General features: G+C 42.0%; 3 protein-coding genes and 1 long non-coding RNA gene across 6 annotated transcripts in view; 3 read left to right on the top strand and 1 right to left on the bottom strand.

The window, feature by feature from the left end:
* The first annotated feature begins 25,562 nt into the window (after positions 1 to 25,562).
* On the top strand, positions 25,563 to 44,225 carry ELOA (elongin A). 2 transcript variants are annotated; one of them, XM_031962615.1, is made up of 11 exons: positions 25,563 to 25,801; positions 32,695 to 32,751; positions 33,649 to 33,767; positions 34,710 to 35,913; positions 36,383 to 36,497; positions 37,550 to 37,705; positions 38,136 to 38,233; positions 40,978 to 41,158; positions 41,642 to 41,753; positions 42,055 to 42,233; positions 43,313 to 44,225. In XM_031962615.1, exons 1-11 carry the CDS (start codon positions 25,727 to 25,729, stop codon positions 43,372 to 43,374), a joined length of 2,358 nt encoding a protein of 785 aa, XP_031818475.1. In that variant the 5' UTR covers positions 25,563 to 25,726; the 3' UTR covers positions 43,375 to 44,225. The 2 variants fall into 2 exon arrangements, with proteins under 2 accessions (XP_031818475.1, XP_031818474.1); XM_031962614.1 differs by having other exon boundaries at positions 25,603 to 25,801; positions 37,553 to 37,705.
* Positions 44,226 to 59,863: 15,638 nt separating this feature from the next.
* On the top strand, positions 59,864 to 67,696 carry PITHD1 (PITH domain containing 1). The gene is made up of 6 exons (XM_031962613.1): positions 59,864 to 60,745; positions 61,959 to 62,002; positions 62,566 to 62,643; positions 64,955 to 65,059; positions 66,110 to 66,218; positions 66,784 to 67,696. The coding sequence occupies exons 1-6, from the start codon at positions 60,545 to 60,547 to the stop codon at positions 66,883 to 66,885; spliced, it is 639 nt and encodes a 212-aa protein (XP_031818473.1). The 5' UTR covers positions 59,864 to 60,544; the 3' UTR covers positions 66,886 to 67,696.
* The window catches only part of LOC116422820, a 5,425-nt gene continuing 1,729 nt past the window's right edge, over positions 67,288 to 70,983 (bottom strand). Inside the window, exon 2 of the long non-coding RNA XR_004233355.1 lies at positions 67,288 to 67,789. This is a non-coding gene — a long non-coding RNA (uncharacterized LOC116422820). The remainder of the gene's footprint in view (positions 67,790 to 70,983) is intronic.
* The window catches only part of LYPLA2 (lysophospholipase 2), a 6,506-nt gene continuing 5,128 nt past the window's right edge, over positions 69,606 to 70,983 (top strand). Inside the window, exon 1 of one of the 2 annotated variants that reach the window (XM_031962611.1) lies at positions 69,606 to 69,650. The gene's annotated coding sequence lies outside the window, so the exon portion shown is untranslated. Of the gene's footprint in view, positions 69,701 to 70,983 lie in introns of both variants that reach the window. The other variant, XM_031962612.1, reaches the window with a different exon arrangement.

Raw genomic sequence — 70,983 nt, 5'->3', positions numbered from 1 at the left:
CAAATCTCTCTGATAAGACTTCATTTAGGAAACTGCGCCAAATGAATAAAAAAAAATAATAAAAGTCATGTCTCAATTGATAAATGATCAAAAGATGCAAAGGGCTGTAAATTTATGTATATCCTTTGACCTGATTCAGTTTCCTCTTCTGTAAAATGTCGGCAATAATAGCACCTCCTAGGGTTGTGAGGATCAAATGAGATATAAAGTGCTTTGCAAATCTTAAAGCACTCTCTAAGTGCCAATTTTACTCACATTGCCTTCCCAACTCTGCGTCATACCAGGAGACTTCACTGTACACCCTGATATTCCCTCCACTTTTACTCCTTTCTCATGACCTGCTGTCCTCTGCCTCAGAAGCCCATGGAGACAGCTCTCTCCCAGATCTTGCTTCCCACGACAACGTTCCTGCACGCTGTCTTCATTCCCACTGTGTCACAGCCTTTGTGGCCCTCTCCTGCTCACCCCATCTTGCCCTTAGCCTCCCAGGGCAGGGATGGCCCCCATGCCCCAGGCTGACATCCCTGCCCTGGCCAGACCCTCTTCCCTCCCTGATCTTGACCCCTGGGTGAACCACTCGGCTTCTCTTAAACTTATGCCCTTTATCCTTGCCAAGACCTCCACCAGCCTCAGCCTCTCATGACTCCCACCCACCCCAGCCTGCTGTGCTGCTACACAAAGCTGAAGGGAGCCCGGAAATGGGTTAAATCATGTCAGCTGGCCCTGACAAGGCGATCCTTGTCCATCTTCCTCAGTGACTTACTGTCCCACTTACCACAGCACTTTTACCAAATCTCAAACCTTCCCCTCCTTCTCTCAGCTGAAAAGCTTAACTCAGTTTAACTGGGAGGGGATGGGCCATTCACTAAGAACCCCCTCTTTCCCCTTCTCCCTTTCTCTTCATTTACTTTCTTATCACTGCCCTTTACTCCTGTCACACATAGACATAACCAAAACAAAACCCACTGTGTGATTCCTCCCATCTTCTCTAGCATTGTTCCTTTTGTCATTTCCATCACTAATCTTCACTTGATCCTTGTCTGCTGTTTTCCTACTGCCAGTCTCCCACACCCTCAGAACAATTGCATTGATCTGTTCATCTCTGTTAGCCACTCTCCGGTATCTCTGTGGCTTTTTTTGGCTAACCTTCTTGAAAAGACTGGTCATAATGGATGTTTTTCCTTGTAAATCTACTTCAGGCCTTCAGACCTGAGCAATCAAGTAGGACAGTTCTCTCCAAAGTTACCAATGATCTAATCTAATGGTCTTTTCTCCTCATCCTCCTCAACCTTTTTGCAGCTTCTGCCATTATTAATGAACTTTTTCTTGATATTCCCTATGTTTTTTGTGACCCTACTTTCTCCTGTTTTTCCTCTTATCTATCTACTCACTCTTGACTCTTCATTGAGTTCTTGCCAGATAATGGTGGATCTACCCCAAGGTTCTATCTCAGGCCCTCTTTTCTCTAAAAACTGTTTTGTTTTGTGATATCAGTTTCCATGCATTCAACTATCATCTCTATACTGATGGTTCTCTAATGGGCTTATCCAGCTCTAAACTCTTTCCTGTCCCTCAATCTCAGATCTCCAACTGCCTATTGGACACTCATAGTGGATGTCTATGAGCATCTGAAATTCAAGATATCCAGAGCTGAAGGCATTATCTTTCCCTCCAAGGCCTTTCCTGTTCCTAGCTTCCTTATTACTGTAAAGGACATCACCATCCTCCTAGTCACCCAGGTGGCCTCTTACTAAGTAATCTCAACTAGCAGGTGTGACTCTGGTCAAGTCATTTAACCTCAGTTTCCTCATCTGTAAAACCTGATGCTATGTGCTAGGGATACAAATAAGAAAAAGATAATTCCTGCCCTCAATGAACTTAACATTCTAATGGGGGAAGATGCCACACAAAAGGAAGCTGAAAAAAGATGGGGAGATGGGGAGCAGGAGGTACCTCTGGAGCTAAAACCTGACTGCTGATGGCAAACTGGTTACCTGGAAAGTTCAGACCCAAACTCTCTCTAGAGGAAGGTTTTTAATTCTTGGAGCAGCTAGATGGAGCAGCACATAGAGCATTGGTTCTGGAGTCAGGAGGACCCAAGTTCAAATGCAGCCTCAGATATTTAACAGTTCCTAGCAAGTCACATAACTCCAGTTGCCTTAATAAATATATATATATGTATATATTAATTCTCCACACTGGAGAAAAGGCTGGAGGCCTTTCAGTCAGGGAATTAAGCAACTCAGGGTTTCAGAAGATGTTGAGTATCAAAAAAAAAAAAAAGGCTGAGTTAATCAGTGGTGATGAGATTCCAGATGATCAGCTGAAATACAATTTCTAAGTGGGCCATTGGAGGATGGAGTATTTTACAATGACAACCCATGAAATGCCTATAAAAGCCATGTTTCCTTTTCTACAATGAAGATGAAGGCAATATGTTAACAGAAAGAGAGATCCATGATTGTGAGACTTTTTTTAGACCATCTACAAAAAAATAAATAAATAAGTAATCAGCTACAAGCATTAACTTAACCTGTTATTCCAAACTGAATGCCTCTTGTCAAATGATCATTGAATTCATACTACTGGAGAAATTGAACCATGTTCATAATGACAGTCTTTCAGTAAATAAAACTAAAAGACAAGGAAGTGGGTATAAATAAATAACCAGTTATTGATACTTAAGTGGAAAACTGTCACTCATCAATCTCATTTGTGTTCCTGTCTCTATTATGAGTCTTATTGAATTGGGAACCAACTATCAATTCATGTGATTTCTCTGTAGGCCTTTGTTTCTCCATTTGGAAAATTAGCATCTGAAGTAATTTTTAAAGTTCCTTCTTTGTAGAGGGCTGGAACTCTGCAGAAGTATACTTGAAACAAGGTGTTCATACATACTCAGAATGCTTTAATGATGTAATTACAATAAGGTATATAAGGGCTAAGAAGGACTGGAAGATAGACATTCTATCTTTGACCAGGTTCTCATGCCTCCTGCACTAAGATCAAGACTGGGCCAGAATAAAAAATCTAGACTCAATTCTTGACCATTCTCATGGTGTCTATCTTGTTGAGACCAAGGCCCGTCTGGAGGACTTCCAGAAAGCTGGCCCGGACATTACACTTCTTCTTTAATATTTGATGTCTTACAATCCTTCCAGTTCTGGCCTTTATGAGTTAAGTCTGCTGATAGTCTAAGGTTTTTGTTTGCTTAGGCATTGGGAGTCAATTGGCTTGTCCAGGTCATGCAGCTAGTAATTTTCTGAGGCTAGATTTGAACTCAAATTCTCCTTACTCCAGAGTTTGTGCTCTATCCATTGCACCCAACTAGCTGCACTTGGTTCTGTGTCCTAAGATTCCTTCCAGCTCTGACACTGTTCCAAGTACTTTCTAACTTGGACATTCTATGTTCTAACATTTCTAAAACTCTGAGATGTTTCTGAGACTCCCTCCTGATCTGACACTGTTATTTCTAGATTAACATTCTATGAGTTTAAATCATAATCAATATGAATCTCATTTCCCCCCAGTATGTCAACAAGAAGAAGAGATGAAATAAAGTTGTTGTTTTTTTTTATTCTGTTCTTGAGGCTGTACATTTTCAGAATGTAATTGTGCCCAGAAAGAAATCTTCCATCAACTTGTAGCTACACTTAAAAGTGGTAATCAACTATGGAAAATTCACAGCTAGGAGTCTAATAGGGGCTAGAAGTTTTGGTTTCTGGATGCCCAAAGACAGCAATTGCTTCATTGGTCCCAGGATATCTGCTTCACCTGGTAGGATTGATTGAAGGTACTGTATCAGTCAAATAAATAAGTATTGATATTGATTGATTGATACAAATATTAATAAATCCAAGACCTCAGACCCAATCCCTAGTGATTCAGTTAAATTCTCAGTGGAGCATTTGTCCATGTTTGGAATGCTTTTGTTCACCAATTACCAAGGCCACAGATAGATTTGCCCAGTCTTTGTCACTGGGCCCAGTATTTTAAGCTGGTAATTGGTGACTAGCTCCCTTAGCTCTCAGAGTGAACTGCCCCTTGGGGGGAGGTTGTGTACTATATAATGAGGTCCTCGGTGCTCCGGAGTCAGTTCCTTTTGGTCTATCTTTGTTATAAAGTTGCTCCCATGATTATCAATACTCTAAAGACTCACAAAAAAGAATCTTGTGTAAGAATAGGACACATACAGGGGATGGAACAGAGGCTTGGGACAGAATTAAGGACAGAGGCCAGAAGGGAAACTCAGATATCCAGTCGTGTTTTCTCTCAGAACTTGTTGCTCTGGAATCTATGTGATGATTAATAGAGACTGTGAAATGCTGTGGAAAGAGCAATGGGTGGGGAGTAGAAGCAGACCTAAGTCAGGGAATGATTCTGGCACTGATTTTTACTATTTGGCTAAGTCTCTTTACCTCTCTATTCTGAATCTCCTCATTTGAAAAAGGGGATAATAATCCTTCCATTATCCTTCCTTCTAGGCTTATTTGACAGTGAAATGAAACACTGGACTTGAAAATGCTTAGTAAACTCTGCAATCCTCAGTAAATGCAGGCTATTAATATTGTCACTGGCAGCATTTTAAGGATTTACTTCAGGCAAACTGTTTGTATACAGCCTCTATCTCTGAGCCTTGAGATTCCTAAGTCTCAAAAAATGCAAAGCCTCAGAAATCCCTTAAGATTTGGGGATCAATTAATCTTTGTTGTTAGTGAACTTCTTTGTAAACAATGACACACAGTTTTAATTAATAAATTCACTGAGGGTTACAGGTGTGTGATGGAATGACTTAGCTGCTAAAAACGTATTTATTCACCTCTCATGGGGAGAACTGATGGGATCTTGGAAATCATTTTAGTTTGATTTTACCAAATGCCTATTTTTTAGATAAAAAAACTGAGACCCAGAGAGGTTTAGCTTAAGGTCATCCAGGATGTAAGTAGCAGGACCAAGATTCAAAGCCAGATCTTAAACTCCAAAGTCTTCCTCCTTAGGTCATCTTGCAGAACAATCTGCATTCTGAGGCACCCTCGAATACCTTAAGTTCTCCATTTCCTATCCTTTTCCTTTCCAGTCTCTCTCTTTAATTTTATACAGTCACCAATCAAGAAGCATATATTAAAAAGCCTAGTTTTTGTCTGGCACACTATAACTGAGACTTTTGGAAGGAAAAATCCCAAACCCCAAACATCCCCTGCTCTACAAGGAGGCAGGTGAAGGTTGGGAGAGTAGCATGTACACATATATGTGGCTCTGAGCCCAAGAGCAGAGGGGAGACTCAGTTCTAATTTTTGGCCCCAGATATAAGTCTTCTGTGGAATAACCAGGGCAGGAAATCAAAACTAAAAGGGAGCTGACAGGTCAGTCACTCTGAACCTATGGAATCTCCCATCAGACTAACTTTAGTCTATGGGAACTCAACCACACAGAATCTAACAACCCAAACTACTCACAAGCTAACCGGCCAAAATTGGGCCAAGAATCTGCAGAGTAAAGACCAAGAGAACAGCGATCAGACCTCTCCCCAGATCACATCACTTTACAGGCCTCCAAACTAGGCTGGGAAAATAGCAAATCGAAAAAAGGCAGGTCAGGTTAGACATCCTCCCAGAGGTGACCAATACTAACACAGTCCAAAGTCAAGAAGTAGGTTAGAAGAATGAGCAATCAAAAATATAAAAGAACTTGAGTATGAAGAGCTACTATGATGACAGGGAAACTCAGAAGGGGACAGTAACTTGGAAAATCTACAAGCAAAGGGGAAAAAATACAGATTGGATACAAATTTATAGAAATTTATAGAATTTATAGAAAAGTTAGAGACTTTTTAAAAAGAGCAAAGAAATGAGTCTAAAAATCAGATAAGTGACAGGAAATATTGGGAAGAGAAATGAGAGCTGTGCAAGAAAGTTATGATAAGAAAAGTAATAACTTTGTAAAAGAGGCATCAAAAACTCCTGAAGAAAGCAACTTTCCAAAAAAAAAAATTGACAGCCCTTTCCTTCAAGGAATTTACTCTCTAATATGGGAAGATAGCATCAAAGGAAGCTGAGAAGCAAGAGGGAAGGAAGTCTGGGCTTCTAGGTAGAAAAATCAGAGAAGTGCCAGTGTAGTACATCCAGGTGAGAAATGAGATATTCTTTTTTTAAAGTTAATTTTAATATATTATTTTTCAAATTGCATGTAAAGATGGTTTTCAACATTTATTTCTATAAAAATTTGAGTTGCAAATTCTTTTCTTTCCCATTCTTCTACCTCCTGCCTCCCCAAGCTAGCAAGCAATCTAATATATGTTATACGTGTATATTCATTTTTAACATAAATCCACTATTCATGTTGGGAAAGAAAAATCAGAACCAAATGGAAAAATATAAGAAAAAAAAAAAGATGAAAATAGTATGCTTTGATCTGTATTCAGTCTCCCATAGATCTTTCTCTGGATACAAATGGCATTTTCCATCCAAAGTTTATTGAAATTGCCTTGGATCATTGTGTTGCCAAGAACTAAGATATCATCACACAGTATGAGGATATAGTCTGAGTTGGGCTCTCTCCTTACATGGAGGTTTTGGAGTTCAAGAATCTACTCTCCAATCAGGTAGGGAGAAGATCATGATGAGATGGGTGGGGGTCAGAGTTACTGGATTTACCAGATTTTTCCAATAATGAACTTCCTGAAACATGGTAGAGAAATCAGAAATATCCCAAAATAATGCAGTCAGGTGAGAAATGAAAGGTATGGGGATAGGAGATGTAATGGTTGGAATTTAGAGTGTGTGTGAAATGAGTAATGTGGATTAGACCTGGGAAAGTAGGCTGGATATAGATTGGGGAGGACTCTTAATCACAAGCAAAGAACTTTGTATTTTATACTGCATTGGAGCTTCTTGAGCAGGGAGTGCTCTGATCAGACCTGTCTTTTAGGAAGATCCTTTTTGTAGTTGTGGATTGAAAAGGAGGAGATACTTGAGTCAGAAATACCAGTTATGAGGCTAGACTGCAGAAGCCAGACAAGAGATGATAAGGATTCTTAACTGGGGTGGTGGCTGTAGGAAGCGAGATTAATTTTCCTAAAGTCTACTTCTGATCATGTCACTCCTGCTCAGATAATGTGAATGGCTCCCTATTCTTATTGATTAGTCTAAATTCTAAGTTAGTCTTCAAGACCCTGTGCCCCAACTCCACATTGTCTTTCCAAAGGGATCTCCTGTTATTTAGTTTCTTACATTCATTTCGATAAATATTTATTAAAGGCCTATTATGTATTCCGGGGAAGCTACAAAGCTATATAAGACATATTTGCTATCTATTTAGAAGTTAAGATGCAATGAGAAGAAATAATATGTGTACAAATACATATAATCCAAACTTAAGCACCATAAATAAAAAAGAGGTACAGAGAGCTGTGTGAGGTATGAAGTACCAGTCTTTCCAATTTGGAGAATTTCATGGAAGACATGAACTTTAATTGGGTCTTAAAGAAAAGAAAGAATTTTGGTAGTAGGATTGGGAGGATGGGGAGGTCAGGAAATGAGTGAGGTGAGGTTGCTTTTTCCAGAGATAAAAAATAGCCTAAGAGTCAGGAAAAGAACCATTGGGGAGGGGCAGCTAGATGGCTCAGTGGATAGAGTACTGGCTCTGATCAAATCAGGAGGATTTGAGATTAAGCTGGATTTGAACTCAATTGTCTCACCAAAAAAGAAAAATAAAAGAAGCATTGGGGAGGTAATGAGTGAACTATACCTCCCCAATGCTTCTTTTATTTTTCTTTTTTGGTGAATGAATACTATATAGAAAAGATTTCTATGAGATAAGTGGTGGGAAGAGGAGTTTGCTAGATTATGAAAAACCTTGAATAATAGATTGAGGAACTTGGATTTTATCACTTTACCAAGAAGTCACTGAAGGCTTTTAAACTGAGAAATGAGAGCAATAGATTGGTCTTCTATTTTCTTAGGTCAAGTATTGAAGCTATTACTAAGGATTCCCCAAGATTTTTTAAAATGGATGAATACTACCCATTTTAGTGAGTTACATGGGCACAAATGATAATGCCAGAGGAACCTAGAAATCAATGCCAGAAATGATGATGTCTCAAGAAATAAAATGAAGACTCTATGGATCCTTTGGTGTCCAGTAAAGGCAGTCAGAATGATGTCAGAAGGGGAAAGCACAATTAGGGAAATAGCAGCTGGTTTTGAATATGGTATTTAATAATGGATTTCTGGATTACAGTTTAAAACATAGGAACAGTAGACTTCTGGCAGTGGATGGAATATAACTATTCTTACAGAGGATAATACTATTATATTTATCCAGATTTTGGGAAATATAATCAAAAGAGATTAAAACTGTAAAAGGTAGAGAGAGGGGGAGAACTAGATATAGTAGGGGGTAATGAAAGTGTAAAAAGTATAGCAGTTGAGGCATTCAGAAGTTCAGAGGAGGAAGAATTCAGGAAAGGAGCCAGTGATAAACCCCGGGCTCAGATATTTATTCAGAAATCCAGATTATGGTTAACAAACCACTCAATTAGAGATCTCAAAGCCAAGAGGAGAATTTGTCTTTAGGTTTCATTGAGACTAGGCAGGATGAAACCCTAGTTTGGAGAAGAGCTAGGGGTAGAATTTTATATTTAGATATGAGGAAATCTAGGAATCAAGAATGGGGAAGCATGGTGAGTTTAGGAAACAGACCACAAATCTGGCCCAGAAGCTTGTAAGAATATAGTTCACTTCAGTTATCTGACCACCCGTTAGAGTTTTTTCTGCTAAAATCAGAGCATTTAAAAATTTTTAAAATTAATGATAATTTCATTTTTAGGCAGTTGTTTAATGCCTGAACCACTCTTCATGACCTCATTTAGGGTTTTCTTGGCAAAAATTCTGAAATGTTTTTGCCTTTCCTTTCTCTAGCAAATTTTTTTATACATAAGGAAACAGGCAAATAGGGTTAAGGATCCTGTTCAGGGTCACACTGTTATGTCTGAGGCCAGATTTGAACTCAGGAAGATGAATTTTTCTGTAGATTGTGCCTGGATCTTCCTAAAAGACAAGTCTGATCATAACATTCCCCTACTAAATAAAGAAGCTCCAATGTAGGATAAAATACAAAGTTCTTTGTGATCAAGAGCGTTCCCCAATCTATATTCAGCCTACTTTCCCAGACCTAATCTCACTTTTTCATATACTCTAATGCCCTCTATGCACTAAGATACCACCTAGCTGCCCCTTCAAAAGTCATTGGGATCCACAAAACAAATTTGTGTCCAATTCTCACTAATATGGTTGCCAGAGTAGAAATTATGGGAACACTGGAAGAAATTGGCCACTTTTATCTTAGAGTTTGTGAAAGAGAAGGTGAGGAAATTCTGGTGTGGTCTTTGGATTTGAGAGGGGGGTCAGCAGAAAGAAAGGCAGGATCCCCTAAACTCAAGTTCTCCTGGGCAAGTTAGCCAAGGAAGCCAAAGACATAAGGGAAGCAATTCTGATAAAGAAGAAAAAGGGCAATTATTTAAGGATGTTGATATGGATGCAGGGAAACTCACAAACCTGTCTGGATTTTAAAAAGAAGTTTAAGTACTATACAGTAAGTACAAAAATGGAAGCAAGGACAAGTAGCAGAAGCACAGAATGGTTCTGTGAGAAGAGCATTGGGAGCCAGGAAGAAGACAAAGGGGAAGGAACAAAAAGCCTCCTCTTGTTGAAGCTTTCTGTGGGCTAAAGAGGTTCGATGCAGACAGGATTATGGTAACTGATGTCACAAATTGAAGCTGCTCAATTCTCTTTTTGCTCATTTTCTTGGATAAGGGGAATGCTTCAGATGGGCTCTCAAGTGGCTTATAGGGAACTTGGATACCCAAGTAAAGAAGCACCTGCTGCCCTTCAGGGGTTCTTATTACCTGATATGTCATTGGGCAATGAAAAAAGTTTTAGTTATGATTACTAAACCATTGGCAGGGGCCTTTCAAAGATGTTGGTAAGTTGGAGAGTTATTGAAGGATCTTAGAAGGTCAGATGTCCTGGTTTTCAAAGAGAACAGATTGCATACTTAAGTCTCAGAAACTTGACCTTCATTACCAAGAAAATTCTAGAGCATGCTGTTTAAAGGATGATCAGTGAATATAGGGAAAAGGAAGCAGTGATAACAAAGAACCATCTTGATTTTGGGAAAAACGTCATTTCAGGCTTCTATCCAGTTTTGCTAGAATTGCACAAGTGGTATTTGAAGGAAATATTGGAGATACAGTTTAGCTAGATTTTAGCAATGCATTTGATAAAGTATTTCATGTTATGCTTATATATAAATAAGAACGAGAGATGTGGGCAAGACAGTAATACATAGATGGATTTATTTAAAAAAAAAATTGGTTAAATAGCTGACTCCGAAGGTTTGATGTTGACTTGGAATTAAGAATCTCTAGTCTAGTGCTCTAGGCAGCTATTCTTGGCTCTGTGCTTTTTAACATTTTTATCAGCGACTTGAATATCAAGATTCAGATGGCATGCTTAACAAATGTTCAGATGACAGAAATCAGGGAGGGATAGCTAACACTAGACTGAATAGTCAGGATTGAAAATGATTTTGGACAGACTGAATTGAATAAGATGGAGTATAACAGGGAAAAAACTATAAGATCTCCTATGTGAATTCAAAAACAACTTCCTAAATAGAATAAATAGGATCATCTGAAAAAAGATCTGGGGGTCTAGTGAGTGACAAACTATATGAGTCAGTTTTAGGATATGGTGGCCAGGACTACGTTAAAAAAAAAAAAAGTCTGCTATCTAGTAATAAGAAAATAATGAATAAGCAGTCTCTGTATGATGAAGAGCCTTAAGGTTCAGCTTTATGAAGTTAAAGGGTGTGCAGGCTGAAGAAGAGAAGGCTTGGGGGAAATGCTGGAACTGTCTTCAGATATCTAAAGATCTGACCTGGAGAAAAGGAATTTGGCTTGTTCTCTTTGTCCTAAAGGCAGAACCATGTGAAGGGCAGGATCCTAACAACTCAAGCTCTCTAGAAATGGGATGGACCACTTGCCACGGCAGTGGGGTCACATCCTCCTTCAGGTCAAAGCTGGACAACCTCTCTTCCGAGATGTGGCTGAGATCCCTTCTGCCAAGATTCCCCACCCTTGATGGTGGCTGTTATTCTGGTATAGAGTGGAGAATTGAGAATAATATTTTTTTCCCCATTGGGGAACTCTATCTTTACAAGGAGAAAGAAAAGAGAATGGGAGTAAAGGTACAAAAGAAGCAGGGCTTTGGAGGAAAAGTCTCTGTGGAGACCTGTCTATGGAGGAGTTGGACTCTCCCACTTAGGAGCTTCAGTGCTCTGCCATCTCACTTTGCAACATGGAAGAAGATGGCCTTGGCAAAGAATAAGAGATGCCTTATGGGAAGGGAGGAAAGTGCAGGGATTGAAGAAGTTATTTAAGGGACCACCAGTGGATCTTGGGGAAGTAGGAGAGATCCCCATGGATGTAGGGGAGAGAAGAGGAGGACAACAGGAAAAGGAATGAAACTGAGAATCAATAAATGTGGAGGGGGACTCAGCCCCAGGGAAGGCCCAATTCACTGGACCTTAATGCAGGACAAACCAGTAGTTGCTGAAATCTGGGTGATTTCCTCATTTTGCTGAGAGACCTCCTACATCCTAGTAGGGGGCCAGCACAGAGTATAGATATATAGGCTAAGATCAAGATTGATTGAAGCAGGAGCCAAGAACTTGCAGGGGAACTTCCAGGAATTCTCCTTGGGCTATGGGACCAAGACCAAGTAGGGAGGCCAGGAGCATGACAAGTGGGGAGATAGCCTAGGAGAAGAAGGAGGGCCCTAGTCCACGGAGAAGACTGTATGACTGCTTGTATTGTAGGTTAGAGAGGGGGTTCATTTGTTCAGCTTTGATTTGACCTGGAAGGCTGCTGAGACCCCTCAGGTTGTGCTGGGAGCCTCCAAACCCAGATCCCTAAATTTCATGTTTGTTTTTCTAGGATGAACTGAAAGCTTTTGGAAGGTAGGGATGTATTTGCATGTCCAGCGATAAATGGCACACAGTTGGTACTTAATACTTTTTCTTTCCTCCTTTTTTGCTTCCTAATAAAGATTTCTGGCCAAGAAAGGGTGGCAGTAGGAGGAATAGAATCTGTAATAACAGGAAAGAAAAAGAATGACAATGAAGATGCATTGAGGTTTAGTGAAGATGAAGGGTAGAGAGCCAGATTTGGAGGAAGGAAGATCCCAGGCAAGCCCCAAGGCTTCAAAGGTAAGATCTGGAATGAGAAAAACCTGAATTCAAATCCTGCCTTAAATGCTTCCTAACTATGTGACTGAGCAAGTCCCTTAATCTCTGCCTTTCTTTCCTAAACTTTAAAATGAGAATAATAATAGCTTTTACCTCCCAAAGTTGTCGTTAAGGATCAATGTTATCTCATTTGCAAAGCACTTGGCACACACTAGGCACTTAATAAATGTTTCCTTCCATTTCTTCATCTGTAAAATTGGGAGGTTGCACTTAGATTGTTTCTAAGGACTCGTCTGCCCCTAAAGCTATAATCCCATGAAGGTTCTCTCTCTGCTTCAATCATTGAGTTTTCTGATTTCACCTAATGTAATTTCAAGTGCCATGGACGTGCTATTCAGATGGTACAACCTCAGGGGACTGCCAGCATATTCTCTTCAAGTCTCCAGACTTAGCATCAGATGCGTGGGAAAGCCTCTGGTTTTCAATCCGTGGGATTGGCTTGGAATCCCAGCTCTGCTGCTTTCCATGTACCCTTGCAGTGTCCCTCAGACTCCTTGGGCCTAGTCCCATTGTCCATACAGGGCAGGGCATTTCAGAGGAGACCACTGAAGCTCTTCCAGCTGTTATTCCACTGGAAGATCCCCTCTACTTCTAAGGTCCCTCCTGGCCTGACAGTCTGTGTTCTATCTAACCCTCCGCTTCCTGAGACTGTTTCCCCCTCACAGTCTGTCTCTCCTGCTTCCAAAGCTCTTTCCGGCTTTGAAGGTCCATGTTCTAAGGTCTCTTCAAGCCGGATGTTCCATCCATACAGAGCCCTTTCTGGCATCCTCTCTTGTGAGGTCCCGAATCCTCCTGGCCTGGGACTCCAAGCTTTGCTCCCATGGGTGAATGCCACCTCTTCCATTCCCCTGGCTGCCACACTTTCCCCTCCTTTTCCCTTGCCGAGAAGGACTTGAAATGGGGCTCTCTGCAGATGGTGGGGCGTCGCTCTCTGCCTGAAATTGTTTTCCTGTGCGTCTGCCCACCTAGTCTTCTGACAGCAGGATTTGGCTCCTTGGTTACAGGAAGCAGCTCTCTAGAGTTGAAGTTCCTTGAGGACTGCTGGGAGCTAATTTGGGGCTGCTTGTTCTGCACCACCAGTTCTGCAGCTGAGCTGCTGCTAGTTCCCCTTTCGTATCTGGAAGGTGCAGGAACATTAGATGGAGCCTACAGCATCTTGATTTCAAAGTGGGCCATCAGAGAGAATAGAATCCTGGAAACTGAGTCAGGTGGATGTGACTCAGCCCTGCTAGCTATGTGACCACTAGTAAAGCAAGCCACTTTGCTTCTTGGAAGCTCAGTTTCCTAATCTGTAAAATGGGGATAATCATGCATCACTTCACAGGATTATTGAAAAGCCTAAGTTAGCTACTTGGTAAACCTTCAAGTGCTGATTTCTATTATTACTCTTCTAATTGTTATTTTTCATTGTTATTGGGGGGAGGCAGTTCAGAGTAGTAAAAAGAGCCTCAGACTAGGGTTCCAAAATCTTGGTTCCCAGCTTTGTCACTAACCACATGATCTTAGGCAGATCTCTCGAGGATAAATTTTCTTTTTTTCTTTTTTGACATGTAAAATTTTTTTATTACTTTTTTATTTCTTTTTTTTAATAAAGCTTTTTATTTTCAAAACATATGCTCAGATAATTTGACAACATTGACCCTTGCATAGCCTTGTGCTTCAGATTTTCCCCTCCTTCCCCCCACCCCTTCCCCTAGATGGCAAGCAATCCAATATATGTTAAACATGTTAAAATGCATGTTAAATCCAATATGTATAAACATATTTATACAAATCTCTTGATGCACAAGAGAAATCAGATAAAAAAAGAAAGTAAATGAACAAAAAACAAAATGGAAGCGAACAACAACAAAAAGAGTGAGGATGTTATGTTGGGGTCAGCACTCAGTTCCCACAGTCCTCTCTCTGGGTGTAGATGGCTCTCTTTTTACGAGATCATTGGAACTGGCCTTAGTTAACATCTCATTGTTGGAAAGCTTCATGTTTGTCAGAATTGATTGTTGTATAATCTTGCTCTTGCAGTGTACAATGAAATCCTGGTTCTGCTCATGTTAGTCTCTCCAGGCCTCTCTAAAATCATCCATAGATAGATAGATAGATAGATAGATAGATAGATATAGATATATGTATATAGAGAGAGTTTCTTATAGAAGAATAATATTCCATAACATTCATATACCATAATTTATTCAGCCATTCTCTAACTGATGGGCAGCCATTCAGTTTCCAGTTTTTTGCCACTATAAAAAGGTCTGCTACAAACATGTTTGCACATGTGGGTCCCTTTCCTTCCTTTAATATCTCTTTGGGATATAAGTCCGGTAGTAACACTGCTGGGTCAAAGGGTATGCACAGTTTCATAACATAACTTAGTTCCAAATTGCTCTCCAGTATGGCTGGACACGTTCATAACTCCACCAACAATGTATTTTCTTTCAAATAAAATGAAGGTTATAGTTCTCCGGCTTTTTCCATAGCACTCTTTGTAAAGGTTGTCTAAAATGTTGTACGTGAAGGGCTTTGTAACTATAAAATCCTTTATAATTAAACTGGAAATCCAGTTCACTGAATGTTCTTTACAGACCTACAAGAATAGAGCATCATCACTGTGGAGGCAGATGGGGTTAAGTGACTTGCCCAGGATCACACAGCTCAAAAGTGTATGAGTTCACATGTGAACTTTGATCCTTCTGACTTCAGAGCTAATGATCTATTCACTGTACCACTTAGCTATCCCCATGTGTGTGTATATGTGCATGTGTTTCTCCCTTGGGATCTTTGCCAGTTCTCCTTTTTAAGAGCACTTCTAAATTTAAAGTGGGATCATTATTTAACATAAGGCTTGGATTGCAGTTCAAAATGGTCACCCTGAGGCAAACTGTTCCTGAACCTAGGGGTTATATTTGTCATACTTAAAAAATGGGCTCACATGGATCAGGACCAGTCGTTGGACTGACCCCAAAGTAGAAGCTCTATTTTTGAAACTTTTAAAAAGCTATGCAAATGAGAGTTGAAATTCAAAGTCCAGCAGAGTGCAAGGTTCAGCATCTAACAGGAAACAATTCATGTCAGCTCTTGATGTGTTTCCCTTTATGTGTTTTGTTGACAAACAACTTAATTTTGTTTGTATTTTCCATGTTTCTTCTCAGGTCATGTATGTTTTCATCATGTGTGTTCTTTCTACCTGTTCTCATGATAACCTGGGAAAAAACAGACCTCCTCCCCCAAACTGTGCATTAGAATGTTTCATTACTTTGCTATGTCTGTTGTTAGATTTTGTTTTGGGGAGGGGAAATGCTGCTCAACTGTAAGTAGTAAGAAAGAAAGCTTCCTTATCTATATGTTCACAGTAGACGGTCTCTAAGGCTCTTTCTAGTTCTAAATTTCTGATCTTGTGATAAACTTCCCATTAATCCTGGTGAAAAACTCTGCATGTAGAATTTTGTACTGGAAGGCATCTTGGTCCAAAATGTTGTCTAATAGAGCTAAAAGAGACCTCACTGACATCAAGTTTGACCCGTTCAATTTGCAAATGAGGAAACTGAGACCCAATGAGATTAAACCTGACTCATGATTACCTAGACAGTGATGGTAGTCTTTTACATAATGTCTCTACTTGTTATGATTACAATCGGTAATAGTCAAATTTTGCTAGAAAGAACAGATTGTTTAAACTTCTTCAATTTTATGGTCTGAAAGATTTGCACATTATGTTGCTCTAGGGAAAACCATTCCTGAACCTAGAGTTCATATTTACAATAGCCTAGATGTGGACTTACATAGATCAGGACCAATCTTGGACCTGATCCAAAAGATTTCTATGATCTTTGGTTTCACATGAGCCTGCACAATTTTCTTTAGGGAATGTTTGTTCCTAGCTCATGTTGAGGTTTTCACAAATGGGGGTAACCAAGTCCCTAACTTCCATACACAGAATCAAAATAAATGATTTTATCAGTTAGGATAACCTTAATTTCACTCCAGAGCACAGACTGATGGGAGCTTACACTAATGCAGAAAATGCACACTGACATTAAACAATAGCCTATAAAGAATCAACAGGGTTCTGCTCATTCTCTGGTGGGTTCCACTTTTTCCACAGGTTCCTAAATCCTTCCATCTCAAGGGCAGCTCAGAGGCTCCCAGTGAGGGGACAGCACACTGACATTGGATCAGGAATCACTTTTGCACAGAGTCCTTACTATCTCTGCCTCCTCCACCCCACAACTTGTGCCATCTCTTGTTTAGAATTGCTAAGGAAACCCTGGAGCTGGACCTAGCAGTACCCTATCCCTCCTCCTTCTGGACCTGAGCATTCTAGGCAGCTGGATGGCAGAGACTGTTAGCATCGAGCACACAGTGCCTGGCATGGAGTAGGCATTTAGTGTCTGTTGAATGAAATACAATTGAATTGAATGGATCTGCCAAAATTTATGCTTCTCTTCCAAAACTCAGGGGCATTTCCATGCTGGACTGAAGGCTGTAGTTTAGGATTTGGTGAATTTCCACAAACAATAAATGAAGGGGCTCTAGGCCTTTGTTAAAGATAACCAGAATCTGTCAGAGACCAGCTCAGGAGCTAAACTAATTCAGCATATTCAGGCCCTGCAGGCCTTGATGTTCCTCCTGTTTCAGCAGTGAAGGGGTCTCTTTCCCAATTAACACAGAGATTTAAATGGTACAAAGGACATCAACCAATATACACACTCCAGCTAGTCAAATCTCCACTTAAAATGACTAGTTTATACTCTAAGAATAGGAACTCACTTAATATTTCAAATGATCAATTATTTCGTCCGTGTTGGCAGACCAGAATGATGTGATTCATGTAGGTACCACATGATGAGACCCAGAAGAGCATTTGGCACCAAATGTTGGGATTTGTCACCAAATATTGGAGGTTTGGCCATGGGAATTCACAATGGCCTTTCTCTTTGGCAAAAGATACATTTATTTACAAGAAAAGGTTACAGACAAAATGAAGAGGAGTGGTAAATATGAAACAGATCTGGGAGAGCATACAGTTAGCAAGGAAACAATTAACAATGGAAAAGACAAGTTCCCCAGTTAACTCACAATTAACCAGAAGAAAGGAAATACTCCATGGAGTGGGAATTTGCCATTGACTGGTAGGTTAAATCCATGGAGGACTTTAGCACTCTAAAAGAGTTTTCTATAAGGAGAAAAACACCATGAAGCATGGAGGAAGTAGGGGGGGGAGAGAGACCCTGTGAGGCTAATCCCAAAGGGATTGAGCAAAAATGGACTGGGATGGACACATTTATTGGGGAACTTTAGCCTCAGGGTTAAAGATGGAAGTTGACTTTCTGATCCGATTCAGTTAAGTGGGGTTACCCGAGACTTCCACGGGGGGTGGGCCTGTAAAGTGGAGCTGACTCCCATCAGTGCCCTTCTATGGACCCTCAGAAAGTTATTTTATCAGTACTTTAGGCTTTCTCTGCTCACCCCACCCAGTGACCCCAGGGAGAAGCACCTCCTCAACAAGGGACTGCAACCTTTCCAGGCTAACAGTAATAGTAGCTGCCTCTTTCATGAGACATTAAAGTTTCTTTGAGATTTTGCCTATTTTCTCCATTAGAAACCTCTGGTTAGTATTAGCATCTCCACTTCTGGTTTTTGTGACTAGATTCTCTGGATTTTGTGACTAGATTCTCTGGATTTTGTGACTAGATTTTGTGACTCGGTTCTATTGGACCACTCCTTCTTAGTCTATCCATGTCAGGCTCAATGGGCTGTGCTCTGGATACTCTACTATTTTTGGTCTATCGTATCCTTCATTTGCTGTGTGAAGAAATTTCTCTTCCCTCATATAACCCCTCAGACCTTGTACTTTACCCTCAATCTCATCTCAGGAGCTTACCTCCTGATTTACTGAAAAAAAAAAAAAAAAAAATGAGGCTGTTAAATATAAGACCTTATTTCCCATTCTCTTCATCTCAAACCTCCTCCCTACATCATCTCTCTCCTCCTTCCCCCCAGCTTCTAACAAAAAGAGAATCCATCTCCTGTGTCTCTACAAGCGCATTTGATCCTCTCCCTTCTTGTCTTCTCCAAAAGATTGCATCCTCAACCATCTTCTCTCTGCTTTTCTGGATCTTTCTGTCCCCTTCCTGTAAACTAATTTTTTCCCTACTGAATTCACACATTCTTAAGTCAATTAATTAATAAACTTTTAAACTGTGTTCAATGGTAGAGATATAGAGATTTAAAAAAAAAAATTGGTCCTACCCTCAAAAAGCTTACAATTTTCCCCCTATTCGTTTGGTTTTTATTTTATTTAATGTTTCCCCCAATTACATTCAAAACAATTTTTTTACATTTGTTTTTAAAATTTTTGAGTTCTAGGCTCTCTCTCTTATCCCTAAACACAATTAAGAAACCACTTATGAAGTTATGCAAAACTGCAAAGCATTTCCATAAGTCAAAAGTTGTGTGGGGGGAGAAAAAACAAAGCATAGATCTCTCACCCTAATGAAAATAAAAACCTTCAAGAAAAATTAAGTTAAAAAAAAGAGAGATATAAAAAGAAAATGTTTCAGTCTGTATTCAGACACACTTCCCTATCTCTGGGTCTGGATAAGATTTTTCTTCACAAGTCCTTCAGAGTAGGATGATTGTACTGCTGAGAATAGCAAAGTCATATCACAACTGATCATCCCAGAACATGTGCTATTCCTTGTATACAGTACATTTCACTTTGCTTGAATTCATGGTTTGTTTGTTTTTTTCCCCGAGAGCATCCTGCTCATTTCCCATAAAACAATATTCCATCATAAACACATACCACAGTTTATTGACCCATTCCCTAATTGATGGGTATTCCCTTGATTTCCTTTTTTTTTTTTATCCTGAGAGTTGCTATGAATAGTTTTGTACATATAAATCATTTTCCTTTTTCTATTCCCCCCCCAAAAAAAATTCCCCAAATCTTTTGATATTCATTCCAAATAGTGTAGTTGTTGGGTCAAAGAATCTACATGAATTTATAGCCTTTTGGGCATAGATCATGTCTTGATCATTTATCTATTCAGGCAAGGGAGCTTACAATTTAATGGGGGAGACTGCATGCAAACAAACATACAAAACAAACCATGTACAGGATAAATAGGAAATAATTAAGAATGGGAAGGTGTTAAGAGTTAAGAAGGGTTGGAATTTCAGTTGGGACTTGAAGAAGTTGAAGAAGGAGAGTATTCTAGCCCTTGGGGGATGGGATGAGGGGAAAAGGTAGAAAATGCCTGAGAGAGTGGGGGCAGACAGAAACAGATGAGGTGTCTTGTTGGTGGCCAAGCCAGGAAGCCAGTGACACTGCCCACTGTCCTCAAGCCATGACCCGAGATTTCTTCCCCTTTTCAAACTTTGAAAAAGTTGTCTGCATTTTTTTTTTCTGCTTCCCCCAACTCTTTAGGGTCCGGCTTCCTACATCTTCATTCTTCCCCCAGAATCACCAACATTCTTTCAGAACTGGAGGCCTTTTCTCAATCCTAAAACTTCCCAGCCTCTCTGCCACATTGGACATTGCTGACTCTCCTTTTCTCCTGGATGATCGCTTCTGAATTGTCTGAACATCACTCTCTCCTGGTTCTGATAATTGTCTGACCACTCTCTCTCAGTCTCCTGAGCTGATTTATGGCTCATATGCCATCCACATATTTTGGATATTCCCCAAGGTTCTCTTCTCCCTCTAGGCTTTCTCCCTTCAGAATTTCAGCAGTTCCCACGGGTTCAACTTTCCCTCTTTGCGGGTAACCCCTTGGACACATATTCAGCCCCAGGATCTCCCTCAGCTTATCATCCATTGCCTATTGGACTTTTCCTAGTTCTCTTAAACTTAAATCATTCTTTTTCCTCTCTAAACCCATCCTTCTTCCAGACTTCCCTGTTCCTGCCATCTGCCCAGAGTTCAGACGCCTTCTTAACCTCCAAGATCCCACATTGCCATCAACTGTCAAGTCTTGCCATTTCTACTTTTACAATATTGCTCCCATCCAACTTTAGTTCAGGACTTCACCACATCTTGAACTGATAATCACAATAATGTCCTAATTGGACTCTGTCCAAGTCTCTCACCACTTTAGTCTATCTAAAACGTCTCCCAAAGTAATTTTCCTTAAGCTTAGATCTGACCATGTGACTCCCTACTCAGCCATCTCCAGGAGCTTCCAATTGCCTCTAAAAAGGAAACAAGCATTTGTTAAGCATCTCCTGTGTGCCAAGCATTGTGCTAAATGTTTTACAAATATTACTTCATTTGATCTTTATAACAATCCTGGGAGGTAGATGCTTATCTTCATTTTTCAATGAAGGAAACTGAGGCAAGCAGGTTAAATGACTTATCCAGGATCACACAGCTTGTGTCTGAGGCTGGATTCAAACTCAGGTTTTCCTGACTCCAGGCTCAGTTCTCTATCCACCAACCACTTGGTTATATTTAGCTTTTAAAGACCTTTACAACCTGGTTCCAACCTTTCAAGTCTCATTGGACATTACATCTCCTCCTGTATTCCTTCTGCCTGTTTCTTACATACAATACCCCTCATCCTGCCTTTGCATTAACTGTCCCCCAAGCCTGGAATGCCTTCCCTCCAAAACTACCTAGCCTTTCATTATTCTGTGTGTGGAGCTCTGTGTCCAGATGTGTCTACATTAATGTTATATTGATACTGCATACATTTTTATATGCACTAGTCTCCACCCTTAGAATGTAAACTTGCAAGTAAAAATTTCCTGCAGGTTTTACTGTATTTGAAGTGCCTAGTGATTAGTTCCTGGCATTTAGCGGGGACTTAATGTTTGCTAATCAACAACATAGATACTATATCTAATGAACAGTCTAATAAAAGGTACTGGGAATGTCATCATTTGGAAAAATTAAACTAAACTTTAAAAAGCTAAATATCTTAACTGGGCAAATGGATTTCTGCACTGGATGGAACATGGATCTTTTGTATGGCAGTAAATGTACTTTTTGTGTGGTAATAAAAATGTATATCGAATCAAATAACATAATTATTTGTATATATGTGTCATCTTTCTTATTAGATTGTGAGCTCCCTGGGGATATGATTTAATTTATCTCTGTATCTTTATTAGCTTGAATTGAATTTCATTGTATACAATTCCAGAGCATTTTCACCTCACAGCTGCCATTAGAGAGAAAACTCTTGGACAGTACCAGGTAACAATCGTGAGAAAACCATGTACCAGGCAGGAGGAGTTCATATCAGAAACTCTCACGATAAATACAAAGGTGGCTTAAGCTGATTCCAATATTGGAGCAATAGCCCCAGTCGTTTAAAAAAAAAAAAAAAAAAAAAAGACTTGAAAACAAACCACAGTATTCACAAAAAGTGTCTAAGTTGTACCAGATATTTTTTGACTTTACTATAAAATGATCAGTTGAAGAATTTGGGATTATTATTTAGCCAAAAGAGAAGATAGGTTAAAGAGTCTTTATATAGAGAGTGATTAGCACAGTCCAGTTTGATTCTAAGGGCAGATACAGGAGAAAGAGGGAAGTTGCAGAGATTTCAATTAAGTATAAGGAAGAATAAAAATTGTTTTTATTTGTTTCATTAAATATTTCCCAATTTCATGTAAAAATTTTTAACATTTTAAAAAATTTTGAATTCCAAATTCTTTCTTCTTCCCCCTACTTGAGAAGGCAAGCAATTTGATATCAATTATACATATGAAGGCATCCAAAACATATTTCCATATTAGCCATATGGTAAAAGAAAACATAAAGCAAAATAAAACAAAGTTTTAAGAAGAATGCTTCAGTCTGCAGAGGTTTAAGAAACAAAAGCTACAAAAGCAAAAAATAAGAGAAAATAAGAAAATAATCATTATTTTCATAATTTTAGTATTAGTATGGATGTTAATCATAATCCATGGCACACACACACACAAAAACTATTGTACTTCAGATACAAAAATTAAGGACCAACCTACAAAACATCACTTCTCTTTCTAGAGGTGGAAAACATTTTTCATCATGGGTCTTTTGAAACTGTCTTGGATCATTGTCTTGATTGGAATAGCTAAGTCTTTTACAATTGATCATCCTTACAATATTGTTATTGTATATAATGTTCTGATTTTGTTCACTTCACTTTGCATGAATTCATGTAAGCCTTCCCAGGTTTTTCTGAAGCCATAAGGAAGAACCAATAACAATTAGAACAAGTAAAAGTAAATATAATGAAATAAAAATGAAAAGAGCTCCCTAAGGTGATGAGTTTCTCAGTGTCCCATTCAAGTATGAAGTGAAATCTTTTCCAACTCTCTGATTTCTGTGAATCAAAACATTAATTCTTGAAGAAAGATCTAGCTTTCTCAGAAATTATTTGTGGAGAGAGTACTTTGTACACTTTAATTTACAATATCAATGTGAATTATCATTATACTAAACATCACAATAGGTTTTAGTTCTGAGACCATCATTGCTGACTTAGACCCAATAACTATGTTCTGCCTCTTGGACTGGCAGTAGCTGTAGGGGAGAGGCAAAAATGGCCTACTTCCCCAAGCCCCACAACTAAAGAAGTGAAAATCATCTTCAAAGTGGAGTCCATTGTTTTGTGGACACCATCCAGCAGCCCCCAAAGAGGCCATTCATAGAGGAGACTGCAGTTCAGTTCAAGAAATGTTAAGCTTTTGTACAAAGCAGTGTGCTAGTAAGTGGAGAAGGTTGAAGGTCTGTAAAACAAATCTTTCCCTCATGGAGTTTATATTAAAAATGACATTCAATTCAACAAGTGTAGTGTTCTTCTTTTCTAAAATATGATCGTTCTCCAGGAGCAGGTTTCTTGGGGGGCTTCTGGAAGCAGCCTTAGTTTCAGTTCAGATTAATAATCACCTCAAATACAGCCATGAGTTAAAATCCAGTCCTTTATTGTCTCTTCCAAAATAGCCCAGTTAGCTTTCTTAGAGGCCTATCTCTCCTTGGTTCCAAGAGCTCTTGCCGCTAGTCCTTTTTCTCTTCCAGCTTCAGCTTCAGCCTCCAGCTCCCTCTGAATCCTGGCTCTGAATCTCCCTACTGAATTCTGACTCTCAGTCTCCCCAACTGACTCCTGGCTGAGGCTCCAAGAGCTTCTTATATATGATCTCTTAAAGATGTGAATTCAAAGGTTGATTCCTCCTCCGAGAGTGGGATTGTGGGAGCTACTTGTGAATCTCCTCCACTGAACTTGTGAATCTCATACTGAATCTTGACTTGTGAATCTCCCAAAAGTGTGAACTTCCAAGGTGCTAAATACATTAGTGAGCTAGAGAATTTAAGTACCATGCTAAATTAGACAACCAATTTATCACTTTGTAAGAATCCTAACAAACAAGCATTTATTAAGTACCTACTTATGCCAGGCACAGTAAAAGATACTGGGAATACAAAGGAAAAAAATCCCTTTCTTCAAAGAACTTATGTTCTTCTGGAGAGGACGACAATATATACTTGGATAAATATATTCAAAACATAGAAAGTAAATTCAATGCATTGTTGTTGGAGTTGTGAAATGATCATCATTCTGGAGAGCAATGTGAACTATGCCCAAAGGGCTATCGAACTGTGTATATCCTTTGATCCAGCAACTTCTCTACTGTATCCCAAAGATGGGTTGATATCCCAAAGAGATTATTTAAAAAGGGAAAAGGACCCATATGTGCTTCAAGAATTCAATTTCTAGTGGCAAGGAACTGGAAACTGAGTGGGTACCCATCAGTTGGGGAATGGCTGAATAAATTATTGTATATGAAGGTTATAGAATATTATTGTTGTATAAGAAACTATCAATAGGATAATTTCAGAAAGGCCTGGAGAGACTTACATGAACTAATGCTAAGTGAAGTGAGCAGAACTAAGAGAACATTATACACAGTACCAACAAGATTATTTGATGATTAACTAATGGACTTGGCTCTTCTCAACAATGGATAGAAGGATATTATTTTGATTTTTTGTTTGTTTTTTTCTCATTTTTTTCCCTTTTGGTCTGATTTTTCTTCATAACATGATAAAATATGTTTAAAAGAATTGTACGTATTTAACCTATATCAGAGTAACCAGTGTGTGAGGAGGGATGGAGATAAGAGAGGGAAGGAGAAAAAATTTGGAATACAAAGTTTTACAAAAATGAATGTTGAAAACTATCTTTATATCTATTTGGACAAAATAAAATACAATTGAAAAATTTTTTAAATTCACAAATAATAGTGTCTGTGGTGGGGTAGCCGAGAATGACCTCCTACAGAAAGTGGCCCTTGAACTCCCTTGAAGGGAGCTAGGGAATTGAAGGGACACTCAGGTAGAGATGTTCAGCAGGATCTTAATGGTGTGAAACTGCAGCTTCTACCCCACCCGCAGAGAGATGAGGGTTGTCTATATAGATTTAGTAGCTATCTGGGAACTTGGGAGATCTCCCAGAGAGGTTCTGGGAGAGAAGTCCCAGGCTGGCACTCAGGGTTGGGGGGACACACCCAGACACAGCTCTCTGGGAAGGACCATTTTGTCCAAATCTCTTAATTTTATAAGTGCAGAAGGATGTGGATAATAATCCAGAACAGGCTGGGAAAGAGCAGGATAGGATAGGTCAGGGAGAATGCTAGCAAGGGCCAGCAGGTCTAGGAAGGAAAGCACTCGGAGTTTGGGGCCTGGGAGCAGAGAAGGAAGTAAGAAAGCAGAGACTACAAGCCAGACAACTTGGCTCCTCCGGGTGCTGGGTGTGAAAGGGGTGGAGCATGGTGGCCACAAGGCCTGGCTGTGGACCTCAGCTCTTCCCATTACTCCCTGGGTGGCCTCGTTAATTTCATCTCCCTGCACTTTCCAAATCTATGCTCTTGTGTACGGGTGTAAAGGAAATTGTGGTTTTTCTTTTTGTTTGTTTGTTTCGATTTTTTAAGGATGGGAGAGTCGGGGCAATTCCTGGAAGCAGCAGGAGGGCTGATAAGGCCAGCCCCCGGGGCAGAAGGCCCAAACCGAGAAACAGGCTAGGACTACGCGGCTGGAGTCGGAGGGGCCCTTGGGCATCCGCTGCTTCTCACTGCAAGGACTTAGGCCTGTCTGAACTCCGGGAAGAAGCCTCGAGCACAAGCTGAAGCCCAGCATGTGCCGGACGCCCCCAGGCCGCCGCGCACGCGCGGAGGAGGAGCGCACCTGCTCTGGGCGAGCTCACACCTCGCTCGTCCGTCGGGGGCGGGGCCAGAGCACGTTGGGGGAGGGGCCACCCTAGGGCTCACTCACCCTTCCCTCGCGGCCCCGAAAGCGCCAGTTCCGCTTCCGCCAGCGCTGTGTAGGCGGCGCGGGAGGTACGCTCCCCTTTCCCTCACCCTCTCCCCCTTCCCTTGGCCGTGGAGGCGCCGCGAGCCCAGTCCCGGCGAGGAGGCCGTGCCAGTGACCACCATGGCGGCGGAGTCGGTCCTGGAAGTGGTGGAGAGGCTGCAGTCGAGACTGGCCGGGAATCCCGAACCGAAGAAGGTAAGTCTCTGGTCGGGACCTGGGTCGTGGTCGTGGTCGTGGTTGTGGTAGGGGTCGGGGGGGGGGGGGGGGGGGGGGGGGGGGGGGGGGGGGGGGGGGGGGGGGGGGGGGGGGGGGGGGGGGGGGGGGGGGGGGGGGGGGGGGGGGGGGGGGGGGGGGGGGGGGGGGGGGGGGGGGGGGGGGGGGGGGGGGGGGGGGGGGGGGGGGGGGGGGGGGGGGGGGGGGGGGGGGGGGGGGGGGGGGGGGGGGGGGGGGGGGGGGGGGGGGGGGGGGGGGGGGGGGGGGGGGGGGGGGGGGGCGGGGGGGGGGGGGGGGGGGGGGGGGGGGGGGGGGGGGGGGGGGGGGGGGGGGGGGGGGAGTTGCGCGAGCCGCTTAACGGTCACCCGGGCACCGGCCTGGTCCGGCTGCCGGGGGAGGCGGCAGGGAGGCGAGCGGCGCGTGGGCTCGGCCGGGCCCGGCCCAGGGCTCGGGGCCGCTGGGTCCCCACTCTTAGCTCTCCGACAGCTCCCCATGAGTGACACCGTCAGTCCCTCGAACTCACTCCCACTCCAGGAGCGCAGCCCTGGGTCTCCCTCCCCTCCCTTTCCCCTCCAGCCCCAGGCGACTCTGGGATCCGAAAGTTTGTTCTGGGTGAGGGGGGCGGGGCGGGCTCCCGGGATCCGGCTGCGGCCAGGCCCGGCCCGGCGCTCCGGGGGGAGGGGGGTGTGGGGGTCCCGGCCGAGGAGTCGGCGCAGGCCCGGCACGTAGGCAGTCCTCAGTAGCCGGGCACCAAGGGAGCCGGGCCCGCCCGAGGCTCCACGGCTGTGAGAAGTTGGTGGACGAGGAGCGTGTCTCCTGCGCCTAGCCGCTCGTCTTGGGCTGGCCTCCCTGATCCCCGAATTGGTGCTGAGCTCCTCGGGCCTCCTCGCGCTCTTCGCTTTGCTCTCTGCCCTTTGATTTCCAAATAGTTTGTCCGGGATTCCCAAACCGAACTGTGCGGTAGCTTCCGCCTGTGGCCTGGAGTGACTAGAGACTTTTTAAATGGCCTTCTTTTTTGATAATTGGGAGTTTTGACCTTTGCCGCTTCCCTGTCACTTAAAAATATCCTAATGTGCAGTTGGAAAAAAATATATATATATTTACATTTCATTATTACAGCTCTCTGGGAAGGACCATTTTGTCCAAATCTCTTAATTTTATAAGTGCAGAAACCCAAGGCCCAGTATATAACCCTTCTTTTGTAGTGTTTGAATAAAAATACCAGCTTCTAATTCCTCTCAGCAAACTTCATCCAAAAGATCTTGTTTATAATTAATTAGATTCTGCTTTAAATAATAGCCACTCTCTGAGAAGGCAGCTTTATACTACTTTTTCTACTCTGCTCTTCACCCCTCTAAAAGATTTCCAGCATGGCACCACTCCTTTAGTAGTGTACACTCTATGTACTAAGATGTATATCAAAATTTCTTAGAATAAACAAATTTTCAACTTAATGATCCAAAAGTAAGCTAGTGCTTGGATATTCTTTGGAATCACAGGATGATATCTTAACTGAAAAGTTTGGCTTAGCGATTTGTCTTTATATTTATATTTAGGATCTAGTGAAATTCACTTTCCCCTTGAGTGCTCAGACCTGTGTGAGCCTGCTTTCCATTTGTCACAAAACCAGGTTTTATGCATCTGTGCATGCTTGAAATAGCCTCTATATTCTGTCTACTAAACTAATTAACTCTGCTCATTCAGAACTCAATTCAAAGAAGTTCTTGAGGAAGCCATCTTATTTGGTAGTATAATTAGTGGAAGGAGACTTGAAATCTAGGGACCTGAGTTATATTCCTGTCACCTTTGTGTGTGTGTGTGTGTGTGTGTGTGTGCACTGTTAAGCTTTTAGTTCCTATGAAATATGGCAACTTTATTCTTTATGTTTCACTAATAGCTGGGTACAATTTTAAAAAATTTTAAACATTAATTTCAGTAACTGTACATTTAGTAAATACTGATTTTAGTCCCTTCACATACTTATTTCTGCTGGGCAGGAAATTTGTCTTTATTATCAACCGTTAAGATTTTAATGTGTCACTGAAAACCTGAGATTTCTGTGTATCTGGTGGGATAGCGCTGCATGCATATTTTCAGATTTCCAATACTGATTTTTATGGGGATGGGTAAATTCTGATTAATGCACTAATAGAGTTCCCCTTTATGACTTAACTAACTTGATGGGAAGAAGTAAATAACCTCATTGGTATATGTGTGGGATAAATTTCACCTCTACTTCATGATGAACTGCCTGGGTAGGCATAGGACCATCAGCTGTATTATACTTTTTGCCATTGTTCTCCCATCCCTTACTCCCATTTCCTACTCTATAATGGGGAAAAGGAGAAACCTCACCTCATTAGCTTTCTAAAGATTATAGTACATAGAGCCAAAAGGAATGATCTTTAGATTTTTCATATGAAATAACTGAGGCCCTCCAGAAGGGAAATAATTTTCATAAGGTGAAAACAGCAGGTAGTAAGACAACCAGGATTCAAACTCAAGTCCAATGTCTGTGCATAGCTTTAAAATCTTAAAAAAAAAAAAAATCTTTGATGCAGTCATATCTTGTACAAATCTATCCCATCATTCATCAAGCATTTATTAAACACCTACTTACTATGTATCGGGCACATAGGCTCCTGGGGGAGTGTGGGAGAGTGCCATTGACAAGGGGGACTGACCACAAAGAAGAAACAGAAACAGAAAATTGTGATATCAGCAGATATATTGTAACAAGGGCTTACTAAACAAATAAATCTGATGTATCTCTGTGTCTTTGTATTAGCTAACACTGGACACAGGCTTTGGTTTTTGTGAAGAGTAAACCAGGATGAATAAAGAGTCCCATTCTTGAGAATATCATTATACAAACCACCTTCATGTACAAAAATGACTACTACTTGTAGTGTATTTGGGTGGTTTTGTATTGTGATGTGGGCAAATTTTTGTAATTCTAGCTTGGCATAATTTTTAGCAGTTTTCAATAATTAAAAATCATGCAAAATTTCCCTTTACAATTGGGATTGTATGAGACAATGGTGACATTGGATTTTTTTTTTTTTAATATTGTAAATATAGACAGAATATTGCTGACAGGACTGAAGGTAATGTGCTATTTGAATTTCAAAAGTATAAATATATGTTTTATATACAGATCGCCTATTCTCAGAGTTTCATAGTCATCTTAAGTGGCACAGTGGATAGAGTCCCAAAGATCTGAGTTCTCAAAGTCATCTTAAGATACTAGCCTTATGATCTTTGTCAAGTGACTTAACTTCTGTTTGCCTAAGTTTTCTCAGCTGTAAAGTAGGAATAATAACACCTATTTCCCAGGATTGTTGTGAGGATCAAATGAGATAATAATTGAAAAACTCTTAGCATAGGATCTGGCACATGGTAAGCATTATGAAAATGTCAGCTATTATCATTATTATGCCATAGCAGTTCAGGAAAGTGGCTACTTTCTCCAAGTAGTTATAAAAGTTTTAAAGTGGCTAAGTAGTCATATTTTACTTATTTCTGAAAATATATTACAAAACCAAGACACAGATCCATAGTTTATATTCCATATTTATTTCTTTAGATTATTCAATATTAAATGTAATTGTAATTCCCATTTTTTCCACGTAAATGTAATAGCATAGACTGGGTACATGGTTATCAGACAAATATTGGTGTCATTTGTTGGGGAATGATTTTCTAAGAGACTGATTGGCAGGTTATTAGTACTTTGACATATGTCAGTGAGAAGATTCATTGATGTTTAGGTTTTAAATGGATTTATTTTAGAAAATTAGTAGAAAAATTGTGTGCTGCTGTCTCCTAAATGTTTTCATTTCAAAATCAGGATATTACTTACCTTAACCTCCCCAATTTTAGCATTTGTATGCAAAGACTTGTCTTTGAAATGATTCTGGCCATACTCATACTTAAGCAAAATATGTATGCTGGTTTACCCTTATAAGAGTGGTAATTATCAATGTCTAGAATTTTGCTGTGTTGTAAATGCTTATGTACTCTTTGTTTGGCATTTTAATTTTGTCTCTTTTATTTACATTTCATATTGTGATATGAGAGACACAATCTTTATAGTTTGTTACTTTATTTAGATATCTTGTCTTTTTTTTCCCCTCAGGCCCTTATCATAGTTTCTCAGGTTGATACTAAACTGTTAATCTAGTATGTTCAGGAAATAGGATGACCTGATTAAACTATTTTGGTTAGAAAGTTAACATAATACCTACCATGGATATCAATTTTCAAAGAATTATAACACCTGTGCAGAGTATGATTATAAAAAAGCATGGATCTGATAGTATTTTATAGTATCTCAGGGTCACCATTGAGAACATCTGTACTATAACAGGGTGGATGTGCTCGTTGAAAGATTCCTAGCTGACAGAATTCTAGATTGACCAGTTTTTAGTCTACTCATTTTGGAGTATGTTTTTGTAGGTGAATATATTCACTTGTAGGATCTGCTATGACCCCCTTTCTGATGACAGAAAAAAAGCATATCTAGCAAACCTTTCTCTACTCTATCTTAACACCTGTTTCTAGCTGAGAAAGAGACTGTTGGAAAGATGCCCTTTTTCTTCATTGTGGGACAAAGTAAAACTGACAAACCTCAAATTTCAGCCGACCCCAAAGGGTTTTGTCCGAGGTACCCCTCTCATTTGATAGTGGGTTAAAAAGAAAAACATACCCTTATTGGCATTGCTGGGGGTCCAAGAAATTTGTTCATTAACCAATATGGTGTGATAATGTGGAATTACCTCTGTGGAGTCTACAGTATGTTAAGAGGCCCGAGAATCTTTGCTCCATTTCCTTCCACTTGTTACTTAATGTTGTGGTGGTTTATTTGCATGGGGGTAGTAATTTGTCATATCTCTCAGTTTCCTGGAAATTTTTTTTGCATATATCTTAACATTTGGGTAGATCAGATCATTCAGATTGCTTTTTAATCAGTTCTACTTTAATGTGATACTTCAATGATCTTAGAACCACATAGCAGTTTTAGAGATAGAAAGGGGATTTACAGGTGATTCAAGGCCAGGAGGGGGAAGTGATATACCAGGGTTCCCCAAGTGGTAGCAAGAGTTGGGATTTGAGCCAGGACTTCTCATTCTTAATTATGTGTTTGTTCCCCTATACCATAGTTTCCCCAAATTTTTTCACTCATATTTGAATGTAAAACCTTCCCCTTAGAGATGGCACCAAGTCCCTTTCCTAATGCTCATTTTATCCAGTAAGAATTGCTTTCTTTGCTCTGTTCTATATCAATAGTGCCATATTTCAAAGGAGAGTGCACAGAATATAGGCTTTAGGGCTTTGGGATCATTTAGTCCAAATTCTCATTTTACAGAGAAGGGAAATGATTTGTTCAGGGCTTGATTAGTTAAAGTGGTTTGCCCAGAAAGTGACCGAAATACTGAAAGCTTTATTATGTCAGACTTGATGATAGGTAAAGGGAGACATTGAAAATCAGCACATCTCATTTTCTGAATTTAAATGTGAAAGTTTTATTCAGAATCTGTTAACTTTTTGTACTTTTGTTAGACTTGGAATTGTATACTGTAGGCAAAGAAGGCAGTGGATATAAAGTTGGGTGGTGAAATGGGGGTGGGAGACTAGCCTTCTGAAAATACAGTTCTTAATGTAGTGGTGTAGCAGGTTTGGAGACTGAAGAACCTGGGTTTGACTCTGGTTCTGCCGCTTATGAGCCATGTGACCTTAGGCAAGGCAGTCTAGCTTCTCTAGTCTTTGGTTTTCTTATCTATAAAATGAGGCTGTGAAGTGAGCTAAATAAATTCTAAGGTATCTTACAACTCCAAACAGGACTGTGTATTAGAGAACCCCACTCTCTGTCATCATGGTATTGACTTTGTGATGTATTAGTAAAAGATAGAAGCGTGGATGAGTAGTGAAAGATAATTTTTCAACCTTGCTTAAGGCAGACATATGTACTATCCCATAAAATCAAAGATTCAGAAAGGGAAGGGACCTTATAAGTCATTTAATTCTACCCTTTCATTTTACAAAGGAGGAGGACCCAGGCCCAGAAAGGGGAAAGTGATCTGCTCAATAAGTAAGCAGCCTTGTAATCCTAACCAAATCCCCAGGCTTCTCACTCTACCACACTACTGTGCATTTACTATATATCACAGTCATCTTGCACTTCTATAGATTTTCTTAAAAAAAAAAAAAAAAAAGAAAATAGCATACAGGAGGCAAAAAGCTAAATAAGAGCTGGAGGAATTAGATCAGACTAAGAATTAAAGGCTCACTAGCCATAAAGTTGGAATTAATTGCTCAACAAAGTATCTCAATTGAGTCCCAGTTAGGGTATGAATACTGAGGTGAATAATAATAAACTTAAGTATGTGTAGGGTAATAGTTTACTAAACACTATCTTCCCAGAGGCTCCATGAGGAAAGAGTGCTGAGAAGAAAATAAAGAGAATTTAATTTGGTTCTGCTCACTACTCCGTCATCTTATATATCTGTTATTAATAGAAAAATTCTAATAATGGCAGATGAAATTTCAGCAGGAAACTACTCTTTGCCTGTGCCTACCTCCTTATTTTGAAAAAAATAGCCTTTAGAAAGTAACTACTTCCTGAAGGCACAATGCCCTTTTTTTCTGAGTTCCTCCTCTTCCTTTTTTCCTCTGCTGCCAGGCCTATGTGGCATTTTTCTGTAATTGATGTTGTCTTGCTCTTTTACCAAGTCTTAGGCAAAACACTAAATGTCAATAGAGTTGATGGTTCTTTCAGATGTATTCTGTAGCATTGTTACTTCAGGAAAGGAGATTTTCATGTGTCCCAATCGCATTAAAAACTCTTAACTGTGCATTTCTCATTTTCTCTGTAGCTACTAAAACATCTGAAGAGACTCTCAGACTTACCTATCACCGTGGACATTCTGGCGGTAAGGGAACCTTGACATTTTTAAATCTTCATATAAAAATAAAAGAAGAACCTTAATGATAAGAGTTAATAGACACTAACAGTAAACTCCTTGGAAGCAGTTTCTGAGTCTTTCTACTTTTGTATTCTTGGCACCTGCTGCATTGCCATGCATACACTGCAGGCACTTAATAAAAGCTTAGTAAATTGAAAAATAAAATAAAAGGGAAAGCAGATGTTTCCCTCTTAACCCTGATATGATAAGGTACTTAAGTATATTTTCATTTGTTCCCCATAACAAGTAGACCAGTGATGGCATTAGTTTGTCTGTTTTATAGAAGAAGAAAGGAATTCAGAGAAATGAGAGAACTTTCCCACATTTACACCTTCATTTGACATTCATTGAGGAAACAGTTTATGTTGTATAGTTTAGAACTTTTCAGGGTGCTAGGAGAAATAATACTAATTTTTCTGGGGGTTACAGTTTAGTTGGAGAATATGACACATAGATAACAAAATATTATATAGTAGACTCACTAGTGGTTGTTGGGGGATGGGAGAGAATGTTGATATTATAATAAGTGGTAAACCTGGGACTTAGAACACTAGTTTTTCTAGTATATAAGGCCAATTAGATCTTTTCTATCAAATTCATTGTGGTCCTTTTGCTTTTAAAAGCCTTTCTAGAACTGGGATAAATGTTATTCCTTACCACACTAGAGTTTTGCTACTCTTGTGATCAGAGATTTTAGGCTAAGAAATTAACTAAACTTGAAGAAATCTGAAAAATGAGTTTTTGATAGGTAGAAATATTTGGTAAATTGACAGTGATGGTTTTACCTCAAAGAATCTGAGGTTTTTCAGTTTGGTGTAAATTAGGCTTAACCCCTCTTGCTGTTTTCTTCAAATAATTTTATAGGAAACAGGTGTCGGGAAAACAGTGAATGGCTTGCGGAAACATGAGCAAGTAGGAGGCTTTGCCAAAGACTTAGTGGCCCGATGGAAGAAGTTAGTCCCTGTTGCTCAGGAGGTTGAAAGGTAAGATTGGTGTTCTATAACCAGACTTGCTTCGTGGCTGATTTTTTGTGTCCAAGAGTGACTGCAGAAAGACTCTTCAGGTCATAGATTTGTGCTGAAAGGAACCTCAAAGGCCATCTCATTTATACTTGTTGGATTGAATTAGCCCTAGTCCAACCCTCTTATTTACAGAGAAGAAAACAGGCCACCAGGCCCTAGTGATTTGCCTAAGTTTTAGGAATAATAGGGGCTCAAGCCAGGACTCAGCCCATGTCCTCTGATTCCAAATCCGACACTCTTTTCTCTTCTTTGCTTCCTTGTTTTCAGTTCTGATAAGAACGTCAGAGTGGTTCATGCAGTCAGACCTAAGAAGAATGGCAGCTGTTCTGATTCTGGGACTTGAAAGGTCTTTTCTATCATCTTTTCCAAGACTGGATTCAGTAGGCCTAATTCCTAGTCTGGAAAGAGAGTCAGTATTATTTGGAATAGAAAGCCTGTTGGTAATTGGCTTAGTTTGAGATTTGAAAGGTGGGTGTGATTTAGGGTAGGTAGATAAATTTGAACTGAAATTTCCAGAGTTAACTTGACTAGAGAATAATATGTACATGGAGGATTGGGTACTTAGGTAGACTCACAAAGGAAAGAAGCAAGTTGTGTTCTCTATTCTTTTTCAGCCTTACCCATCCCACCTGTACCACAGTTCTAGCTATGTGTACTCATCCCTTTTGTTGCATATTTTCCTAGATGCTCTCTGCTCTAATCTATCCTTAATAAAGTGATAGGATTTTTTTTTTTCTAGATAGATAATGTTTAGGTCACTTAGAGCATTTATGGATTTTTTGTCATCTCCAGCTCCTTGCCTATTCTCTACACGGGTGGCACTTGATGAATGTTAATGAAATGATTCCCACCCACCCCCCTTTTTTTTTCTTTTTTTTTTTTTTTTTTTTTAATTTTGCTTAGGAATATTGAGCCTGAGGAGCAAGACCTCGAGAGAAGTAGCTCTCGAAAACGTCCCCGAGATGTTTTTCCCAAGGAGGAGGAAATGGAGGAGGAATATCAGGAAAGCTGGAAGGCCTCTTGTAGTCAGCCACACAGTCCTGACTACCGGGAGAAAAAGCATCGAAAGCTTTCAGAGTTTGATAGAATGCCCAAGGCCTCACACAGTGGTGAGACAAGAGAAGAAAGAAAGCGATGGAACAAAACCTCCCCATTGTACACATCCGATCAGGAGCTATCTGACAGTAGTCATGTTCACTCACCTCAGCCTTCCACAAGCCCTCAGCAGTTATCCATGGACTATGATCAACTCCCTGAAGAGGAGGAGGAGGAGCAGCCAGTACCACATCGGAAGGCTGGCAAAAGCCATAGTCATGCCTTTCAGGACCGAGGCTTAAATAGCCAAGAGAGACGCTTGGGTGAACCTCAGGATAGAGGCTCTGTGAGTCGGAGCAAAGAGCACAAGACTTCACAGAAGGAAAAGCATCGCTTGGATACAAGAGAGGAAAAGACCTTTAGTTTGGGTCGAGACAAAGTGTCTAAGGCTGTTTCTCGAGAAGAGGGCCGAAGGTCTCCCTCAGGAGCCAGTACTAAGGAGAAGCAGACATTGTCTAGTGCTGCCAAGAAAGAGAGGGACAAAGAAAGCGGTGGTAGCAAGAAGAAGCTTTTACCTCCTTTGGAGGTGGCTTCTGTCAACCATATGAAAAAAACAAAGCACAAGGATGCACAGAAATCCAAATTGGAAAAGACCAAGCTTAGTGGGGACAGCTTTGATGTGGGGAAATGGGAGGGAGAATTTTCTCCCAAGCCAAAAGAGAAAGGGGGGTCTAACAGCTTAAAGACGCGGGAAGGAAAACCCAAAGCCTCTAACTCGGACAGAAAATCATCGAGTCACTTTTCAGGGGCTGGAGAGACAGATGTGGATGATGACTATGAACAGCCCACCATGTCTTTTGAATCATACCTCAGCTACGACCAGCCCCAGAGGAAAAAAAAGAAGGTTGTTAAAACTACAACTGGGGTTCGTGCAGAGAAAAGTCACAGTAAGCAGAACGGTTCCAAAGCTGATCATAAAAACTCTAATAATGCCATTCAGAAACTACCTAAGATGAATGAGAGCAAGGCAGAAAAGCAACATTCTGGAACCAGCTCTGCCAAACTAAAAAAGGTAAGAAGCTAGCCAGGTCTCCTCAAGCCAGACATCTGCTTGTTAATAACAAGAAGCTTCCTGCTCCTGAAAAAAATACTCTTCTCTTGTGAGGCTTTAAAAGGTTGTATGAAATTTTACATGGGTCATGGCAGTGGTCTGGAAAATAAGTGTTCTTTCCTATTCATCAGTGTCCTTTGGGGCCTAGCCTTTACAACTTTCTGCTCTGGGCCTCTCTTGCTGCCCAGGTGGATTTTATTCAGGAGTCACTTGTTTCCTAAGTGTCCCATAATGTGTCTCCTTGCAGCAGTGCTGGAAGAGGGAATTGATTAAAGGCCTTTGGCATGTGCTTATTTAATCATTTCCTTAGTAAAGAAGGAAGCCCAGCCAATGAGTGTCATGATTTAGCCTTAAGAGAAAAACAATAAGAGTTGTGACAAAGTGAGGGGGGTAAGATGAGACCTGTCTGATTGACATTTTCATTCCACAGGTCTCCACTGATGTGACCCCAACATTACCAGACATCCCCTTGCCTACCATTCAGGCCAATTATCGTCCACTTCCTTCTCTTGAATTGATTCCCTCCTTTCAGCCAAAGAGGAAAGGTAGGTTCCCTATGTGGGGATGGGAGAGTTGCTTCAATATGCAAAAGGACAGGGATATCTCCGAGTTGCTATTTTCTGAAAGAAAGCATTTGATGAGGGTCTAAAAAGCTGAAGATAACTTCTTGATTGCTCTTCCAGTAGTTCCCAAAATCATTTCAGAATTTGAAATTTGGAAGGGATCTTAGCATTTATCTAGTCCAGTCTCTAACTGAAAAGAATCCCCACGACATCAGACCCAACAGAATAGTGTCCAGTCTTTGCTTAAAGACCTCCTGGGAGGGAGAATCCACCCATGGGAACCCTGCCCAGTTTTGGAGAGCTCAGATTGTGTGGGACATTCTTCCTGACATCCAGCCTCTTTACAACTTCTATGTGGTGCTTCCAGATGTGTCTGATGGAGCTCAAAAGCAGAAAGCTCAATCCCTTCTCCATGTGACACCTCTCCAAAGATTTACTGCTATCCTATTCCCTTTGACTTTTCTCCAGGATAAATGAAGGCCATTATAGCTATGCTGTCCATAACTAGTATTTAAGATTCTTTCTTGCTAGCACTTCCTGTAGGTAATTTCCATACTTTAGCATGGAAACCTAAAATAAAAATTGGTATTTTAACTTGGCGATTTTGTTGGAGGGGCATATTTCATGAAGCAGCTGTACTTGTTTTGGATGTTTGGGTGGGTAAAGTGGGGATAACTTGTTGATATGAGCATATGGTAGATCTTTCCTATTATCCAGTATTAAATTTATTACTGGGATATAAACTAATATCAGATTAATTAATTAGTCTTGTTTGGTCTGAGATCCTGCTGCTCTACAGAACAGCAAAAGGCCTTTGAGTGCAATCCCTGGGTTTCTGGGGGCTACTTTTGTAATATAATGGTTATTGCCCTTGCCATTAATGGTTAGCTAGAGCTGGTCTGAACTAAGATGGTTCCATATTTCAAAGATGCAGCTCTGTAAAGGGCTAACCTGTATTTTTGTGAGTAATGTTTTCAAAGGGAATCTTTTGAGAGAAAATTTAGTTTTATATTTCCTTTTTTTTTTTTCTATAGCAGTCTCCTCACCCCATGAAGAAGAGGAAGCTGGATTTACTGGACGTAGGATGAATTCAAAGATGCAAGTCTATTCCGGTTCCAAGTGTGCCTACCTACCGAAGATGATGTCCTTGCACCAGCAGTGCATCAGAGTCCTCAATAATAACATAGACTGTGAGTATACTTTGAGTCCACCTTGGGTTTTGTTTGTGATGGAGCCCATCTCTAAGTGAAGTGCTTTATGTTTATCACTCGGTCTTTCTTGACTCTGTTCCTTATTTCTGGAATCTTCTCTCCTCTCCTGCCTCTGACTCCCAAAGTGTGTTCAATTTCTCATCTTCTTTAAGTCTCAGTTCAGTGCTATGGGAAACTTTCCCCAGTCCCTTTTTATGGACTCTTCTATCCTTCCCTGATTCCAATCCTCAAGTTGGAAATGATTTCTTACTCATTTGGTTTCCTTATCACTTTATATTTTTCTTAGTGTATTATATTATGTATGTCTTATCTCCATTTCTCCTAGACTCAAATATGACTTTGCATACAATGTGTTAATGAAACTGCAGTTCACCTCATTCCTGGTTTTTTTTTTTTTTTCCTTTTGTAGCAATTTATGAAGTTGGGGGTGTTCCCTATTCTGTACTTGAACCAGTTTTGGAAAGATGTACTCCTGAGCAACTCTATAGAATTGAGGAGTGCAACCATGTGAGTTTCTTCTTTAAAAGAAGTGTGGGGGGTAGGATGACACTCCTTGAATAACGGCCTTCTCTGTGTATTTGCTTTTCCTTTAGAAATAGTTCAGGGTTCAGCAAGCACTTAGTTTTTTTTTCTGATCCCTGGCTTGGCTCAGGGGCTTCAAGTGAGCATGTGTTCAACACCTGCTCCTGTCATTTTCAATAATCCTTTGGGGCTAGAATCTAGGTGGGATTCAGCAGGAGGAAAAACATGCTAACTACCAGCTCTCCTGGCACCCTTGGGCTTGCCTAGTCACAAAAGGTCAAGGGAGAATTCTGCCACCAGAACCCCTGGAGTACAGGGAAGCAACAGTTGAACTTGACATCCAGGTACCATTGTGGTTATTGGAAAGAATTATATAGGTCAGATGCAGACCTGTCCAAATCATTTTGCTATCATGTTGGGGTATTGTCTTTTTTTCCCTTTGCATTAACTCTTTCACTTGAAGATAAATAAAAATGCCTTTTAAAATAATTTCCTTCATAGTACTGGAAGTCCAAATAGAATATCTCTAACATTGGGATTTTGCTGAAGTGATTATTGGACCTCATCTCTGTCTCTTGGAGGTTGTCTTGATAAATTAGCAGAAGTAGAGCTCCTGAGGCTTTTGGAGCTCCAAGCCTGGTAGTGATTATTTGTCAGGTCCCTGGGGTAGGGGGGCTGGGTTGTGTTCTTTGTGCTGAGAGCAGTGGAGAAAACAGACAAAAGGTGGAGTGGAAGAACATCCGGACTGGGATCCTGGCTTTACTGCATGCTTTTCATATGACTTTGGGCAAATCATTGAATTTCTTTGGATGTTGAACTTTTCCTCTACAAATTAAGAATTCAGTTTGCATTCAGCAGACAGTAATGAAATCTTCCCTGTGCATGACATTGTTCTAGGTTCTGGGAGAAACAGAAAAATTAGACTTTGGCAGGCCCATCTTCATGAAATTTAAAGGAGGGAGGAGGGAAGGGAAAAATTTTATTAAGTCCCTACTATGTGCCAGGCACTATATTAAACACTAAATAATTTCATTTGGATCTCACAACAATCTTGGGAACAAGGTACTATTATGATTCTTATTTACAGTTGGAGAAACTAGGGCATACGGGTGAAGTGACTTGCCTAGTGGGTTCCAGGGTAGGGGTAAGGGATGGGGAAACCACGATCACTGAGAAGTATGATATACAGTGTGTATGATATACAGTATGATAGGTGTATTGGATGAATTCTTACCAACTGGGGATCAAAGGAGAGATCCTTGCATTGCTTCACCTTAGTTGTTGTGAGAATCACTCTTATAGTATATAACACTTAGTGTGAATCTGAAGGACTTGTAGCTACAAAGATAAAAGCCAGATGCATCTCTGGCCTCCAGGAGTCAAAATTTTCTGGAGAGAGCTGAAGATAGGAAGCTGAGGGAGACAGAATATGTATAGCTAAGGAGATAGAAAACATATATACAAGCTAATCTGTGGGCTGAGTAGTAAAGTACTAAGATTTTTGGAGGGGAGACAGGAGATGGAAAGTCATGTAAGGGAGAAAAGAGCAGGGGCCAATCTGCCTGGAACAATGAATACATGTGGCTGAGTGATAGATTTAAACCAGGCTACAGAAGACTAAATACTACACAGGAGTTTGGAGTTTATCCTGGAGGTGATAGGGAGCCACCGAAGCTTCTTGAGCATGAGTGTAGCACAGATCCCTTTATAAACTAGAGTGCCTTGCACAATCAGTGAGGTGCCATGCCAGATACTTGTATGCCACTGCCATAATTCTCTTCCTAGAGGAATGAGCAGAGTTCTAAGCTGGGGGAAAAATTTTTTTAAGGTACCTCTCTACTGCCATGCTGATCAAAGAAGTATTTGGAACAATTTGTTGTGAGAGAGAAAAAATTCTCATTACATCTTGATAAAGGGTACAGTAAATAATGAAGTAGTAACAATATTAAATGTGTATGCACCCAGTGGTAAAGGAGGCAAATTCCTAGAGAAGATTTTAAGTCAGTTACAGGAAGAAATAGACAACAAAACTATCCTAGTGGGGAATCTCGATCTTGCCCTCTCAGAATCGGACAAGTCTAACCACAAAATAAACAAAAAGGAAACCAGAGAGGTTAATAGGATCCTAGAAAACCTAGATATGATAGGCCTCTGGAGAAAATTGAATAGGGACAGAAAGAAATACACCTTTTGCAGTACACAAAAATTGACCATGCTTCAGGGCATTAAAAACTTAATAATTAAATGCAAAAAGGCAGAAATAGTAAATACTTCCTTTTCAGCTCACAGTGCAATAAAAATTATATTCAATAAAGGGCCAGGGAAAGATAGACTAAAAACCAATTGGAAGTTAACCTAATTCTAAAGAATGAGTGGGTCAAACAAAAAATCACAGAAACAATCTAATTTCATCCAAGAAAATGACGAGACAACATACCAAAACCTATGGGATGCGGCCAAAGCAGTTCTTAGGGGAAATTTTATCTTTCTAAATTGCTACATAAATAATAAAAGAGAAAGAAGAGATCAGTGAATTAGGCATGCAACTAAAAAAAAATTTTTAAACCCCCAATTAAATACCAGATTAGAAATTTTGAAACTCAAAAGGAGAGATTAATAAAATAGAGTAGGAAAACTATTGAATTAAAAAACAAAACTAAATGTTGGTTTTATGAAAAAACTAACAAAATGGAGGAAAAAATGTAAAAGTCATTGTGTTTTGATTTCAGGTGTTAACTGAAGAGACTGATCAGCTGTGGAAAATTCACTGCCATCGAGACTTTAAGAGAGAGAGACCAGAGGAATTTGAGTCTTGGAGGGAGATGTATCTACGACTCCAAGATGCTCGGGAGCAGCGACTGCTCCTCTTGACTGAGAATATCCGATCAGCTCATGCCAACAAACCCAAAGGTAAAGAATGAGGAGGGAGGGGGAAAGGCTATGAGATTTGGTCAGGAACACTGGGGATTACCAGGATGGCCATTCATCCGGCCTTGTTGGGGAACAACAAAGCCTTGGTACAGGTGTCAGACTGATCCAAAGATTCTAGTGTCTCCTACATGGTGGGTGCTGTAAATAAAGGGAGGCTTTCAGAGTTGATAATTTATTAAAAAGCTAGTGTCTTCACTTGTCTTAGAAAGATCTCGGTCTCTAAGGTGAAAGTTGAAAAGAGACTAGATTTTAGTTCAGGATAAGGAAAAATTCAATCATATTCCCCTGTACTTGGAGGCTCTAAGGAGGAGCAGAAGCTGGATGACCATGTGTGAGGGCAGTTGTCCAAGGGATTCTTACTTAGGGACAGCTTAAGTCTCTTCTGTAACTTCAGGTCTGTGACACCTGAATGAGAGCCTTTGTGTCCCCTAACCCAGGAGTGACTCTTTTACTTCCCTGTAGGCCGACAAGCAAAGATGGCGTTTGTCAACTCTGTGGCCAAGCCACCTCGTGATGTCAGGAGACGGCAGGAGAAATTTGGGACTGGAGGAGCGGCTGTTCCTGAAAAGATCAAGTAAGACCTCTTTCAGTTTTGATTCCCATTGTGCTCTGGTGGGTAGGGAAGCACTAACCGTGCAACCAGAACCACCGAGGGCTGGAGGAGCCAGTCACCCTGCGTCTCTGTGAACTCCCTGGAGTATTGAGGAGCTGTTGCTTCCAAATAGTCAGGGGCTATTTGGTGCTGGCCAGTGAGTGGCCTGTGGATGGTCTTCCCCATAACAGTGAGATCAGCCCGGACAGGAGGGGGCCATCTGCGCCTCGGGGCAGGCCTGGGCTTGGGCCCGCCCTTACCTGTCCCGTTTTTTTTTTTACAGGATCAAGCCCGCCCCCTACACCTCCAGCAGTGGCTACACCTGCAGCAGCAGCAGCAGCAGCTACAGCAACAGTGCCGAGGAAGGGCAGCCCTACGACGGCCCGAGCACCAGCAGCGCCCACTCAGCCCCAGCAGTCAGCAGCACCGTGTCTTACGACCCCAGGAAACCGCCCGTAAAAAGTGAGTCACAGCAGGGCTAACCCCCCTCCGCCTTGTCTGCCTGCTGTCCTGTGCTCTGGGACACTTTGGGAGGCGGGGGCACTTAAAGCTCTGCCCCTTCCTCAGTTGTAGACGGCCTTGCAAAGAGCACCTTCCTCACAAAGAACCCCATGGGGTCTGCTTTAGCCACTAGAGGGCAGCTCAGTCCTACCCACTGGGTGCTCTGACCTTTTAACTTGAGCAGTGGGATTGTTTTGTTCGGTGAGCACAGATGGAGGAAACAAGCTGTGGGGGGAAAAGGGAGGACGCCCCCGCGGCCTGTGAGTGAGAGCCATCACCCTGGACCCCTGCGGGCAGGCAGCTTCCTGGCCTCACTGGGTGTTCTGTTTGAGAGGATCTTTGTAGTCATGGAGCAGTGGAATTAGAAGGGACCTGCTTTTGCAGCAAGAGTGCTTAACTTTTCAATGTGGGCTCTTCCTGAGATGGTAGAGGTTATAAAAGGTCATGTCAATGTTGCTGGGTTTGGGTAAGGTGAGAGAAAGATCATTATAGCCTGGAGCCAGGCTGATAATTCCAGCGATCCTTACTCTAGGTGCAAAGGGGGCAAGGTTGGAGGGGAAAGTGAAGTCAAAAGTCAGGAGCTCAGAACTTTATTTCAGAAACTAGTTGGTTGTGAAAGAACCCGGTTGATTGGATCCTAGGGTTTTTTCTTTTAGTTTTAAGGGGCAAAAACAGCATAATCTGCTTGAAGAAACCTCCAGATGAGGTCTGAATGTCAGGTTGAGGTCTCTGGGGCTATTAGTCCTTGCTTAGTGGTGACTGAGTGAGGTAGCTTCTGCTTCAGAGGCTTCCTCATGTGTTTAAGATGGGAGGACGAATGGAGAGATTGGTCTGGATTGTGAATACCCATTTTTAAGCACTAAGATTTTAAGTCTTCTGGACTTTTCCAGGTCTTTAATTGCTATCTATTTGGTTTGTTTAATAATAAGACTCAAAATAGTATCTGAGCGCCCAGCCTGTGATTATGTGCTTCTTTGCAAATTGGGGTGGTTGGAGATGGAAACCCAGTGGTCAGGCCTGACTTTTGTCCTCTCTTGTAGAAATTGCCCCAATGATGGCCAAGACGATCAAGGCGTTCAAGAACAGATTCTCCCGAAGATAAAAACCTTCCCTGAAGATGGGAAAGGAAGAGGAAGGGGGGGAGTAAAGCTCACAGGAGTCTGTTTGGCTCCATAGAGCCAGTCGCTATCAATATGCATCTCCAAAACCTGCCCAAGGATTGACAGAACCATTTCTTCAGGTGTAGTGCCTGTAAACTACCTGCACACAGCCCCTGCCTCCCTGCCCAGAGAGCACTTGAGACTTAAAAAGAAAGATGTGAAGCCTTGGGCCTCCCGAGGATTTTAAGGTCAATTCAACCTTGTTAGCAAACCTCTTTGTAAACTATGAAAAATAGTTTTAATTAATAAATATTTCCCCAGATTGTATTTATAATACCCCCAGTATTTTTTCCTCCTTTCTCTGTCTCTGTCTTTCCTTCTTTCTTTTTCTGTCTCTCTTTTACACACACACACACATACATTCTCTCTCACACCCCTACCTTATATTGTTTTAGACTGCTTTCTTTCCTACCATTGAGTTAGAATGCAAATCTAATCAGTCAAGGCCAGAAGATCCCCAGAACTCAGCCCAGTCACCACCTCTTCTCAGGGTGGGATGCTGTTCCAAAGGGAAAACTGGCCCTCCCCTCCCACCTAAAGGCCCCAGCCCCCAGGGAGCCTCCATGGTGCCTATTGTGTGTGTTGGAAAAGCCTTGGGAATCCTGCGATGCTTCCTTACAGGGCAGTTTGCCTCTCCCTGGATAGCTCTAGGATCTTGAAAACTGTTACCGTTTTCTTGTTTGTTAACCCCAGGTGGGAGATTTTCCTGCTGTTGCTTTTCAGTTCCTGTACAGATGCCTATCTTGCGTTCTCACTTATTGTTGTCATCAAATAGTATTTATTAAGGCGCTTATTTGGGAAAGTGAGTGACTCTTTCCTCAACCCTCTTGATCTGTCCTGTTGTGCTTTGAGTATTAGTACAAGACATACATCCTGGGGGGAAAACTTTGATTTGCACAGCTTGTCCCTTCCCACTCTTCCATCCCCTTAAGCAATTTCAGAATTTTCCATTTCTGCCTCAAACAATTTTAAAAGATTTTTTTCTATTCACTCTTTCTCCCTGCTCAAGGGTGGAAACAGGCAGCTACATGTTTCCAGATTTCATATAGCCCAGGAAAAAATTTCCTGCCTTTTTAAAGTTAGGCACTTTAATCTCTTTGCTCCATGTGAATTTTTGCTGGAAGTGAGTGGTTTTAAAAGAGTAGTGTGTGTGAAGGGTTTAAAAAGAAAATGGTAAGACCCTGTGTTAGAAGAGCACAGTAACTTTCTGGAAATTTTTATAGCTCACAATGGTCAACACACAGAGCATGAGCCTTTGCCTTTGGAGGGAAAGATTTGACTAGAATGAGACCTTTGCGGCCCATTTGTCTGAAAACTAAAAGGAATCTGACGCTAGTGGCTTGTGCAATGCCAAATAGAAATTGTGGCAGTAACAGCGTAGTCTGAGATGTTGGAGGAGGAGTTGAGAACCATGGACCCGATAAAGTCAAACCAGAGTGCCGCCCGGGAGTTAGGCTTGCAGACAGGAACTCTGGAAATTGCACATTTAGTCGCTAAAAGCTCAGCTACGAAAAGCACCAAGACCAGAGAGGAACCAGATACACTTTGTTCTCCCCTTCCCTCACCCCTCACTTCTGCTGAGGGGGGGACCCGGCTAAGCAAACTGGAATAACCAATCCAAGCACCTCCTGTCAGCCTGGGAAGGTTACAGGGCCAGGACCCTTTCTGACGCATTTGGAAACGCCCTGGAAAGCCGCCATCGCTTCTGGCTTAGGGGTTCCAGGGAGGTGAGCATCGGACAAGGTGCAGCAGTCTCCATGCAGGTGCCTCCACACCCCCCAGCGGTGACCACGTCAATCAGTGGTCTTGGTCTGTGCTTCGAGGATGACAAGAGTTTCTTCTGTGCTTTATGGCTCCTGTTTCTCCTCCACCCCCACCCCCATCTCCCTTCTTTACTGGCACGACCTCTTGAAGGTGGGGGTCGCCCTCTGGGTCCCCCATCTCAAGAGTCGGTTATAAACTGCATTTTGAGGGTTTTGCCACTGAAAGCTTTCTGTGATGTCAGATTCAGCTGTGGCAAGTTCCCTTACACAGTGGCTTTTGGATGGGAGAGTATGAAAGAGATTCTGGCACCGGGTGGGGGGGTCCCCGCAATATCTTTGGGCTGCCATTCTAACAGGCTTCCAGGCAGCCCTGCTCACCACCAGAGGGGGATGGGGGCAAGGAAGGAGCCAAGCCAAGTGAGCCTCTGCAAACGGTAAACCGACGCCTCGGCCTTCCTGAGCCTTCCCTTGTGCAATTCCAATGTTCTGTGCTCGCTCCATGCAGAACGCCAAAGTCATCCTCTGATCTGTCGTGTGTGGGGGGAGGGCTTCGGTTTTTGTTTGGGGTGGGAGGGAAGGGAGTCAGGTGTTGGCTTACTCTGCATTTGTATTTTGGTCCCCAGATGTAAATAGAATTTTCTATGTTACTTTTTTGTGGTAACTACCAAGATGAATATTTTAATTAGATAAGTTATATGAAAAGGAACAAAAATTCCATGTCTCAATAAAAAGAAAATACTAGATATTAGCCTGTTTTTTTTCTTTTGTCATAATTCAGCAAAAAACTTGATTTGATATCAAGTCTGCCATAGTTTGGGAGACTCCCACCCTATTGGCTTGGACCTTTGTCAATGAATTTTAGGAGATAAGCTGGAGGTGTACAGAATGAGAAAGGTTGGAGTGGGTAGCAGCTGGGGTGACAGACCAATCAGAAGGGCTCCCCATCCCCACGGCTCTGTAGGGAGCTGGGCAGGACACAGGCCAGAAGCATCATGCCTTAGTGCACTGGGGGGGAGGGCAAAACAAGAGGAACATTGATAAAGAAACTTCTTGGGAAAAGATAGAGTTAGAAGGCAAGTGCTGATGGAGAGGAGAGGGGACACGGGAAAGATACTGTGAAGGAAGCTTCCAAAACATCAACTGGGTATGGAAAGTGAGAAAACGTGTGTGATCCAGAGAAACCCAAACTAGAGAGGCAGACTGGATTGTGATCAAGGGGCCAGGGGCCAGTGAGGTGGAGCCAGCTCTGGGAGGCAAAGGGCAGTGCTGACCCCCAGAGATGTCAGGGGCAGCAGAGACAGGGCTGAAACGGGTCCTGTGGATCTGAGGTCCAAAGGAAGAGATTGGAAATAGAGATAAACTCATGAAGAAACTTCATCAAAGGGGGGATGAGGGATTGAAACAAGAATTCTGAATTTTGAGAAATCCCACAGGGATTAAAAAGAAAAATTGGGTGTGAACAGTTCACAAAAAGTGAGTGCAGACACCAAACACACCAAATGGATGCAGTAAAAATGAGTGGTTGACAAGCCTATGGAAAGCAAAAGCTGGGGAAAGGAGGCAAGGCTTCATTGAAGAAATTGGCAAGTAGATCCATATCTTGTACCACATCAGTGGATTCTGGAGATGAAATGTTGAACATAACCCTAAAAACATAAATGAAATATTTTAGTAGTGGAAGCGAGATGAGAGTTGGGGGGGGGGGGGTCAAGATTTAGTTTTGATATTCAGCAAACGATTACTAAAGACAGAGGTACAATATATAGAGAATTGACTCAAATTTGTAACAGTTCAAGCCATTCTCCAACTGATAAATGGTCAAAGGGTCTGGTATGAACAGACAATTTCAGATAAAGAAATTGAAACTGTAGTCATGAAAAGGTGCTCCAAATCACCACGGCTCTGTAGGGAGCTGGGCAGGACACAGGCCAGAAGCATCATGCCTTAGTGCACTGGGGGGGAGGGCAAAACAAGAGGAACATTGATAAAGAAACTTCTTGGGAAAAGATAGAGTTAGAAGGCAAGTGCTGATGGAGAGGAGAGGGGACACGGGAAAGATACTGTGAAGGAAGCTTCCAAAACATCAACGGTATGGAAAGTGAGAAAACGTGTGTGATCCAGAGAAACCCAAACTAGAGAGGCAGACTGGATTGTGATCAAGGGGCCAGGGGCCAGTGAGGTGGCCAAAGAAATGCAAATTAAGCCAACTCTGAGATAGACACCTCTCAGATTGGCTAAGATGATGGGAAAAGATAATGAGGAATGTTGGAGGGGATGCGAGGAAACTGGGACAGATACATTGTTGGTAGAGTTGTGAACGGATCCAACCATTCCGGAGAGTAATTTGGAACTATGATCAAAAAGTTATCAAACTGTGCATACCCTTTGACCCAGGAGTGTTTCTACTGGGCTTATATCTCAAAGAGATTTTAAAGGAGAGAAAGTGACCCACCTGTGCAAAAATGTTTGTGACAGCCCTCTTTGTAGTGGCAAAGAACTGGAAACTGAGTGGATGCCCATCAGCTGTAGAATAGTTGAATAAGTTGTGGTATATGAATGTTACAGAATATTATTGCTCTGTAAGAAATGACCAGCAGGATGACTATAGAGAGGCCTAGAGAGATTTACAGGCACTAAAGCTAAGTGAAATGAGCAAAACCAGGAGATCACTGTACACGGTAACAACAAGAATACGTGAGGATCAATTCTGATGCATGTGGCTCTCTTCAACAATGAGATGATTCAGATCAGTTAGTTCCACTTGTGCAGTGACGAAGAGAGCCATCTACACCCAGAGAGAATTGTGGGGAACAGAGTATGGAACACAACAGAACAGTCTCACTCTTTCTGTTGTTATTTGCAATGCATTTTTTTTCTTTCTCAGTTTTTCTTTTTCTTCCTTCTTGATCTGAATTTTCTTGTGCAGCAAGGTAACTGTATAAATATGTATACATATACTGGATCTAACATGTATTTTAACATATTTTACATGTATTGGACTACTTACCAAATAGGGGAGGAGGTGGAGGGAAGGAGGGAAAAATTTGGAACAAAAGGTTTTTGCAAGGGTCAGTGTTGGAAAAATTACTTGTAAATAAAGCTTTAATTAAAAAAAGAAAGATGTACTTAACCATAAGAAAATTTCAAAAATATAAAACACTGGGAAAATTTGTGTGTGTGTGTATATAACAAAACACAACACAAAATATAAGCAACTTAAAAATCCACACTGGTCATTCCCAGTCTACGATGATAAACGGTAAAAGGACATACATAAATGACGATTTTAAAAGACAAATTCTTCACAGTCCCTTAAAAAAATGCTCAGCGTCCCTAATTGAAGAGTCCGTAAAAACAATTTTGGGGTGCTACAAACCCATTGAATGAATAAAAATCATTAAAAGCAATGAAACCTAATGCTAGCAGAGTTGTGAGGAACATTACTGGTGGACTTGCAAACTTGTAGAATTATTTTGAAGGTTCATCTGGCAACAACACTTATTTATGTAATTTTACATGTAATTATATGTGTATACATGTCATATACAGTTATATATACACGTGCGTATGTCGATATATAACTAAACATATAATTATGTAATAGTAGTCTAAAACTAGGCAGAGCCTTTGACCAGTAATTCCAGTAATTGTTGGTAATATTACTCGAGAACATTATTAAAGATGAAATAAAGCTATTAGTTCAAGGATTTTTATAATGTGAAATTACAAAAACAAACAAACAAACATAAAAGGTAGTTCAATTGTGTTATAGTAACATGATAGGATATTATAATGGCATTGCAACTGACAGTATCTGTAAAGAATACAAAGAAAACTGGAAAACCTTTTATGAAATAAAGCAGAGAAAAGATAACCAGAAGAATAATGTTACATGTACTTATAGCATATATATGCTATAACTACATGAGGACAAGTGAAAGAGAAAGGAGGTACTAGGATGAGTTCCTAGTGAGATAGGAGGTAGCAAGTTTGAATCCTGCCCCAGAAACTTACCTGCCTGGGTGACCCTGTCCAAATTACTTAATCTGGCTTAATCTATACAAATCAAGTTTGACATGCTTCTAAGGTTTCTTCTAGTTAAAAATCCATGAGCCTATAACTCAACTTTGTTCCCAAAGTAGGTGTTAAACCGTGCCCTGCTCAGATGACATCTGGAGCACTATGTTTAATTCTGGGCTCTCTCTTTTACTAAGTCACACTGACAAACAGGAAACTAAACTATAGAAGCAGCTAAAATAAGGGGACGGTTAGCCTGGAAAAGACCCAAGGATGCCCTTCAGAAAGAACATCCATGGAGAAAGGATTAGATTTACTGCTTGAGGCCAGAGTAGGAAAGTGGCCAGGAACAGCTAGATTTTGAACTTGAGTCTTATATGAACCTAAAGTTATCCTCTGACTCCAAAGCTAACATGCTTTTCCCTACCCCACACTGATTAGAATGGTGAATAATTAACTAAAAATCTAGTACATTTACTGTGAGGTAAGAATAGCTTCAAGACCTGATTAAATGACCACAAGAGGCAGCATGCCCTGAGGGATGGATAATAGGCTGGAGTTTTGGGAAGATCCTAATCCTACTACTGACACCATATTGGCTGCGGCCCTAAGCAAGTCACCCTCTCTGAATAGCCACCAGGAGACAGAACAGGTGGGTGTCTCTTGAGGGAGTTTCCTCTATGCCATTTCCTTATATTAACAAAATTAAGAGTGAAAGAAGCACTCCATAATACTTGCAATAGGTACTTTTTTTTTCTTTTTTTCTTTTTTTTTTTTTTTTGCTGAGGCAACTGGGGTTAAGTGTCTTACCCAGGGTCACACAGCTTAGGAGGTATTAAGTGTCTGAAGTCACATTTGAACTCAGGTCCTCCTGACTGTAACAGGGTTAGTGCTCTATTCATTGCACCACTTAGCTGCCCCTGAGAGGTACTTTTAAAAGCCACCTTTCCTTGACAAAGGAATTCTGGAGCTTTGAATGTATGAGAGAAAAATAATTTGATTACTCTCCTGTGGGGAGGGGAAATTAACAAAAGGTGAACTCTTTAATTTTTAGATATTTAATTTATATGTCTGAATGATCATTCATTATTGGAATGTTAAAGCATTTTAGTGCTTTTAATGAAAGTATGTGTATAATTTATAGCAGGAATGCAAGGCTGGCTCAATATTAAGAAAGCTGTCAGCATAATTGACTTCATTATTGATAATGATCGATTGTGCTAATGTAATAATGTAACCATGTAATTATATCAATAGATGTAAAAAAAAAAAAGTCTTTGACAAAATATAACACTCATTCCTATTAAATGTATGAGAAAGCATAAAAATAAAATATTTAGAGAACTGAGCCAAATTTATAAAAAAACAAACGGGTTCTCCGGTTGACAAATGGTAAAAAAGCATATGGAACAGCAGTTTTCAGAAAAAGAAATAAAAGCTTGCAATAGTCACATTTTAAAATGCTTTAAATCACTACTGATCAGAGAATTACAAACTAAAACAACTCAAATACTACCTGCAGCCTGTTGGATTGGCTAATAATAGGAAAATAAGGAATGCTGAAGTAGACATGGAAAAATTCAGACACTAATACACTGTTTGGTGGAGCTGTGAACTAGTTCAAACCATTCTGGAGAACAATTTGGAGCTATGTATATCCTTATTCCCAGGTTTGTACTAGGCTTGTATCCCAAAGAGATCATAAAAAAGGGAAAGGATCCACATGTACAAAAATGTTTTTTGTGGTGGCAAGAACTGGAAATTGAGGGGATGCCCATCTATTGGGAAACAGCTAAGCAAACTGTGGTATATGGAATACTAGTGTTTTATAAGACATGATGAGCAGGAAGATGTCAGAAAAACCTGGAAAGATCTACGTGAACTGACACTGAGTGAAGTGAACACAGCCAGAACAATGTACACAGTAGACGCAACATTGTGCTCTGATCAGCTTTGATACAACAATCTTCCATGATTCCAAAGCACTCATGATGGAAAATACTGACCACATCCAGAGAAAGAACTGCTGAAGTCAAAAGCCAAATAGGTCAAATAGTCTCCTTATTACTAGAAATGGCCTTCTCATTCTTCCTCTGACCTTCTTCCTGTGTAAACTGGCAGGTCAGATAGAGTTTCTTCTAAGCTGTCCTAAAGAGCCCTATTTCATATGATTCAAAGCAGAGATGTGAGTTCTTTTCCTTGTTGCTTTATGAGGTTACCTGGGCAAGTCCCTAACCCCAGGGGGCCTCCCCATCCTCCCAGCAAAATGCAGACAGATGTTCTTAAAACAATCCAGATGTGATCATCTGAGGGGAAAGGGGAACTCTGGTTTGTCCACAAAGCTAAGGTGGCCTTACTGGGAATGGGCAATTCTGTTCCCAAGATGAATGAGCGAGTGTAGAGCACCTTTCTTTGTCCCTTCTTTCCCCATTGCTCAGCAGCTAATAGATAAATTTAACTTTGCCATAAATACTATCGTTGAGCAAACAGACCGGCTTACCTCCAGAACGCCATCCCCTTCAGAGGATACTTTTGGGAATTTGAAACCTGTAGGCTGAATCCAGGTACCATATTTGGAGAGGAAGCATGGGGTGTTTTACTCTAGAAAGAACTGAGAATTACTTTTGGAAGACTTTTTCTATGAACCACGAAGATTCTGAGGGAATAGGTTTTTTGGTAGGGATATAACCTAGTTTTGTAAACCTCAATCACAGAACTTCAGAAGAGTGAACTCCAGTAAAGTGGCAATACTACTTTGCTTTTTATAACTGCTTTTGGTCCAATTCTAAAATTGTTACCTTTTGCCTAATGCTTGTAAGCGTGTCAGAAACAATCCATGGGGCAGCTAGTGGTGCAGTGGATAGAGCATCGTCCTGGAGTCAGGAGGGCCTGAATTCAAATCTGACCTCAGACACTTAACACTTCCTAGTTGTGTGAGCCTGGGAAAGTCACTGAACCCCAATTGCCTCGGCAAAAACCCCCCAAAAACAGAAAAATGAAGCGAGAACTCTGGCAGCCTTTTCTGACATCTGGATCACTGTGCACACAAGTGGCCTTGGCTTTGCCCACAAGCTCTCCAGCTTTGGGGCTCTGGCCTGGGCCAAGGGACAGTGCTTGGCTCAGGCCAAGCAGCATAAAAAAACACTTTCAAATCAACATAATTATTTGTGAAGAGGAGAGACTTGGGGAGGCAATGCAAGGCTTCCACAAGAGGAAGGAGCAAGGCTGGGCCAGGGCCAGGAGGATAGGAGTGCTTCCTGTTTTAACAGATTCAGCCTGTCCAGAAACTAGGCAGTGACCCACTCCTAACACCCTATACCAAAAAAAGGTCAAAATGGGTTCATAATTTAAATATAAAGTGTGATGCTAATATATATTAAAAAATAAAGTGTGATTCTATAAGCAAAGTAAGGAAACAAAGGATAGTTTACCTCTCAGATCTGTGGCCAAAGAAGAACTAGAGAATATTATAAAACTCAAAGTGTATAATTTTGATTATAGTAAATTTAAAAGTTTTTTCTACAAAAAAAGTCAATGCAGCCAAGATTAGAAGGGAAGCAGAAAATTGGGAAAATTTTTTTACATACAAGGGTTCTGATAAAAGCCTCATTTCTAAAATACATAGACAATTGACTCAAATTTATAAGAAAACAAGACATTCTCCAAACTGATAAATGGTCAAAAGATATGAACTGACAAGTTTCAGGCAAAGAAATTAAAGTCATTTCTAGTCATATGAAAAAATGCTCTAAATCATTATTGATCAGAGAAATGCAAATTAAGCCAACTCTGAGCTACCACTTTACATCTCTTAGATTGACTAAAATGACAGGGAAAGATAATCATAAAGATAAAGGAAAACTGGGGCACCAATATATTGTTGGTGGAGTTGTGAACTGATCCAGTTATTCTGGAGAGCAATTTGGAACTATGCCCAAAGGGCTATCAAATTGCATATACCCTTTGACCCAGAAGTGTCTCTACTGGGCCTGTATCCCAAAGTGATCTTAAAGGAGAGAAAGGGACCCACATTTGCAAAAATGTTTGTGGCAGCCCTTGTAGTGGCAAAAAACTGGAAACTGAGTGGATGCCCATCAGTTGGAGATTGGCTGAATAAGTTATGGTATATGAATGGTATGGAATATTATTGTTCTATAAGAGATGACCAGCAGGACGATTTCAGAAACACCTGGAGAGACCGACATGAACTGATGCTAAGTAAAATGAGCGGGAGATCATTGTACATGGCAACAAGATTATATGATGATCAATTCTAATGGATGTGACTCTCCAACAATGAGACGATTCAGACCAGTTCCAATGATCTAGTGATGAAGAGAGCCAGGTGCACCCAGAGATAAGACTGTGGGTATGGTGTGTGCATCACAACATAATATTTTTACCTTTTTTGTTGTTGTTGTTGTTTGCTTGCTTGGTGTTTTTCCTCTCTTTTTTCCCTTTTTGGTCTGATTTTTATTGTGCAGCATGACAAAAGTGGAAATATATATAGACAAACTGCACATGTTTAACCTATATTGGATTACTTGCTGTCTAGGGAAGGGAGAAGGAAGGAAGGAACAGAGAAAAATATAGAACACAAAGTTTTGCAAGGAAGAATGTAGAAAACTATCTTTGCATGTGTTTTGAAAAAATAAAAAGCTATCAAAAAGAAACAAAACAAAGTTAGCCTGTTGCTTTAATTGATGCTTTATGGTTTTTGTTTTTGTTTTTTTTTTTTGCACTAGTCATTTCTGAATATGTCACTTCGCAAAAGAAACCTTCATTTCAACTAGGAAAAGCAGTTAAGTAAAACTGATCAACAAAAATGCCATGCCCAGCAGGATGTGTAATGTTTCTTATCCACAGATTCTACCTCTCTAATGAAAGAAATATGCTTATTTAATTCTTTTCCTTCAAGATCCAGAAGTTTTAACTAAATATTCTTGCTAACTAGATGCTATGTTCAGATGTTTCTTCTTGCTGAAGGAATATCAGTACTTTTAAAGCTTTCTAAATTTGGGTATCCTGGACAAAATCCCAGGCACCCCAGTTTACTTACAGCTTTGCCTTCTATAAAACTGTGTATGGAAGAAATGAGTGTGTCTGTCACTCAAGAATCAACAATCAAGTGCCAAAAGTCCTGGAAATAAGGGATGCATTTTTTACCCACCATCATATTATCATAGAAGGTACAAAGGGGTTGGATCTGCATCAGGCAGGGCAAGGAGGTGAGCACCCATGTGGAAGAAAGCCTGGACCTTTGGAGAAACACATCATTCTCCAGGTGGGATCTGAACCAGGCAGAAGACAAAGGGATGGCTGATTGCCCAGTATGGATGCTGTGTCTCTCAGGGTAGCTGAAGGCGGGCTGCCACAAGCCTCAGCTCCTCCTGTTTGGCAAGCTTCTATTCATCATTTCTGAGTTCTTCTTGGCTGTTCATCATTTACCCAGACCTTTCTGTTCGCACTTATCTTCTCCCTTTCACAGATGGAGCTGGAATCCCTCAGTTATTATGGTCCTGGGGTCATCTCCCACATCCCCAGTTGGCAAGTACCTCTGCTTCTAGTCACATTTCACAGCCACTGTCCTACTCCAGGCCATCACCTCAGCTCCCCTGGGCCTTGAAGGGGCAGCCCTGCGGGCCAAGTTAAGCCTCTCTGACCCTCACTTTCCTACTGAGCAGAGAGAAGACTATCAGGACCCCCCTCCCTAAATTATTGTAGGGATCTAATGAGATGCAATTTGGGGATACAACTTTACAGCACTGTAGAAATGGATTCTTCCTTTGGAACACAAGGTTTTGCAAGGGTGAATGTTGAAAATTATCTTGAAAATAAATAGCTCTAATTAAAAAAAAAAAAAAGAAAGAAAGAAATGGCTTCTTCTTGACTGGTGTACCTGCCTCCAGTCTATCTCCACAATACATTGTCTCCTGAATCCTTTCAGCTCCCTATTATGATCATATCACACTCCTCTACTCAAAAATCTATTGCTGCTCCTTATTATCTTTTTTTTTATTAAGGCTTTTAATTTTCAAAACATATGCAAGGATAATTTTTCAACAATGACCCTTGCAAAACCTTGTGTTCCAATTTTCCCCTCCCTTCCCCTCACTCCCTCCCCTAGTAATCCAAAATATGTTAAACATGGTAAAAAAATTATGTTAAAATTCAATATATGCATAGATATTTATACAATTATCATGCTACATAAGAAAAATCAGATCAAAAAGGGAAAAGATGAGAAAGAAAACAAAATGTAAGCAAACAACAACAAAAGGAGTGAAAATGCTATATGTGGTCCACACTCAGTTCCCATAGTCCTCTCTGGGTATAGATGGCTCTCTTCATCACAAGAGCATTGGAACTGTGCTGCTCCCTATTATTTAGCAAATAAAAATCAGAATCCCAGAGGACATTCATCACCATCCATAGCTGAGATTCAGTCTCCTTTCAAAGGATCCATTGAGGATCCTTTGAAGAACTTAGGCAAGAAATCATATTTTATATTATTATATTATTGTTATTATATATTATATTATTAATTATATAATATTATATTTTGTTTATATTACATTCATCACATATTTATGTGATGAAAGGGAAAAATTTGGTGTTTTTTTTTTTGTCACAGCTAAAAATAAAAGTGTTCTTGGCATTCATCAGGCTACAGAGGATTGTGTGGCTAGGATTGTCTTTTTTATTTCAACTTTCTTTTTCTCATGTTAACATTTTAATTTTTAAAAATGTATTAGTAGCTATTGTTTTGATGGCTGGTTAGTGCAGTGAATAGAGCACGGAACCTGGAGTCAGAATTACCTGAGTTCAAATAAAACTCAGACCTTTACTATCTGTGAGACTAGGGGCAAGTTGCCTCAGTTTCCTTATTTGTAAAATGAGTTGTAGAAGAAATGGCAACCAGTCCACTATCTCTGCTAAGAAAACCTCAAGAAGGATCACGAAGAGTCAGACACAGTGAAAAATGGATTACTGACACTAGCAATTTACTGACACTAATTCTTGTGTCAAAAAATGATGCTGTCAGAAGGGACCTAAAAATATTTCTAAAGATTATAAAGTCTTGGGCAAGACACTGAAGTTGTTGGCAACCCAGGTGGGCAAGGGATACAGATGTAATATTTTGATTTGGGACATAAGAAGGTGGATTTTTGGGTGACAATTATAGGGATGACAGATTCTTAGGCAAAGTTAGAGTAAAAGTTGGCAAAAAAAAATTTGTCAGGTTTTTTGGAGATCTAATCAAAAGCACTTTAAATTAGAAAGGTTAGGGGAGGCAAAAGCCTGTATCTATTTGTGTATTTGTCTGTCTTCTAACTATCCATGTAGCTCTCTATTTCTCTATCAGTCTCTTTCTTTCCTTCTATTTGTCTGTCTTCTGTCTATCCATCCATCCATCTCTTTCTATCTATCCATTCATCATCTCCATCAAACTGGATACCACAGAGAAGATACAGAGAAAGAAGAGAAACACATAGTTTATAGAAGGCAAAATCCAAGAAAAGATTCCTTTTAAAAATAGTAAAATTCAGGAGCAGCTAGGTGGTGCAGTGGATTGAGCACCAGCCCTGATGGAGGATCTGAATTCAAGTCTGGTCTCAGACACTTAACACTTCCTAGCTGTGTGACCCTGGGCAAGTCACTTAACTTCAATTGCCTCAGCAAAAAACAAACAAATAAAAAAATTAGTAAAATTCTATCTCTTGGAGTTATGGTGATGGTCAAATGAGACAACATACAAAAAATGCAAAGCAAGCCTTAAAATCATATCAATTCCACATATTAAAATCCATAGTCTCAAATAATCCAAGTTTAGGCTGCTCATCAGATCTGTAAACTATGGAGGTTAGGAGTTATGATTCATGATTATTGTTCTGTAAGAAACGACCAGCAAGATGAATACAGAGAAGCTTGGAGAGAATTACATGAACTGATGTTAAGTGAAATGAGCAGAACCAAGAGATCATTATATATGTCAACAACGATACTGTATGAAGATGTAATCTGATGGAAGTGGATTTCTTTGACAAAGAGAAGATCTAACTCAGTTTCAATTGCTCAATGATGGACAGAAGCAGCTACACCCAAAGAAAGAACACTGGGAAATGAATGTAAACTGTTTGCATTTTTGTTTTTCTTCCCAGGTTATTTTTACCTTCTGAATCCAATTCTCCCTGTGCAACAAGAAAACTGTTTGGATCTGCACACATACATTGTATCTAGGATATACTGGGATATATTTAACATATATAGGACTGCTTGCCATCTAGGGGAGGGGGTAGAGGGTGGGAGGGAAAAATCGGAACAGAAGTGAGTGCAAGGGATAATGTTGTAAAAAAAAATTACCCTGGCATGGATTCTGTCAATAAAAAGTTACTATAATAAAAAAAAATAGAAGAAAAAAAAAAGGAGTTATGATTCATGCACCAGATGATCCAATCAAGGCCCAAAAAAGATCTTAAAAGGATAAATAATTCAAGAGGGATCAAGTTAAAGTCTTGCACTTGGGTAGAGAAAATCTTTTAGTACATAGAACTGAGAAATTCATCACTTTGCAATCAAAATGGGTAATAAAATTTAAAAAATGTTTAGATAATTTTATATTTTATAAATTATGTATATATGCACATATATACATTACATATATGTGTACATGTATACATATGTATGTGTGTGTATTTATACAGATAGATAGGTATAGATTATATGTATAGAATATATATATTAGAACATAGTTTAGTCATTTTGTTAACTAGCATTTGTTAGGAACTCGTGGCCACACATGGTGCTAAGCTTTGAGGAATCAGTCTTTTAAATCAAACAAAACCAGTTTTTCTACCTAGCTTAAAGGGCCCTGCCCTTTAAGCATGATGGGAAGATGTTCAAAGAGAAGTGAATCAAAGGAAAGGTTTCATTACCTGAACCCAAATTGATACAGGAATCCTGCAACTGTCCTGAAGTTTTCCAGTATCTTCTCATTCGTCCTCACTCATTGTTAGAAAATAGGGGAGAAATGAATGGGGAGAGGGGGAGAGACAGAGAGAGAGAGACAGAGAGAGAGACAGAGAGAGAGAGACAGAGAGAGAGAGAGAGAGAGAGAGAGAGACAGAGAGAGAGAGAGAGAGAGAGAGAGAGAGAGAGAGAGAGAGAGAGAGAGAGAGAGAGACACGCGGAAGGAAGGAGGGAAAGTGGGAGGGAGGGAGGGAGGAGAGAAGCTAGTCCAGGAAGCCTAGGAAGTCCAGGACAGAGGGAGCCTGAGCTTCTCCCTTGTTGACTCACCTTTGTCCTTGCCAGGTCAGTGCTCCTTCCCCTGCTTTTAGAAAGGAATATTCTATTCCATGACTAACCACAGGGAAGCCTCCTACAAAACTAGCAGTTTCTGTTTCTACAATAGAGCTATTTTCCCAAACCATGGGAACCTGGTTCTTCTGCTCTGGAGATCAGGCTGATGGCAATACTAGCTAGCTAAAATAACAGCTGAGTGCATTTAGGTAGTAAATTCAAGCTTGTAAAGTGCTTGATATATTTGATTCTCATAATGATCCCAAAAGGTGGAAGTGGCTCTTCATCCCATTTTACAGACTTAGCATTTCTAGAGCACCGAGCAATTAACAAAGTGCTGCTCCCAACAAGCTTGTCTGGTTTGTGGAGGATCAGAGCTGGGAGGGCCCTTAGAACCCAGGATGTAGGGGGAGTTACACAAACTCCAAACTTCCCAACGATGAGCAAGTAAATGGCCCGAGACTAGGAATTGAGTCACTGGGGAGAGCCGGGGCTCCAGGAAGCTCTTTCTGGGCGCCCCTTCTGTACTGGGCAGTTTGCAGAGGTCAGAGGACACCCACTCCTTCACTGCCAGTCTGGGCATTCCGGGCCTTGGATTCCCCCAGCTGCAGGCTGTCTTGCTCCGGGCTCTTCCCTGGTTCTCCCTCCCTACCCAGGAGCCGGGCTCTCCCTGGACATGGGATCCGGGTCCCGGCCGAGGGACAACAGCCACAAGCTCTGAGTCTATGGCCCTTGGGGCGCATTTCATTGCTCCCGTAAAGCGTCTTCCCCTCCGCTTACAATGTTCGGTCCTGCATCAGTCCTTAAACTGCCCATCTGAGCGGCTCTAAGTGCTTGCTCTGCTAAGCCCCGGGAACGCAAGCCAAAATCCCCTGCCCCCAGGAGGCCCGAAGGCGCCTGGCGGACCGGCCCTCCCCGGGGGTCCCACTGAGGCGGCCGGGGCTCCTTCCGGAGCAGGACAGAGATCCCCGGATCAGACCAGCTGATGGAAATCACAGGCGCCAAGCTCTTCGCCCTCACCTCTGTGCTAGTTCTCATCGCCTTCTGGGAGGGGCTGACAGAGGAGGAGACCCAGGCGCTGGCCCGGCTAGGAAGCGTCTGAGAAAAGGGTACAGGCTCCCTCAGGCCGTCACAAGTCCCGCCTCAAGTGTCGGGGCTGGTCCTCGTCTCCCAGGGGGCTGTGACCTCCGAGAGGCTGTGACCTCCGAGGGGCCGTGACCTCCGAGGGGGCGTGGCCTCCGAGGGGCCGTGACCTCCGAGGGGGCCGTGACCTCCGAGGGGCCGTGGCCTCCGAGGGGCCGTGGCCTCGGAGAGGGGCTGGCCTGGGAGGGAGAGCAGCCCAGGGCAGGGAGAGCTGGGGCGGGGCCGCAGGGTAAGCAAGCGCTCTGGGAGAGTCCCGCCAGAGAGCCTCAGTTTCCTCCTGTGGGAGCGGGTGCAGGCGCTCCGCGGCCCCGAGAGCGCCCCACAAACGCCGGGGTAATTCGGCCTCGGCTCTCATGCGGCTCGCTCCTCCAGCTCGCGGGCCTCAGTTTATCTGACAGTCAGATGGGCGTTCCAACCTCGGCCCTCACGCGGCTGCTGCCGAGGAAATCCTCAGCAAACCAGAAGATGGCGCAAACTCTACATCCAGTCCGAAGCTGCTCCTAGGGAGAGGCTCACTGCCAAGGGGAGGAGTTAAGGCGGCTGCGCATGCGCCTTTCTCCAGAAGGGCGGAGTCCTAAGGAATTTTCAAACTCGAGCAATTGCAGAGCCTCCGGATCCCAGGTCCGCAGGGGATTCTGAGCAAGCGCCATTGGAAAGGGAGAGGGAAGGGGAACGGCGCACTCTCGAAGGAGGGGCGTGGCTCGGCACAAAGCAGCCAAGAGAGGCCTGCCACGCATGCGCGCACTGAAGGGCCCGGTGGGGGCGTGGCCGGGGCGTGCTTTACGACAGGTGCGCGCGGCGCGGCGGCCTCACTGTGCGGCGGTGTGGGTGTGTAGCAGGGCCCAAGTAGACGCCGGGCAGGGGCTGCAGTGGGGCCTGGCCGGGTGTCATGTCGCACGGGCACAGCCACGGCGGGGGCGGCGGCTGCCGCTGCGCCGCAGAGCACGAGGAGCCTCCGGAGCAGCGTGGTTTGGCCTACGGGCTCTATCTGCGCATCGACCTGGAGCGCCTGCAATGCCTCAACGAGAGCCGCGAGGGCAGCGGCCGCGGCGTCTTCAAGCCGTGGGAGGAGCGGGCCGACCGCACCAAGGTGGGGCCCGAGACTGGGCCTGCGGCCGCCCCCAACCCTCGAGAGACTGCTGGGCTCTCTGGGGGCGGAGCCTCGAGGGCGGGCGGGGCCGGGGGTCCGGAGGGGGGGGCGGGGGGGGGGGGACGTCCCGGGGGTCTCGAGGGCGGTGGTGGAGAAGCGCCCTTCCAGGATCCGCCAGCCCTGCTGTGTAACCCCTAGGCTCCGGGCCCTGGGAGCGAGCGCTCAGTGCTCCCCGCGTACGTCTCTGACCTGCAAAGGGATCTGTGAGCTAGGCCACCCCCCACCCCATGGTATCAACGGCTGATCACTGGTCCTCCTGTTATGTTCTGGGAGAGGGACCGGGTTCTGGGGACAGAAATACTGGTGATTTGTGGGAGTGTCTGGTCAGAAACGGAGCTTAGGAGATCTCTCCTCTAGCCCCTCCCTTCGGGAGAGTGACTCCCCCTCCCCCCAGGTCTAGGGCTCCTTCCAAACCCACCGTGATCATTTCAACAGTTCTTGTTACTGGATTCACAGAAAATGTTTTTCCCTCATGTGATCCCTCACTGCGGCCCTGTTAGGTGGATAGTAAAAGGTGGATCTTTTCCATTTTATAGAAAAGCAAACAGGATCAAACGGGATACCCGTGGCCCAAATTCGTTGTTAATTGTAAAATGCCAACACCTTTCTCATGGCTTGGACTTAGGATGCAGAGTTCGTTCCTCTCCATTATATTATCTTGTTTTCACATATATCGCATTATATAACCTCCTCAGAGAGGAAGTGTTTATGCCTGGAGGTTTATCCCCATTTTACAAATGGGAAAACGAAAAGTCATATAGGAGAAATGGTTTGCCCCAGGTTCCTTAGCTAGTGATAATATAACACTATCTGGACTCCTGCAGTGCTGCTTTTTCAGCTCTCCCTCATGGGCCTGGTGTGGTTCATTATCACTTCTGGCTTTCCTAACAGCTGAATTATCAGGCCCAACAGAATTGGAAAGCCAGAGTGGAGCTCTAGAATTAATCTGGAACCCCTTAGATTCAGTAGTAGTGAAGTCCTAGGCCATACTTCTCCGACTTGAGGAGAGCAGAAGCAAACTGCATGTTGTGGCTGGGATTCAGATACATACAGGAGAGCATGTGCAAGCAAGAAACTGCATTAAATTTGACTTTCAGAAGAGAAGTGAACACCCAGAGGTGTTAATGATCTGTGGGTTGTTGTTTTTTCCCAGTTTGTAGAAAGTGATGCTGATGAAGAGTTGCTGTTTAATATTCCGTGAGTACCCTTCTAATAGGTACCTTAGGCTTCCTCGTTTTAGTATGGTCAGCTTGCCTGGTGGCTTCTTTGCTCAGCATAACATCTATTTTGGAAAGGGGTGGGGAGGATAATTGCTTTCCTTGGAGATGGTAATTCATACTTTTTAAAGTGTTACATCTTCCGTCAGTCCTCACAAACTACTGTGAGGTAAGGTAACAGAAATATTTTTCCCCATTTTAAAGTCTGGGAGAATTTAGACCCAAAGCAAAACCAAAAAAACCCCAATCCTACCTAAGTCTTCTGACTTCAGATCCTGTGTTCTTTCTGTGGCACTCTACTGTGAGTGAGGTATTCATTCCAGTAAAGGAGATAAGTTCAAGTGAATATCCTTAGAATCATCAGGCATTAAGAGTTGGAAGGAACCTTTAGAGACCATCAAGTCCAAGGCTCTCATTTTACAAAGGAGGGTATAGAGGCCCAGAGAAGGGAAGTGATGACCAAGGTCATATAGACAGTAAGTAGCTGGCCTAACGTGCCCCTCCAGCTTTCTGACTCCCAGCTTGTCTTCTGTGTTTGGGCAGGTTTACAGGTAATGTTAAACTGAAAGGAATCATCATTATGGGAGGTGAAGATGACTCGCATCCATCAGAGATGAGACTGTAAGTAGCAAACTTAAGGCCCAAAAATGTCTAGTTATGTGCATCTCTCTTTAGTGGTTAAAGATTTTGATCCTGGTAATAGTTTACCACAAAGCCCCACATTTAATATTCTCTAGTGTTAAATAGCACATAGCACTTTGGAGGGGCAGTTAATTACCTTTGGGGTATTCTTGTGCATGGTGATTCTGCTGGGCAGTAGACTTTTTGTTATCTGTCTGAATTACCTTCCTCAGGTAAGAGCTCCTTTAATGCAAAAAAAAAAAAAAAAAAAAAAAGCTAGTATGTTTACTTAGAAGTGATCCCAGGGATCTTCATGTGCAAACTCTGCTTCAGGCAAAAGTTCCCCCCAATACTTCTAATAAGTGGTCATCTTTTTAATAGCTAGTGAAGGAGAGTTTCATTATTGTAATGCTTGCTTATTGTTAGTAAGTGGCTTCTTTATAATTCAGCTTAAACCTATATATTTTACCCAGTAGTCTTAATTTTGCTCCCTGGAGCCACATAACTTGAACTAATTTCATCTAAATAATGACTTCTTGGTTTATCATTTGTCTTTTCTTGAAACACCTCCTACCTGGCTAGTCTTCCTAGGTCATCTGGAAATAGATATTTTAGATAAATTCCTCTATATAATAATACTAGATATTCTTTTCTTAATCTGGATTCACTTTTTGTCAACAAAAACAAATATCTAGTAACAAATTTCTAAATACGTGACATATTTCTTGCCTTAGGGTTTTTGGTGGGCCATTTTTAGTAAATGAGGAAATAACTGGTCAAGTTCTGCTATGGTACCCATGAAAAAAGAACCAGAGAGAGGTCTCCATTTTATTGCATCCATTGCATTGGTTCTAAAAGGAGGTTGCATGGAAAAACTGACAAATAACAGCCCTGGGTGAGAAGGCTTGGAAAGGCTTGATATTTTTGCAGAGGTGCTGAAGCCATATGAAATGTTGAATTTCAGGAACAATTGGGCAGGAAATATTTTTGCAATTGTAGCACAATATAAGTCTTAAAAGACATAAGTGTAAATAGAAGTGTGACTATATTATTTTGTGATAAGGCAATCATCTTTATGGCATAAAGAATAAAATGTTAAAATCAGGGACAGAATTGATCTGGTAAAAAAACTGCACAAAGGAATTTTGAAGTATTATTGAAAAAAATAGTGGGGGGTGGGAGTGGAGAAAGCCATTGTTTTGGAAGTTTGAATTTGCCATTTAACCATCCCTACTACTTTAAGAGTGTGGTCTATTTGAGATAGATAATCAGGATATCTGTTTACTTGGAAAACGGGTGGGACAAATCTTAAGAATTGTACAACAAACCTGGTAAGTGTTTGCTTCTGTTTTAAAATGTTCTAGCACTATTTGCTGAAATGTGTGCAAGTTTTGTGAAATACCCTAAAGGTGCTAGATTGCAGTTTGTTAATAGAATTTTCATGCTATAAAGTGAGTAAAAAACTACATAAAAATGATCATTTCCTATGTCTAGATCCTTAAGATCTTATGGTAAAGTTATTGACATTTATTCTTGGTGTAAATTCTCTGAACATTTGACATGCATGCTTATAATAGTGTTTTGGCTTATACCACTTCTTCAGGGCAGAACCTTGAATCATCTTTATCATAATTGTAGGCTATATTGATATGCTGAGCTAGTTTCTTTGGAGCCACGCATTATTTGAATTTTGAATTGCTTATCTGTAAAATTTCTTTACTGTGATTGTGCCATGAAGGTGGTCATTTTCCTTACAAGTGAATTCACAGTATTGACAATCTCTGAATTTGGTATCCACTGTTTTTCCACTCTCCCTTATGATCATCCCAAGTCAAATACAACACATATCATATTGGCAACTTCAGGTCTTTTTAAGTTTAAAAAAAAAAAAAAAAAAAAACTTTTCCTTCTTGGTCACATTTTACATTTATAAGGTTATATAGCTTACAGTTAAATCTGGTTAGTTGGATTTTTAAAATCTTTCAGCAAGTAGTGAATAAAAAAGTGATTTTTCCCATGTGTTGTTCTTGAAACTATAGTTAAATTTCCTTTTATGATTTCTTTCCCTTTGTTCCTTGCTTATGTTAATATTAAGATAATTTGGGAAATTGGTGACATAACAAAAACAGTTTCTTTGTAGTATCATTAAAGTACATTTTTCTTCCCTTTTTTGTTTATAAAAACAAAAAATAAAATGCTAATATTCCTGAAAGTGTCTTTTTGAGGAAAATTAAGGATTCAGTGGGATAGGCTTCAGAAAGATTGATAAATTTCATACAATATGTCACGTGAATCTCTTGTCTCTCTTTAGGTTCAAAAACATTCCACAAATGTCTTTTGATGATACAGACCGAGAACCTGATCAGACTTTTAGTCTAAATCGAGACCTCACTGGAGAATTAGAATATGCTACCAAGTAAGCCCTAAGTCCCTTTTCTTTCTGTCTTTGCTGTCATCTCTTGAGGGACAAAAGACGGGTTGATTTGTTATTGGCAGCTGAGAATTCGTTTTTGGCTAGTCTTCTTTCTTAATGTAGGCAGTGATTTTTAAAATGTGGAGGAAGTTACATAAGCTATTGCTTGGATCGATTTTTACCCACTTCTGATGTGTTGGTGGAAGCCAGACTTGTTAACTCTTGCATGAACAATACCATTGTGGGAAATTGTAAGGAAAGATGGTTTTGTGAGAGAAAAGGCTGGTAGCATGGACTCCTCTTTTCCTTCCTTGTAGAATCATAGGATTGGGGGAAAGAAATAATAGAATTTGGAGCTAAAAGAGACCTTAGAGTTATCTAGGTTAGATCAGACCCTTCAGAGGCCCAGAGAAGCAGATGGACCACCCAGAAGGAACAGAACTGAGGTGTAAAGGGACTTTTTATATCCCAAATTTCTTATACCTGAGGGCCTAAGTTAAACTTGTTTTAGAATTGCCTTGTCTTATTTCGAAGTATAATAACCAATATTTACATAGCACTTATTTGCTGAGCACTGATAATTGATTTATAGTTATCTCATTTGATTCTCATAATAACCCTGGGAGGTAAGTGTAATTATGATGCCCATTTTACAAAGAAGGAAACTGAGACTTTATGGTTGTGACTTGCCCAAAGTCATGCAGGTAGCAAATGTCTTGAGACTTCATTTGAATGCAGGACTTCCTGTTTTCAGGCTCAGTGTCACCAGCTACTCCTTAATGTTGTAAATGTTGTTTTTAAAATGGTCTTTCCTCTTCCTTGTCTCAAGTACTTAGGAACATTGATGTGTTGGTATATAGGATATATATATATATATATATGGTATATATATATATATAGGATAAAAATCCAGGATGGTTTTTCTGACATCTGGCTAGTTTGTGATTTTAAACAAAAATTGGATGTTTCTGAAATGAGATTGATGAGTGGGGGATTAGCTATCATATCATATTCTAACAATCTATTTTTCCTTCCTGCTTCCATTCTTAACAGAATTTCTCGTTTTTCAAATGTGTGTCATCTCTCTATTCATATTTCAAAAAACTTCGGCGCTGACACCACAAAGGTGTTTTATATTGGACTGAGAGGAGAGTGGACTGAGGTAAGAAATAGAAAACAAATGGAATAATATTCTTATTACAGTGGGAGGAATCTAATAAAAGGAAGACAAGTAAGTAAAATGCATTTTCCCATGCTACTCCTTTTTCTTCATGGAAAAATTATTTTAGCAGTTTGATATGCCAATTTTAATTGTTATGGGGGTGTACTATCTGCTATGGATTATTGTAGCTGAAAAGAGCCTTATAACACAGGTTAGAATGTAAAATGACTTACGTCATGGAGAAAATCTATACCATTTGGACCAGAGAAAGGTCCAAAGGGTATGTGATAGAACTGGATACAGGTTTTCAAGGCCAGTGCTTCAACCACTACTTACCACTGTTTTCAAAAGTTATCAAGTTGTAATGGGGTGAAAAAACCTAGTAATTAACTTGTAAAAGTAGTGCTACTTTTCAGGTTGAAAGGAAAATGAGAGTGATGGATACTACGTGGCTATAAGCATTGTATTCCAAAAAAAGGACTGAAGAAAACTCCTAGTGTATAACATGTGGAGCAGTGTTTTAATGGCCAGTTGGCTAATTCAACTTTTCTCGCTTTTTCTTAAGATGCGTCGACATGAGGTGACTATCTGCAATTATGAAGCGTCAGCTAATCCAGCAGATCACAAGGTCCAACAGGTCACCCCACAGACCCACTTCATTTCTTAAAGGCAAGCTGGGGCTACCACAGAAGCTTTTTTGTCAGCAATGATGTCAGACAACCATTTTGGAAGGAAAAAGATGGGGTTTGAGAGATATGGCTATTGCAGCTTCCCCCAAAGCTTTGTTGTTGGGGACCTGAAAACTGAGAATACCAAACCATTGGTGAGGGCCACTGGATTGTTGAGGACAGTTTGGCATTTTGGGCACTGTAGAATTTGGGTCTTGAGCCCATTGGAAATCTGGCAGTCATGGATAGCCCTTGTTTCCCAGTTTGGATGTGCCTGTGAACTCTTTAAGTGTTTTTATCCCTTTGTGGCAGGACTTTCGTGTGACCTTTTTAAAAATCGGTAATTACCACTGCTAGGTGGCCTGTAGCGTTCCAAGATCTTGAGATTTTTGTTCATGACATTTGCCGCTAAGATCTCCCATCTTGAAGTACTTTTCCCTGCTTGCTCCCTCCCTCCTATTTGTGTGAAGTATTTTGTGTTTGTTGTGGTTAAACCACTCAGGTCTACCAGGTAGCTGCTACCCCCTCTTGAAGTATTCTGAGATGTGGCTATAGAGCTAGTCTCTTGATCACATTTATAGCTTTGCACCCTTTCTTCCTGCCTTTGGTAACCAACCTGAGGGATGGTGTAGCTGAAATTGTTCACATGGGTATGGCCATCTTGGTGGTGACATTGAGACTTAGGAAAAGCGTTGTTTATGGCATGATGCTTAATGCTTCTTAGAAACCAGAAATCTTTGAGCTCTTCTGTGCACAGTGTTCTATTCCTTGTGACTAAGAAGCTTCCTTAATAAATCCTCATCAGATATAACATTTGTCTTGTGTTTTTTTCTCCATTCATATGAATAGTAATTCCCTCTCAGAATATTTTGCAGTTCACAAATCATTTTCCTCAAAAAAGCCCTATGAAAAGAGAAATTGAGCACACAGGAATCAAAATGTGTCAATTACTTTAGAAATAACCTAGTCCAACTGTCTCATTTCATATCTGGGTATACTGCAGCTCAGAGTTAAAATGTCTTGCCCAAGAATCACACAAGCCAAAATTCAAAAGCAGGTCCTTTGAAAACTGCAGAGAATGCGGCTTTGTGCAAGGAAGACGAGGGGGCTGAAGTTCAGTTTAGCTGACTTGCACGATGGCAGAGCCCGTCTTTACTTGAAGACTGAATCTTCTCACTACACAAAATGCTGACTCTGACCCAAGAAGCTTTTTGGAAGTTCTACTCTCAGTTCAGGGGAGATGACAGTAAATTTAGTTCCCCGGTTCATCTTCAGGTATTGAGCTTGAAAGTTTTTCCTCATTTCTTGAAACCATGCCTACTCACATAGAAATGCAATTGTCCTTTTCCAGTTGTATCAAACTTAAAGAGGACGGTAAGATCACAGGATTTAAGGGAAATAACTTAAGCTGTTCTTTAACACTATGCACCTGTGCAGATAATTTTGGAGGCAAGCTGTTAACTCAGTACTATGTTTCTTGGAAGAACAAAGAGCTGTCACACACAGAAATGAGCATTTAAGACTTGGGGAGAATTAAATGTGGCCCTATTGTAAACATCAGTACCAGAAATGAGGAAAAGGAAACAAATGCTAAAAAAAGGCCAGCATCAGGGATTGAATGTGGCTATAAGTAAACCGACATCCAGAGTAAATTGGATACTTGCTTGAGGTATAATCATCCCAATCTCCAACCACAGTATCTTTATCAATACCGTACAGTAAGTTGGAGATGAGAAACAAGACATTCCATGGTGATTAACCCTATGAGGGAAGGATAAGCATTCAATTCGAAATCCCGAAACAGAAAAAGCCCTATTTTATCACACTACCAGATATTATCCTCAAGTAACCTCAAGTTGCCAAACTTGCTGACTTCAGGATGGTGCGGTTTATAATTACCACAGGATCACTATGTAATATATGAGCATGGGAAGAAGTGCATTAGCAGCTTCCCAGGGCTCACGTGGTTATCGGGGCTATTTCGGGAAGGAGATTTCCGCGTCCCTTGGGGACCTATCCCTGGCCTAGGGGGACCCTCCGCTTCTCTATGTTCCCTTTTCTCTCTCATCTCCATCACCGGGGGCTGCTCAGACTCAGTACGGGCCTTCCCAGGGCCCCCATTACACCCCGCGCCAAAAGGACCCGCCTTTGGCCCGGGAGGGGTCGGCCCCGGGGCTTTAACAAAGGCACAGCCCCGAGTTCGGGGAGCCCGCTCCGGGGGGGGAGGAGTCACGCCTGCCCCTCGGTTTTAGCGCCGGTGTTCCCGACCCCGCCCTCGGGAGCTTTTTGGCAGCCAAGGGCCGGGCCCTCGAGGAACTTCCCCTCTCCGCTGCTGGGGGAGGGGTGTCCTCCCGGGCCGCCTCTGGGCCAAGTCGGCTACCGGGAGCCGGGTGAGGGCGGGAACAGGGCGTCCCGGAGGCTCCCGGGCCGAGGCGCCGGCCCCGCACGCCGGGCCCCCGGCCCGGAGTGAGTCCGGGGGCCCCTGCGAGAGTACCCGGAGGAAGGGGGCGCCGCGGGCGTCCTGGATCTCGGCCGGGCCGCCCTGAAAAGGGGTTTGCCAGCCGTCCTGGGACCGCAGATCGGCCGAAGCGGACTTCGGCGGCATCCCCGAGCCCAGTTTCCGGGTTCCATCCCGCGCGACGCACGCCACTTCCGGCAGCGCGTGGCTGGGTTCTCTCGCCCAGGGCGGAAGTTCCGGCGGGGGCAGCGGGAGGGGGAGGGGCGGGGGTGGGGAGCTCTGTGAGTATCCGAGCCAGAGAAAGAGGTGAGTCGCTCAGGACGGCTTGGAACCCCCGGGAGCTGGGCGCGGCGGAGGTACCATTGTCCGGGAGGCTGGGGGGGTGGCGGGGTGCCGGGCGGGGAGACCATTTCCCGGGTCCGCCCGAGGCACGCAGGCCGGCCAGCGGAAACGAAGAGGGGGAGGTCCGGGGGGCCCGAGGCAGCTTGGAGGGGCGGGGGCGGCGCCCATTGTGGGGACCGGCGCGGGCGGGGGCGGCCTTGGAGGCTGGGAGGGAGGGGGGGGGGGGCGTCGCACCGTGCCGAGGGGGGGGGGGAGCACTGAGAGCCCCCGGTGGATGTCCCATTGTGGGCTGCAGGAAGCAGGCAGGATGCCTTGTCTGGGATGTCCCATTGTGGGGCAGGGAGAGCCAGAGGGATGCCCCGGGTGGGATGTCCCATTGTGGGGGGGGAGGATTCCTGGTGGGATTTCCCCGGGGGGGGGAGAGCAGGAAAGGCTGTCCACGCGGGACGGGGGAGTAGGAAGGATGGGGGGAGTGGGGTGTCCCACTGTGGTTGGGAGAGGGCAGGGGCAGGGTGGATGCCCCCATTGGGAGGGGCAGAGGGATCCCAGGGACGCCCCATCTTAAAGGGGAAGGAAGGAGGAGGGAAGATCTGGGATGGGGAGTTGGGGATGCCCCCTTTGGGGGAAAGGTAGGGATCCCACAGGAATGTATAGAAACGGCAAACAGAGGGAACCCCTCGGGGAGGGAGCCAGGGTGCCCTGGTGAGATGCCCCAAAGTGGGGGGTGGAAGGGGGGGAAAGCTAAATGGCCGGTATCATTGCAGAAACGTTTCCCGGTATTGGCAGGGCGGGGAGGGAGTCGCCGACAGCTCTGAATGGGGCTCCCATTGTGGAGATTTCTAGAGTGAAAGGAGGCCTTTTGGGGAGGTCTAAATAAGGAGGGAGAGCCATGGGCGGGAGGTCTCTCCTGGAGGATTTTGAGAGGCCTGGATGGGATGTGCCTTTATAGGGGACCTAGTGGAAGGAGGGGGGAGCTTTGCTAGATAAGTGGCGTATCTCATTGTGTTCATGAGGACACCCCTTTCGGGGGGGATAGTCTTCGTAGGAATGGGGATGGCTATTTGGAGTTTGGGGGAGAGGACATCCTACTGTGGAAACTTCCAAGCATCTCTTTATGGAGTGTGCCAGAATGGAGAAGGCAGTGGGCAAGGGAGGGAAGGCCTGCGGGGGAGATGGAAACGAAGGGGCTGTGGATCAGGCCACATGACTCCATGAAAGGGAAGCCCAGGAGGTGCCACGGAGCATGGGATGGTCATGGGAGTGACACTTCCAACAAGTCCCAGGGGGGTTGTCTGGG

This window comes from Sarcophilus harrisii, chromosome 3 (assembly GCF_902635505.1).
Source record: "Sarcophilus harrisii chromosome 3, mSarHar1.11, whole genome shotgun sequence".
NCBI classification, from domain to species: domain Eukaryota; kingdom Metazoa; phylum Chordata; class Mammalia; order Dasyuromorphia; family Dasyuridae; genus Sarcophilus; species Sarcophilus harrisii.
The sequence above is the reverse complement of the archived record's forward strand: the minus strand, read 5'-3'. Positions and strand labels throughout refer to the sequence as shown.

Coding starts and splice junctions, on each gene's coding strand:
- ELOA (XM_031962615.1), top strand. CDS start 25,727: ATGGCGGCGGAGTCGGTCCTGGAAGTGGTGGAGAGGCTGCAGTCGAGA. Junction 32,752..33,648: donor TCACCGTGGACATTCTGGCG/GTAAGGGAACCT, acceptor ATAATTTTATAG/GAAACAGGTGTCGGGAAAAC. Junction 41,754..42,054: donor GCTGTTCCTGAAAAGATCAA/GTAAGACCTCTT, acceptor TTTTTTTTACAG/GATCAAGCCCGCCCCCTACA.
- PITHD1 (XM_031962613.1), top strand. CDS start 60,545: ATGTCGCACGGGCACAGCCACGGCGGGGGCGGCGGCTGCCGCTGCGCC. Junction 65,060..66,109: donor GAATTAGAATATGCTACCAA/GTAAGCCCTAAG, acceptor CATTCTTAACAG/AATTTCTCGTTTTTCAAATG. Junction 66,219..66,783: donor TGAGAGGAGAGTGGACTGAG/GTAAGAAATAGA, acceptor CTTTTTCTTAAG/ATGCGTCGACATGAGGTGAC.